The sequence below is a fragment of the Eptesicus fuscus genome, chromosome 16 (genome assembly GCF_027574615.1).
Source record: "Eptesicus fuscus isolate TK198812 chromosome 16, DD_ASM_mEF_20220401, whole genome shotgun sequence".
In the NCBI taxonomy this organism is placed as follows: domain Eukaryota; kingdom Metazoa; phylum Chordata; class Mammalia; order Chiroptera; family Vespertilionidae; genus Eptesicus; species Eptesicus fuscus.
The window spans coordinates 38,006,939-38,078,733 of record NC_072488.1 but is presented as its reverse complement, the minus strand read 5'-3'; the positions used below and the strand labels follow the sequence as shown (position 1 = coordinate 38,078,733).

General features: G+C 47.2%; 1 protein-coding gene and 1 pseudogene across 1 annotated transcript; one reads left to right on the top strand and one right to left on the bottom strand.

Annotated features, from left to right (window-relative positions):
- Positions 1 to 14,825: 14,825 nt before the first annotated feature.
- SLC1A4 (solute carrier family 1 member 4) lies at positions 14,826 to 37,574 on the bottom strand. The gene is made up of 8 exons (XM_008147544.3): positions 36,889 to 37,574; positions 25,976 to 26,018; positions 23,755 to 23,817; positions 21,341 to 21,507; positions 18,796 to 19,029; positions 17,392 to 17,586; positions 16,956 to 17,090; positions 14,826 to 15,122 (listed from the first exon to the last, which is right to left on the bottom strand). The coding sequence occupies exons 1-8, from the start codon at positions 37,413 to 37,415 to the stop codon at positions 14,882 to 14,884; spliced, it is 1,605 nt and encodes a 534-aa protein (XP_008145766.2). The 5' UTR covers positions 37,416 to 37,574; the 3' UTR covers positions 14,826 to 14,881.
- Positions 30,987 to 31,401, top strand: LOC103291501 (60S ribosomal protein L30-like; annotated as a pseudogene).
- Positions 37,575 to 71,795: the final 34,221 nt, after the last annotated feature.

Below are 71,795 nucleotides of genomic sequence, written 5' to 3'. Positions count from 1 at the left end.
AGGAGTTCTGTTACTACTTCTATTATGAAGAATAGCCCTTGATTAGCTTAAGTACAACCCCTATGTTCATTTTAAGATATCAGTGTATAAAAGTATTAGCTGTGAAATTCCAAGGTACTTGTTGAAAGCAAAACACTTAAAAAAAATCTTCATCGAAGGATATGTTCACTGATTTTTTTTTTTTTAAGAGAGAGAGGAGCCGAAACCGGTTTGGCTCAGTGGATAGAGCATCGGCCTGCGGACTGAAAGGTCCCAGGTTCGATTCCGGTCAAGGGCGTGTACCTTGGTTTCGGGCACATCCCCAGTAGGGGGTGCAGGAGGCAGCTGATCATGTTTCTCTCTCATTGATGTTTCTAACTCTCTATCCCTCTCTCTTCCTCTCTGTAAAAAATCAATAAAATATATTTTAAAAAAAGAGAGAGAGGAAGGGAGAGAGAGAGAAAAGAAAGAGAGAGAGGAGAGAGAAACATTGATTGGTTGCCTCTGTACACATCCTAACTGGGGATTGAACCCCCAACCTAGGTATGTGCCCTGATGGGGAATCAAACCCGCAACCTTTTGATGTATGGTATGACACTTTGACTAACTGAGCTACCCAGCCAGGGCTAAAACACATTTTTATAAAAGCAGATGAAATATAGTTTAAAAATTTTTTTATTGATTTTTAGAGAGGAAGGAAGAGGGATAGAGAGATAGAAATGTCATTCATTGGCTGCCTCCCACACTCTCCACCTCTACAGGGGATGGAGCCCACAACCTGGGCATATGCCTCGACTGAGAATCGAACCGGGGACCTCTTGGTTCATGCTCAGCCACTCAGCACACTGGCTGGCCAGGTGAAATATTTTTACTAAAGTAAAGAATTAAATAAACTGTGTGGAAGGAAAAAACAATCCATGATCTTCATTTAAATGGTCTTTCCAACTAAAACATTTGCTCTTTACCTTACCTATGAGACACATCTTAAGTGTATCTTTGGTAGGCAATCAGTTATTTCTCACTAACTAAAGTTTTGCTCAGGCATAAAAGCTTAGAGTCATTCTAGATTCCTCCAGAATGGTATCCAGTCTCATCCATCTCATCATGTGGCGTTCAATCCATTCATAAATCCTACTGATTACCTTCAGAATCCATCCGGAATCCAGCCATCTCAGCATATCACTGCTACGTCCAATCCAAATCACCATGCTCCCTCTCCTTAGCCTTGTGTGAGCTTCTTATCTGGTCTCCTACTTCCACCACTGTCTGTTCACTATGCTGTAGCCGGGCCGATTGTAAGAAGACAGTCTTATCATGTCTCTTCCGTGCTCAGTATGCCCCAGTGGCTCCTATGACACACCTGTCCTCATCATGATCTACTGGTACTTATCTACACAACCTGGCCCCTGCCTGCCTCTTGGAACTCATTCCCTCCACTCTCCCCCTCAGCTACTTTGCTCAATTTATGTTTTCTTGCTGCTCTTTAAACACACAATAAATATTTGCTGAATAAAAGAAGTACAATAGTTTCTGTATGAATGAATGAATGAGATCTGTAATAATTATAATCAATAACAATTAGTATAAACTGTTACGCTAGCCCAGCTCAGGGAGATGCTATTTTATCCAACTGTTTGAAACTGGTGGTTCTCAGCCTTTACCTGGGAGGGCTTATTAAAACTCAGGTGGTTGATCCCATTGCTAAAGGTTCTGGTCTAGAATGAGCCTAAATATTTGCATTTTTGGCCTAAGTATTCCAGCCTGGAAGGCCAATTGACCATTTCGAGCAGAAATTTGGCGAATTGTGTCCTGCTGTTCCTATCTGTTTTTTGGATGAAGAAGATTTAAGTGCAGAAATGTGTGGGGTTAAAAACCGTGAACCTAATTTTTGGACACTTAGCCACAGGGTGGCCCCCTAGCTCCAGAAATGACTCCATTGGTCCCCAATAAAAACAGCTGTTGCTTGGAGAAGTTCCAAACTTTTTTTTTTTTTAAGTGAATTTAGCTGCAGGACCAGTAGTTTGCTGTTCACAAAAGGCTGTCATGGGACATGTGGGTGGCTTTGTCAGCATTGTAAGATTCTATGTTGTATTAGAAGTCACTGCTGTCACTCGGATGGAAATGACACAGGGGAAAGGAGATTTGAAAGTTGAAAGATGAAGGGAGACTTCGTTGTGGCCAAGAAGGAAGAAAGTGTACCCAGGACAAACGTCCATCTCTGGGTCCATCATGCCAGCCTGCACACAACAGACACCCCTCACACCCCTTCACACCCCTCCACACCCCTCATTACCGTATGAGGAGAAAGGGGCCTTTCATTCAAGTGCTGGCTGCCCTTCCCCGACCTCTTCACCTCACTCCCAGGTGGACAAGGGGGCCCGGGCACAGCAAGAGCGGGAGAAAAGAACAGGACTGAGGACCTGGGCATGCCGCCTTCCTGGGCATGGCATTGGTACCTGAGGAGGAGCTGGGCTGGCAGCTGATGATGGGCCAATGGCGGAGGAACTGGGGGTCAGGGAGGCAACATGTGTGGACTCTTATGTACGGCTCTTCCCTGTCTCCCTGGCACACCTGTCCTCTTGCTTCTCTTTCTTTGGAGAGTGAAACCCAGTTTTATACATTAATGGAGTCTGGAAAACGCATCCGAGTGAGAATGTGCAAAAGTGAAACATAGACTTCCATATTGCAAGGGGGTGTCCACTCCCAGGAAGGTAAACAAGGCTATAACATTCCTGCTGATACCCTGTGCATCAGACACATTTTTCAGTAATACAGTTTCAGCAGTTTACGTGTGCTCCGTACATGGGAACAGGCACTTGTTCTTTTTACCCGATAACGGTCCTGGTGAGGCGATAGATTGACTGCTTTGGGTGCTACTAGTAATCTTTAAACTGCTTCAGTTTTATTAAATTTATTAGGAGACATAAATCTCATCACAAATATCATTACTCTCATTTGTTTTCTTCTCGCTTGAGAGAAAAAAAAAGAGCAAGGGCAAGTGCAATAAAACACTCAAATAGCCATAAAACAAGTATTGCCGAACTAAGACGTTGACACCACCGAAACGGATCCACCGGCTGGCGGGCATCATTGTGAGAGGGCTCGAAGTATTCATTCATCCACCAAAGTCTGCATTTGTCATGTGACAGGCACTTAGGGAAATCCAGCCCTTGCCTGGAATAGGGGGATGTGTCCTGTAAGTGGGAGCTATGACCCATCCTGCCCACTGGCCCTCAACGCCCGTTCTAACTCCTCTACCTTGCTGAGCTAGGTTGAAAGCCTGGGGAACTAGAAACCACTTTCCTGGACTTCCTTGAAGCCCTGCCAAACAGAGGCACCTCTGTGAAACTCAAGGGGAGGCTGGGAAGGCGGAAGTGAGAAATATAGGTTAGAGCTACGCTGGGAGGTCAGGTTGCAGTAGCTTGGCAGTGGGTTCCCACTGCCTGGTCCCTAGTATCCCTGGGGTGGGGTGGTGGGCAGTGGCAACAATGGAACTTCTTAGTGCCGTTCTTCTCAGAACTCTTTTTTAAAAAAAATATATTTTATTGATTTTTTACAGAGAGGAAGAGAGAGGGATAGAGAGTTAGAAACATCGATGAGAGAGATACATCGATCAGCTGCCTCTTGCACACCCCCTACTGGGGATGTGCCCCCAACCAAGGTACATGCCCCTGACCGGGATCAAACCTGGGACCCTTGAGTCCGCAGGCTGACGCTCTATCCACTGAGCCAAACCGGTTTCGGCTCTTCTCAGAACTCTTAGCTGCACTGTTCATGGCTACTGGCAGCCCACCTGTTCCCTTATCCCCAGAAATCCTGTCTGCTTCTTACTCAGACCCTGTACTCAACACTTTTCATAACCACGGCAGAGTGGGTTCTGCTGTCTCCAACTTGGGAATTCTTACCAATAGATTATCCAAATCAAGGCTTTCAGCCTGGGCTCAAGGAGATCTGGCATGGCGTTATTCTCTTCAAATCCCCTGAAGCTGGGACCTGTCTCTTGTGTTATTCTCTTCTAGTTACTGTTCACAGGTTCGATCTCTTCTCCCCAGGTGCTCTGATGTTTATCCGTCAGCACGGTTCCAGCCCTCCCTACCCGATGGCTGGTTTGTGCCCTGTTTCCTCATCCAGTCCCTGACAGGTGTTTGTTTTGACACCCAGCCTCACAGTCTTCCTTGGCACTTTGGTGGGACCCGTAGGTTTCTGTTCACCAAAGGCTGCCTCATGGCACTGTCACTTGGCGGTGTTTTGACAGCGATCACCATGAGAACGCAAACACCATGAGGAAGTAAACACATTGACTTGCGCAACTCAAAACGGACCAACAAACCACAAGTGCTCATTGATCCAGAGCTGACAGCATGGCATGCCGTGAGAGCTCCCGTCGGCCAAGGGCACACAGTAATACTCCACCACTGGCTAATAGGTATTGTAGGAAAAAAATCTATGTCAACTCTCTTCTTCAGTACTCCAATCCCTCATGTGAATGGCACCCTCAGCTTTAAATATGACACTGCGAGGGTAGTCTATTTCTCTTGCACAAAAGGGCAGATGGCAGGAAAGTGGAATATAGGCATGGAAAGCCACATAGAGGTATATCTGCTAGACAGTGACAGAAGGCACCTGTGCTAAGAAAGGACAGACAGTGGCTAACTGCAACTCTAATACCAAATTCCAGTGTGTGTGGGAAACCTCTCACACGACCAAGCAATTCTTCTACGCCAGCTGGGTGTCCTACACTTCAACTCAATTCTGACACTAGCTACCTGGCAATAGCATCAGACCCCACAGGGTAAGGGCTCAGTCCTATAAGACTGCCTCCACTTCAGATGCCAATTGCAAGCCCAGGCAGGCTGTCACCAGAACTTTTGACCAACTGGCTATATATTAGGCGTTTTCACATTTGATTAATTTGCTAGAGTGGCTCACAGGACTCAGGAAACGGTTTACTCACTAGATTACTAGTTTATTAGGAAAGGATATACACTGAGTGGCCAGATTATTATGACCTCTGAACGCATAATAATCTGGCCACTCAGTGTATATCCTATATAATAAAAGGCTAATATGCAAATTGTCCCCTCGCAGGAGTTCGACCAGCAGGCAGGCCGGCCAACTGCCCATGTCCCCTCCCCCTGGCCAGGCTGGCCGGACCCCACCCATGCACGAATTCATGCACCAGGCCTCTAATATATATATATATATGTGTGTGTGTGTGTGTGTGTGTGTGTGTATATATATATATATATACACATACACACACACACATATACACACATATACACTGAGTGGCCAGATTATTATGCGTTCAGAGATCATAATAATCTGGCCACACAGTGTATATAACTTAAGAATCCACAGGTGGAAGGGATGCCTACGACAAGGGCAAGGAGCTCCCATGCTCTCTCTGCAAGTGTCACTCTCCCCACACCTCCACGTGTTCACCAACCTGGTAACTCTGGGAGCCTCATCCTTTTGGGTTTTTATGGAGGCTTCATTACTTGGGCAGGATTGATGAAATCATGGCAATCAATTCAACCTCTGGCCCCTCTCCCAGGAGGTTAGGGGTGGGACTGAAAGTTCCAACCTTCAGTCACATTGTGGATTCTCCTGACAACCAGCCCCCTCCTTGGGTACAAGTCACCTCATTAACATAAACTCAGTCATGGTGGAAAGGGGCTGGTTATAAATAACAAGAGCCATCTTACCTTTATGGCTGGGAAGCACTTTTAGGCATGGAGAACAAGAGACCAAATAGTGTAACAAAAGATGCTTTCCCTGCTCTAATTGCTCAGGAAATTCCAAGGTTTGGGGGAGCTGTGAACCAGGAACTGTAGGCAAAGACCAAATATATATTTCTTATATTGTACTAGCTCAGTGGTTCACACATTAGAATCACCTGTGACTTTTTTAAAAATGTAAACAACCAGGTCCCAAACTAGGCTGATGGAATCAGAGTCTCCGTGGGTAGGGCTCTGGCATTTTATTTAAGCTCAGGGAATCCTAACGAGCCCTCGAGGTTGAGAACCACCGGGAGGGGCTCCCCACTTTGCCCTACTTGTTCCTGTGAATGTGGCTTTTCTCCTCTCTCTGTGGACATCTGAGGACTTAAGATGAAGTAGCCACACAGGTTTTTCTAACAAATAGCATTTGTGGCTGGAGGCCAGCTTCCTGTTCAAAGGCTATCTCTTACACAGATCAGGCCTGGATGGTGGGGGTGGGAGCTGGACAAGGGTATGAACAGAGGGGGGAGGAACAAACTTTCCTCTATCCTCAAGGTTCTTCTGGTTGGTTGAAAAATCAAATAGACATGAGACGGGTTAGCAAGAGAAAAGAACTAAATTTAATACATATGTATGGGAACCCCACATACAGGAGATTCAGAGATTCCCATGTGCAGGAGTGGTTCAGAGATAGAAAGGGGGATTGAGGAATATAAGAAAGGCATCCTGAGCTAGGGATGAGGTAAGGTGCCTTGGGGGCTTCAATGGGTCATTGCAGGATGATAAAAAGAGCAGACATGCCCAGCTGATGGTGCTCAGTGTTTGAACTGTCAACCTATGAACCAGGAGGTTAGGGTTCAATTCCCGGTCAAGGGCACATGCCTAGGTCGTGGGCTTGATCCCCAGTGCAGGAGGCAGCTGATCAGTGACTCTCATCATTGATGTTTCTATCACTCTCTCCCTCTCCATTCCTCTCTGAAATCAATAAAAAATATATACATATATTTTTGAAAGCAGACGTTTAGTAAATAGAAGTTTGCCTTGTCTTAAAGAAAGTAGTTACAGGGAGGAGCCAAAGTTTCTTTTAAGCCTGAAGCTATAATTGCCTTTATCTCAAAGTAATCTGCATATCACTGAGGCCCATCTTGGGGTGGCTTGTTCTGAACCCCTCCAAACACTAGCAGTCAAGGATCGCTGAGGGCCATCTTGGAGTGTCCCTCAGATAAGGTCTTACTTTGTCCTCCAGCTAGTAAAAATTCCAACCAGCCAACCAGCAAACCTCAGGCTGGCTGTTGTCCTAGGACTGAGCTGGCTGAGCCCTCTTTCCTGGGCTGAACATTGTAGCACAGTTTACATGGCTTTCCAGTTTCCATCAAACTATACCAGTGGCAAATGGGTCAGGAGAGTGGGGACATATTTTCTTTAGAGCAGGAGTTGGCAAACTTTTTCCATAATGGACCAGATCATAAGTTATTTAGGCTTTCTGGGACAAGAGGTAAAATCAGAAGATATGAAGTCGGTTCTTATATAGCAGAAGAGAAAACTCTGCCCTGCCCCACCACCCATTTGCCTGGGGTGGGCCATCCCCAGTGGTGGACAAACGTGATGACCAGTTGCCATCAGATGGAGACAAAGAGCCACTGGCCTGATGGGGGTGGGGGGAAGGACAGCTGGCTACCAGTCAGTTTCACTCTGCCAGTGTCATCTAGACCCTGGAGCACAAGTCCAGTCATCTCAGCGGGGGCCACTGGCCAGAGTGGAGCAATTCTCCAAGTTGCTGACTCCTGCACTGGGATTCCATGCCTTGGTCCCCAGCTGTTGCCAATAGCAAAGTCCCCAGCATGTTTGTGGTGACCAGCATGGGCCCTGGCATGGGTGAGATGTGACCATTCACCAGGGAGGCTGGCACTGGGAGTGGAAGGCAGAGCAGGGGCCAGGGCTGCATGTGACTTTCATGGGGTCTTGGTACTTTTGCCTTCATGGGCCCTTCCTCCATTAAGACATATTAAAGATTATCTATATATAAAAGCTTAAGTGACCATTGCAACCGAACGGATGACTGAACAGACTGCGTGGAGCGACCAGGCCAGCAGGGGGGTTAGTGAGGGGCAACCAAACAACTGACCAGCAGACTGCATGGGTGACCAGGCCTGCAGTGGGGGCAGTTGGGAGCAACCAGGCCAGCAGAGGCGGGCAGTGAGGGGTGACCAGGCTGGTGTGGGGGGCAGTTGGGGTGACCAGGCCAGCAGGGGGGGCAGTTCAGGGCAACCAGGCCGGCGGGGGGGGGGGGGCAGTAAGAGGCAAGCAGGCTGGCGGGGGGCGGGGCAGTTGGGGGCAACTAGGCCGGCAGGGGTGGGGGGCAGTTGGGAGTGACCAGACCATGGGGGGGGGCAGTTAGGGGCGATCAGGCAGGCAGGCAGGTGAGCAGTTAGGAGCCAGTGGTCCCGGATTGTGAGAGGGATGTCCGACTGCCGGTTTAGGCCCAATCCATGAGATTGGGCCTAAACCGGCAGTCGGACATCCCCTGAGGGGTCTCGGATTGGAGAGGGTGCAGGCTGGGCTGAGGGGACCCCACCCCCATGCACAAATTTTGTGCACCGGGCATCTGGTATTCTATAACTGTGTTGATCTATGGACCAATATAATCCAGACTGGATTATATCCTTCTGATTTTAAAATATTTTTGTGGGTCCCTAAAAGTATTGGGGTCATAAGCCCTGTATGTATTATGCTTAATGGGTAAGTCAGCCCTGATACAGGTGGAGGGGGCCACCCTGGCTTGGCTCCAATGCTGTCTTTTGGAGCAGTATCGAGGGCACACAAAAACAGGTGGTGGGTTATGATCAGCTGACCCTGCTCTAGATGACCAAGATGAAATTAGCTGAGAGAATTTCCAATTTCCATTTGGTTCTCTTAGAGGGGCGTGGCTAGAGGTGATGTGGACACCTAAGAAAAGACATGGTCACCCAAAGTGAATGGCAACCACTACAGAGAGGTAGATCTCCTGCCAGGTCCTGCCCCCTAGCCCTCACCTTTTTTTTCCTAATGAAGTATCACCTGTGGAAAAGTACATAAAACACGTGCACAACGTAATGCATTATCACGAAGCAAACACTCATCCAGATCAAGAAACAGAACTGGCCAGCACTTCCAGAGGGCTCTCTTGTCCCCCTCCCAACCACTGCCCCCTCTGTCCACCTGAAGAAGGAAACTGAACTGACTTCTCACCCTGCAGACCAGTTTCATTGCACTGACAGCATTGCACTGAGGGGCCTGGCCTCTGTCATCATGGCCCTGGTTGCTCTTGTGTTTCGGGAGGGACGGGATGTAGTTCACCACCCCTCACAAGATCCTGGGGCTGCCCTTTTGCCATGAGATTCGTTCTCTTCGAGGGGCTTGGCTGGAGGCAAGGAGGGCCTGTGAGCCATCCAACTGCCCAGCCCAGGCTGCTCGGCGGACTAGAGAGGTACGAGTTACATTGATGCTACAACGTGCCTAGCAACATACCCAGATGCCTTGTGATGGGCACACTAACACCAGGAAAACCAGCCTGATCAGTGGCATTGATGAAGGAGGTTCCTCTTGACCTCAAATCAATCCTATTGCCTCTGAGGCTCATTAGCCTCCACCTATTAAAAGGGAGAAATTAATTTATGGGGCAGACATGTGTGAGTGTGAGTCAAGTCTCTTACCTGCAGCCCGCCTCCGGAGTTCAGGGCTGCCGCGTGCAGCGGGGAAGGCTGTGCCCCGCGCAACTCCAGGGGCATCACGTACGCAGAACACGGCGTGGACGGTGCCACGTGGGAGTGCACAGTGCCGTGTGCAGGATGTTAGCAGAAAAAGTCACCTGGATCCAGACCACATTTCAACTTAGCATGTGGTCTAGATACATAGACCTTCATTGCTTATACATGTTTGGGGAGGAGGCTCCTCAAATTATTTAAGTGTTCTTTTTTTATTTTTTTATTTAAGTGTTCTTGTTAGCCCTATAATCAGACATCCTTTTGGGGAGGGGCAGGGTGCTCCACAGGCTAGAATGATCGAGTCTGTATTTGGCGATCAAGAAGGATCTTATAGGATTTTATAGGATCTCCTTTGAGTGTGTGTGGGGAGAGTGCGTGTAGTGAAGGTGGGCAGTGATTACTTTTTGAACATCAATTCTCTTTATCTGGGATGTACTTATAAAAGGAAACAGCTAGATATACAGTGAATGGCCAGATTATTATGATCTCTGAATGCATAATAATCTGGCCACTCAGTGTATATCCTATATAATAAAAGGCTAATATGCAAATTGTCCCCTCGACCAGGAGTTCGACCAGCAGGCAGGCCGGCCAACTGCCCATGTCCCCTCCCCTTGGCCAGGTTGGCCAGACTCCACCCATGCACGAATTCATGCACCGGGCCTCTAATATACATACATACACACACACACACACACACACACACACACACACACTGAGTGGCCAGATTATTATGCGTTCAGAGATCATAATAATCTGGCCACTCAGTGTATATGTGAGATGTCCAGAATAGGCAAATCCATACAAGCAGAGTAGGTTAGTGGTTCCCAGAGGCCCCGGGATTCTTTTGGGGGTGATGAAACTCTTCTGGAAGTAGATTGTGGTGGTGGTTGCACAACTCTGGATATACTAAAAGTCACTGAATTATACAATTTAAAAGGGTGAATTTTATGGTGTGTGGATTAGATCTCAATAAAGTTATTATCTAACAAAAAGTGAAGAGACGCTCTTTACTGGCCTCAGGGCACCCCTGAAACTGTCCTCTCAAAGAAGGAACACTCTAAGCTTCAGGCATGATTGTCTTTCTCCCTGAAGGCGGAGTCTGGGACAGCGGTGCCCCCAGACCTGAGTTAGTTCATCTGTTACAAACCACCCTGAGAGCCCCCAAGCTATCATCTCAGTCTTGCTCCAAATAATCCTAAATCGGCTAAAATCCCGCCAACACTGATATATTTTTTCGGAAAAAAAAAAAAAATCAGGTTTGAGAGTCTGATTTGATAAATTTTAGGATTCTCAGCTCTACTTTGAAACGATGAAAAACCAGTGTGAGGACTCATGGCTGTTTTCCTTTAAGAGGCGGAAGTTGGCTTTCAAATAAATTAAGCTCTTCCCTCTCCCTGTGCAGTCTCACTCACTGAGCCCCAAGTAAAGGGGCTGCAGGTGGAGGGTACTGAGATTGGGAGGCAGACCAGAGCCCCCACACCCCAGCCTGCCTTCGTCCCCCCTGAGTGTGATAAATAGGGGTCAACCTTGGGCCAGGAGAGCTCATTCCTCTCCAGAAGGCAGGGTACTGCTGGGAGCTGCTGCTTCCTGGACTGCAACTTGGGAGGATGTAGCTGAAGAGAGGCAGGCTCGAGCGGAGGGCTTCTTTTGTGAATAAGGGCATTCAAGTGCATCCTGACAATTGTTTCTAAGGCCCAGTTCCTTCTAAGCCGTCGTCCAAATAGTCTTAGAACACATGTTCAAAATGGGCCCACTCCCATACTACACAGGCCTGGATCGGCAGAGGAGCCCAGGAGTGGAAATATTATCTTCTCTCCGTCTCTTCATGAGCGCACCATTTGGGCCCGAACGCAAAGGGACGCAGGCTAGTTGGGAAGCTTTCCTGCCCCTCTGTGTCTGATTTGAGAGCCAAGGCTGACAGAGCATGTCCCACGTACCAGGCGCCTTTTGGAACACTTTACAGATATTAACTCCTTTCCTCTTCACAATAGCCTATGCCATTGGTACAATTATTATTCCCATTTTCAAGATGAGGAGACTAAGGCACAGAGAGCTTATTGTGCCCAGGGTCACAAGCAAGCAAGTGGCAAAGCGGGGACTGGACCCCAGACAGTGCACGCTCCTACTCACTACATGGTTTACGCCATTCACAGATGTCATCGGAAGTTCCTCTGAACAGGCTCAGGTGACCCCACAGGTCAGCGCTCTTACTTTGCACCTGGAAGAGGCAGCTTACAGAATTGCTCCTCTTGATATGGCTGTGTGAAAGCTGAACCACCAAGTACTAATCTCAGCCTCCACCACGCACCATAACAGAGAATCAGGGCAGCTGCACCCCACAGTGGGAACCTAAATTTCATTAGCAACAAGCCCCATCAGGCCCTGGGCAAGCTCCCTCCTCATCCCTCTGGGCCTTGCCCAGAAATTAAAATCATGCTGTCTGTACCATATGAAGAGCTGGAAATGTCCAGGTCAGAATGAGGACTTGTTTCATCAGGAGCCCCAGGGAGTGGAAACCAGCCTCCAGTGTAAACTTGTAGGATAATCTCATTACAAGAGGTTTCTAAACTCCCTAATTGTGCTGGAATGTGGCGTCACTTGAAACGGGATTATATATAAAAGAATGGGCTGGGTGTGGTGGTGATGATGGTAGGGGCTCAGGAACTGCCTGATGCAGGGACTTTTTGAGTAATTCTATGGAGCTTAGCTCTTGGCTTACCACAGTGCTCAGTTCAGGCCCGCTGACCTAGCGGTCCTAACAAAACTTAACTTTATGGAGGTCTGTGGCAGCACGGCTCACTTTTCGCAAGAGCCCTGCTAGTGTTGGATGGGAGACGCCCAGAAGCAGCTGGTCATCACCAGCCGGAAGCCAAATCAGTGGCGGCCCTGCAGCAGCTTTGCCCACCGGAGCGGGCCTACCTGCCTCAGGGGTCCTGCTGGCCAACAGCTGGAAAATAAATCACCTCAGTCACCCACAGGTCCTTCCCTAGTAAGCGCTCCACGGTACATGCCAGTTCAAAACACAAGAAAGGAAGAGAGAAAGGTGCAGATCCTAGTAGAAACACCGTATTCATTGTTGAAGACTGCTATGTTTAAGGCAAATGTCACACATACAAAACAGATGAACGGCACTCGAACAGTATTTATGACGAGTTACAAGAGAATCGTGAGGGAGACAGCTTCAGACAATGAGAGAGTGGGATTTTTCCCAGCCAGGTCACTCCTGGTCTGATTGCTCTTGTGCACGGAGAAACAGACAGAAAAACAGCACCTACTCCCTCCCAGGGGAAGGGGCATGATCACCATCCGGAAGAACCCTGCTTCAGGCCGCGCACTCTCTGTACCGCATTTCCAGGCACAGCATAGACACCGTGCAGTCAACGGGTCTCACTGCGCAGCTCCAATGTCCTTGTTTTGTGAAATTCACCATTAGAAACAGGAAAATCGGGATGCCAGAGCCATTCAACTTGCAGTTAGTTCACCTCTATCCAAACTCAAACTTGCTTGGTTTGGAGCACAAACAATATATATAGTACACACACACACACACACACACACACACACACACAAGCCATAAATCTGTGGAAGAGGGAAAGACAAAATATACTAAAGCCTTAGAAACAGTGCATGTCCATTTGCAGTTTGTAATCAATGTGACTGTCTCCCAATTTGAAAACGGAAGGGTATCAGCAAGCTCTAGCCGGTGGATAACGGTTTTGAGACACCTCAGCTCAGTTCCTGGTCATTTCAGGCTTCACAGGAAAGGAGCGTGGCTTAGCTGGTCTAGAGATTTGGGGGAGTTGGGTCAGCTCTGTGCCTCATGGCTCCTCCCCACCCCACCCCTTCTGCTTAGGCTCGGGCCTCTGATTTTATAATAGAGGAGTTTGACCGTCGCTGTCCCATCCACCCACACTCATCGCAAGGGGACACACATCACAAAGGTGTGTGTCCCTTCTGCAGGGCCTGGGTGACAGCGAAACCCCAGCAACAGGGAAAACAAGGCAATGGCTGAGGGTGAAAGTTGGGGAGCTTTGATGGCCTGTTGAGGGGTGGCAGGAACGGTGCCTGGGTCTGGGGGTCACAGGGAAGTCGGTATCCGGAAATGCAATGACAGGTGGGATGGCCAATTCGTGAAATCTTGGAGGACGTTAGGAGAGGCTGCCTCTGATGCTGCTGAGGAATTACACAGAGAAGGAGCGGCGTGAGGAAGTGGCTAATGCACAGAAAGCAAAGCCCCACTCGTACACTCATAAAAGTTGTCTTCACCAGGAGACCAAGGGCTTCGTGGAGAGAGGTATCACTTAGGTAAAAAAAAAAAAAAAAAAAAAATCTCTGGCCGGTTTGGCTCAGTGGTAAGAATGTCAGCCCAGACCGAAAGGGCCCAGCTTTGATTCCGGTCAAGGGCACGTACCTCAGTTGCAGGCTGGATCCCCAGCCCTGGTTGGGCGCATGTGGGAGGCAACCAATTGATGTCTCTCTGTCTCTCCCCCTCCCTTCTACTCTCTCTAAAAAATCGGGGGTGGGGGGGTTGGGGGGGAAGGGGGAAATATCCTTAGGAAGATTAACAACAACAAAAAATAGTAGATAGAGAAACCAACCAGGGTCCTGCGTCAGAGTGGATGGCGAGGAAGCTACAGTGTTGTCAGAGGCCCAGGTCACGAAGCTGCAAACTTCCCCAGGGCTGGGACAAGAATGGGGACGTGTGTGTATGCGCATCCTGTCATGGTTAAAGTTGCTTCCCTTCCCCCTGCAGGCTGCATTCCGGCTCCTTTCTTTGATCTCAGCGTTCACACTGTTTACTCAAGGCCTCTGACCAGAGAAGCCAGCAGCCCCACCACCGCCTGGAGTATTTCTAACTTGACAATGTGCAGGACCGCCAGTCCACCAACAACCCTTGAACCAGAAGCCAGCTGCACCTAATCGTAGCACAAACCGTAACACCCGGAGTCCCAGCTCAGCGAATTCCATTCAAGGCGAAGAATGTGGGAATTTTCCAGTCACTAAGGCGCGCAAGGCAATGTGACAGATGACTGCCAACCCCCTAAGTTTGCCTGGAAAGCACCCAACGCAGTGGCGGGGTGCAGTGAAGGGCACATCTGCATTTTCCCAAGCTATGACCATCAGGTCCCTGCGAGACTGTTGTTCCCCCCAGCCTGGCAGCTGGAGGGCGTGTTTCCAGACAGACCCTGGTGCGCGCACATGGTTGCCTCTAGACGGGGATCAAGCTGAATGTCGGTGCCCTAGTCCTCAGGAACCAGTTCTGGCCGGGAAGCCCACTGCCTGTGCGGAGAAGTGATCCTCAAACCGGCGACTGGGCCAACGCCTTGCCCGGAGGCTGAAGTCCGTGAGGGTGGTGGGCGGTGCCCAGTGTCCGGTGGCCGGACGGACAGGGTGGGCACGACCGCAGGCAGGCTAGCTGGAAGCCCCGCCCCGTCACAGAACCGACTCCTTGGATTCCAGCTCCACGGCGGCGCCGGCAGCAGGGCCGCCCGCGGGGTTCTGGTGTGTCACCAGCGGCGACGTCTCCTCCTCCGACTTGCAGTTGGGGGTGGCTTCCACTTTCACCTCGCTCAGTTCCTGCGCCCCTTTCCTCACCGCCTTCTGATTCAGGTGGTGGAGAATGCCCGCGCCCAGGGCGTCCCCCTCCACGTTCACCACGGTGGTGGTCCGGTCCCTGGTGGGAAAAGAAAGGTAGGCGGTCCGGCCCGTGCCACCGGCAGCCACCTGGGGGCAGCCCCGTCACCGAGGCCACGGCCGTGGGGAAGCTGCGACCCTGCGCGCCCTGCTCTTTCCCAGAGTGCACGCTACTAAGGGCAGAAGCCTTCACTACTCTAAGGTGACTTCCTTGTCATTGTTTTTTCTTATGAAAGTAACTAGGAGCCCGTTTGCACAAAGATTCGTGCAATAGACCTTCATTCACCTGGCTGCCTGCACCAGTTTTCTGCCGGCACCGGGGACCCAGGCCTTGGCTGTGGCCACCGCCTTCTGCCTTCTTTCAGGGTCTGGGCTTGGCCCTGGGCGGTGGCCTTGGGCTCGGCTACACCCAGCGTCCCTGCTACCAATCGCAGGAGCCGACCCCCAGTGGTCTCCTACGATGGGCGCAGGCTCCCCGCAGGCGCCCTAGGCCGGGAAAGCCTCGGGCGGCTTTCCCAGCCTTGGGCTCTACCACACCCCAACGTCCCTGCAACGGTTTCCTGGTGGGCGTGGTTGATGGGCGTGGCTTGGTTGGTGGGTGTGGCTTGGGCGTAGCGAAGGTGCGGTCAATTTGCATATTTGTCTATTATAAGGTAAGATAGATACTCATTGTAGAAAACTTGGGGGGGGGGGGCCGGGGAAGATAAGTATAAAGTAGAAAACAAAAGTCACCCCCACGTCACAACTCTGAGTGAGCCAGTACTGCCATTTTGATGGTTTCCTTCCAGTCTCTTCCTATGCATGCATTTTGGGTATAAAGACGCCATCATCTAAGGTACCTAGAGCCGAGATGGATGATAGCGTAGATACGGTTTTGTGCCCAGTGGTTCTCCTACTCACTTCAACGCTGCATCTCTGCTGAATGTCAATCTCCAGATGCACTCCGTGGCCGTGGCAACACCCCCCCTCCCCGCACAGAAAATAGCACTGCCCTTTCCAGAAGCCTGTCTCCCCCTGGCTTAGCCCGATAACCATCCTCCCGCCCTGGAGCTCAGAGGAAGTGCTCTGCTTTCCCACGGGCCTGGAACTCTCCCATGCGCTGTGCATCTGCGAACTCAGTCTCCTCCACAACCCTGGTGTAGGTTCTGTGATTATTCCCATTTCACAGGTGAGCCAGCCGCCCTGTCACACAGCTAGTAATGGCAAAGCTGGGATTTGGACCCAGGTCCCTGGACTCTAAGGCTCTTTTTCTTATCCACATGCTCTCCTGTCCAACACTAGTACGTCAGCTAACCTTCCCTATGAAATAGGGATCGCCCCTCCCTGAAAAGGGTGTCATGCAACTCCAGGAATCAACACTCAGAAACTGTTCTATGTCTACAGGAGCTCTGCCGACGGCAGTCCGAATCACCCCTCCTTCCTAACACCTCCTCCCTGAGCCCAAGGCATTCCCACGAGCTGGGTTCATCTTCCCTCTCTCCACACAGAAATCACTCTCTGGGTGTTTCTGGCCAAGGACCATCATTCCCAAAGGCTCACTGCACCCATGGCTGTGACTCCTACAGAACCAACAACTTCCACAGATGTTAGTGCCTCCCCGCCCCCACCCTGGGCCTGCGACCCACGCTTTCCCGGATGCTCTAAGCAAGTTCTTGGTAATAATATTTCATGGTCACTCAGGAGCCTCTGACTCATGTTGTTAACTTGTCCTAGCTTTACGTGTTGTCTCGCCAGCTCAACCGTGGGCCCCTTCACAAGGCAGGGAGCACGTCCGAAGTTTCTCCACGCGCCTCAGGTCCAGCGGAGTGCCAGTCCCCTAGGGAGCCCAATGCAGACTCTCCTTTGTTCGATGCCCTTAGGACTTGCTACTTACACGATCCAGTCCACAGCCACGAACAGAGAGAGATCATGAGAGGGCAGCCCAATGGCCTCCAGGATAATGGCGATGGTGAGGACCCCTCCGGCCGGCACGCCTGCCGCTCCGACACTGGACGCCAAGGCTGTCACTCTGGGGATGGCACAGCAGGGTCACCATGAACACAGAGCACGGAGGGGGGCACAGAAAAATGCAGAGCATGGCAGCCATGGCGTGGCAACGGAAAACCACGTAACCCTAGATTCTGCCAGCTGAGCCTGCGAGACACAACGCACTCTCTCCAAGTAATGGAGTCACACTGTGCTCATTCCATAAAGGAGACGCCGTGTGCTGGCGAGATTGGTCCTTATCAGGATTTTCCCTGAGGAAATCACAAGAAATCCCTCAGGTTCTGACCCAGGCCTAAAGGGTGAGGAGGGCAGAAGGAACTCACAGAATCGTGAAGATCTGCCCTGCCTTCAGCTCGATGTTGTTGACCTGGGCGATGAACACGGCGGCCACACACTGGAAGATGGCCGCGCCGTCCATGTTCACGGTGGCCCCGATGGGGAGAATGAACCTGCTGATCTTCTTGTCCACACCGTTGTTTTCTTCGATACACTTCATCATGGAGGGAAGGGTTGCGGAGCTGGAAATGGAGAAACAACCGACCCTGAGAACAGTGCTTCCAAGGGCATCATATCGCGAACACCACCCAGGCTGCTGGCTATCTCCCCCGGGATAAAAGGACAAATCACAATGGTTTCCAAGTTTCTGTCACAACATGGGGTTTTGTCAGCTCCCCAAGTATTCAAAACCCGACTCCCTACATTTACCTGCTGTGCTATTTACCTGGATGCACCTGTTCCAAGTTTCTCAAGAACCACGCTTTACCCTGTGCTACAAAAGGTTCTCAAGAGAACAAAGAACTGTTGACTCCATATGTGCATCTTCTCTCTTGAATCGCCCTCCCCACCCCCACCCCCACCCCCAAAAAAATAAAGCACAAGGCCAAAAAAAAACCCACAGTGATTTCTTTTTTTCTTTTAGGCCAAGAAGCAGAAATGGCTCTGAGAAGTTGGAAAGAGTCACTGTGTTCACAGGATAAACGGAACCCGTCCTCGCCAGCGGCCTCTGCGGGCTTCGAGGCGGGTGGCTGGCCAGCTGAGGAGTAGGCTTGTTTCTGTCTAAGCCAGAGAACCTCACCTCCCTCATCCTTTTTACCGCCACTCCCTGGTCGTGTGACTAGCCCTTCAGGATGGGAGGGAGCATGCAGTAGAGAGGCAAAAGCTAAACACGAGAGTGAAACAATGTGCTGCCATCCTTGGAAAGTTTTCTTTAATGTATTTAGAAAGCCCCCCACCTTTATTTATTTATTTTTTTGGAAAGATTTCCAATAACGACCGGCACATCTTTTATGCTAAATTAGATACTCCTAGAGAGCTGAGCAGGCATCCCTCACCATGATGCCTTGGTCTTATTTTCTAAGGCATGCATCCAGAGTGAGAACTGGACAGGTAACATTCTAGAAACTTCCCTACAATGCACTTTTTTTTTTTTTTTACTCAGGCAAAGGGCTTACTAATGAGGGTGAGGACCCTCAGTTCCTATGGCCCAAATAATGATCAGGTTGACTGTCAAGGAGCCAGAAGAAGAAGCAAGGCAAGCCCTCATTTTGGCAATCCCAGAAATCCATTTCCCTAAGAGCTGTGGGGCTGATAATACAAAAAATAAGGCCAATTTAGAGTTCTCAAAGAATTAAATATGTTAAGGTGCCAGTTGGGCATCTACCATTGGGCTCACCTGGTTTCCTATCAACACAGCTCAGAGTCATCAAGGGCACCCGAAACCCACTCACCTGGAGCAGGTGGCAAATGCTGTTGCAAATGGTGTGAGGAGGCCCAGGAGGAACTTGAATGGGTTTTTTTGTGTGAAAACAAAATAAACAAGTGGCAGAACAATTCCTCCATGAATAAAATGGCCCAAAATAGATGTAAAGATATATTTCCCAAGTCTGGTCACCAGCCTGATGATGTCCTTCATTTCCACAATCTTGCTTCCAACCAGGAACATGATGCCCACAGGTACATACCTAGGGCATGAGCACAAGGTACTTGTCAGTAAGAGTGATGTGATGTAGGGGCTGGGAGACGCAGGCCCTTCCCCACACAGCGCGGGGACTTTCAACTAGGCTGTCCTCATTTCCCCCTCGGATGATTCTGAGAATGAAAGGGATGGGCCCATTTTACAGGCTGTGAAACTGAGTGAAATGATCATGATACATCTCCATGGGTAATGGAGTCAGGATCAGAACCCAGGCTTCTTTCCCCTGGAATATATGATGTTCTTAACAGGTGGATGTCACCAACCACAGGGACTCCCAAGTGGAAAGGCAAGGAACTGCTCAAGATCAAAGCCTCTGGGAATGCAGTTTTGACTGTTGGCTTTGCTCAGGCTTGTTCTGAAAACTTCGAAACACAAAAGACTAACACCTGTTTTGTAGACTTGAGACGAAGCTGGGATTTTTGTGAGGTTTAAAATTCTTTGTGATTTGGAAAACATGATTCCGTGGGAGAAAGTCATTAACAATGACCCTCTGGGAACACTCCTGGAGCGTGGAGATTTTTTTTTTTAATGGCAGGGTGAAAGGAAGGAAGGGAAGGAGTAAACCAGGGGAGCTACAAAGAACCAAAGTCTGTTGTTTTGAATTTAATCTAAATTGAGGAAGAATTTTATAACCATTGGCTTTTTTTTTTTGGATAAATTTTATTTTAAAAAGATTTTTAAAAATTGATTTTTAGACAGAGAGGGAGAGGGAGAGAAACGTCGATGTAAGAACCAAACATCAATTGGCTGCCCCCTACTGGAATCAAACATGTGACCTTTCAGGTCTACAGGGTTAGAAGTCAGTTAGGTACCCTTCTTCAGGGGGACAGAGGGGCAGTGGTTGGGGGGGGGGGGACAAGAGGGACCTCTGGAAGTGCTGGCCAGTTCTGTTTCTTGATCTGGATGAGTGTTTCCTTTGTGATAATTCATTAAGTTGTGCACATGTCTTAAGTACTTTTCCATAAGTAATACGTCATTAGGGGAAAAAAGTGAAGGCTAGGGGACAGGTCCTGGCAGAAGATCTACCTCTGTGTAGTGTGGTTACTAGTCACTATGGTGACGGTGTCTTTTCTTTTCATCCAAACTTTGGGAAGATTTTAGACGAAAAAAAAAAACCCCAAAAACAAAAACAAATTGTGAAGATGCATTTGCTTCGTGTCTCCACCAGGCTGAAACACTATGCCCAGGATGAGAAAAGGTTTGTATTTTCTTTAACCTTAAGTGATTTCGCAAATCCAGGGGTAGGAAAAGAACCTGACCTGTGATGACAACACTTTTTCCTTCCTGGAACTATTTCTCGCCCCAGAACAACAGTCATATGAACAAAGTGTCATGTTTGCAATGGTAAGACTCAGCCTCTGGAATGCTGGTTGAGCAAGAAAATTGGGTTAAGCAAAAGAAACACCACCAGTGGGGGCTTTGGACTTGGCCTCCCACCCAATTCCAAACTTTCCTACCAAATTCCAGGCTTCTCTCCTAACGTCAGTGCAGGTGCCACCCCAGTGCCATTGAGAGAGAGAAGTTCTGGGATATTTAAGGACTGACAGTTAGGAAAATGCTTTGTGCATGAAAGGACAAACTAGTTTCCTGACAATGAATGGACAGAAACTAAAATCCACAGAAATCTGGCTGAAACAGCAGGATGAAGCTGATGAGGGATGGCCATTGGAATTGGTTTGATTTCTGAGGGATCAGGTCAAAATTGTACCTTTCAGCCAAAAATCAATCTAATAATTTTGTATTAAACAATTACACTTTCATCGATACTGCCTGCAGAAACATTTAGGTAAAAAAAAAACACAAAAAACTATTCCAAGTTTACATATGCGTGAATCTGTCCTCCATGTAGTGAAATACGATAGTAAGGGGCCCCTCTGAAACTTTAGTTCTATCAGTTTAAGATACATAAGCCTTATTTCACACAGCAGATAGCAAACTTGTGGAATTCATTGCTCCACAAGATGATATGGGCATCACATATAATATGAGATGATGGTAGAAACCCATAAATAGATCACTGATGATAGAACCATAAGGGGTCCCTGTGGGTGCTGAGGAAGTAACTGGTAACCATGGCACATGCCTGATTCTCTGAGGTCCCGGACAGGAGGAGACACTGCCTCCACCTCCATCACACCCTGTACCAGGACCCACCTGGGGGTGCATCAACCCCATACAGAGCCCTGGGCCCGGTGGTGACCCAGAGGTGACCTAGAACAGCAGAGTCGGGTTCTTTTCTGGATGGAGGAGAGATAAGAGGGAGGGTGGGCAGCTGGGGGGAGGGCAGCCATACTCACCACATAATCCACGACACCAGCACCATCGTCACCTCGTTGAAGGCATTGAAAAGACGGATGAGCTCTTCCCCTTCGGAGCCTAGTTTCCTTAGGGCCACTCCTAACACGAGGGCAAAAAGGACCAATCCTAAAATGTTCATCCTTTCGATCTCGGTGCCAACTGGGATCTGCAGGACCAGAGTGGACATAGGGTCCAAGTTTACAACACATGATTGTAAAGGTGCATTTGCTTCGTGTCCCCACCAGGCTGAAACGCTATGCCCAGGATGAGAAAAGGTTTGCATTTTCTTTAACCTTAAGTGAATTCGCAAATCCAGGGGTAGGAAAGTCAAGGGGGAGATGCAGTGTAAGGATACAGAACGTCAACAAAATTTTCATCTAGTTGCTAACTCTAAACACTGTTCAAAGACGGCATGATTGAAGCAGTGAGCTCCCGGTTACTGGGTATGTTCAGGTAGAGGTTGGACAGTCACTTCAAAGGGCTGCTTTTAAAAGAAGAGCTTGTTGCTGAAAAGTTCCTTCAGATCAAGAATCGATGCCTGTACCGTCACCTCCTAAATGTTCAACATTCTTGGTTGCTAGGCTGTTAGGATGTCCTCCGAGCTGACAAATTTCCCCAAAGATTTTTCAGGATTAACATGGATCTCTTCAGGATAGTCGTTCCTAAATCACTGACTTTAAATGTATAGGTAAAATGTACTCTTTATTTCCCCAGTGATGCCGAATCTCGCGGCTGCAAATATATATTAGGCAGGCATTTTACTCCATCAAACACATTATGAAATTCTGAGCAGGAACATGCCAGTCAGCATGGTAAAAAACAGAAAGAGCATTGTCACCAGAGGTCTAGTCTGACTCTAGCCCCAGCTCTGGTGTTAAATAACTTCTCTGAGCTTCAGGTTCTTCATCTGCAAGATGACGTGAATTGGATTCGATTCGTAGCTTTCAACTTTCTTTTCTAAGTGGAACTTTTCCTCCAATCACAGAAAGGCTGGCAGCACGCGGAGCCCCTCAGCCCTGAGGAGGTATATGTGTGGAAAAAGGCAAAGTACCCGCTTCTTCCCAGGCCGTTCTGGGGCTGGACTGAATAATCTTTGAGGTCCCTTGTCCCTTCCTGCTCAGTGTCTGGGAAACAATAGGTACCCAAAAATATATGCATGAATGAATAATGGCTAGAGTAAGTTAAGCCCCTAGGACAAGTTCCATGTGTAGGGGTACGGTAAATCACCTATCCTATATAATAAAGAGCTAATATGCAAATGGTCATCACGCCCTCACACCCTCACGCCTTAATGGCTCAGACACTCAAATACTGGGGAGAGGGGAGTGGGGATCAGCCAGGCACAAATGAGCTCGTAAGAGAGGGATGGGGACCAGCCAGGCTGTAGCCCAGGAGAGGGACAAGCCACACGCCCCGTGGTCCCAGGCGCCTGCAGCTGTGGCCCGGGCGAAGCCACAGTCCCCTGTGGCTGCGGCCGGCCTAGAGAAGCTGGCCTGGGTCCTGGGTGCCTGTGGCTGACCAGAGGGAGGGAAGCCCGGGTCCTGGGTTCCTGCAACCGGCTGGAGGAGGGAATCCTGGGTCCGGGGTGTGGGGCGAGGCAGAGGCAGTTAGGGGCAATCAGGCCAGCAGGGGGGCAGTTAGGGGAGATCACACAGGCAGGCAAGTGGTTAGCAGCCAGCAGTCCTGGATTGTGAAAGGCAATCGGACATCCCTCAAGAGGTCCCGGATTGGAGAGGGTGTAGGCCGGGGTGAGGGACCTCCCCCCCCACCCCCCATGCTCGAATTTCATTCACCGGGCCTTTAGTTAATTGTACTTCAGGATAGCAGAAGGGTGTTATAAAATACTAGTGGCCCAGTGCATGAATTCGTGCACCAATGGGTCCCTCGTCCTGGCCAGTGATCATTGGGGCCGATCAGGGCCATCTTGCCCAGTCCTGATCAGGGCCAATGGGGGCTGGCCAGCTGGGGAGTGACCGCAGGAGTTGGCTGGCAGGGGAGGGACTGTTGGAGGGCTCCAGGGCGTGTCTGGCCCATCTTGCCCAGACCCGATTGGCTGGACCCCAGCAGCAAGCTAACCTACCGGTTGGAGTGTCTGCCCCCTGGTGGTCGACCAATTGGTCGGACACTTAGCATATTAGGCTTTTATATATATAGATATTTTAAGAGAGGGGACGTTAGTTCCAATTTGATGAAGTAGATCCACTAAAGATGCCAAAGCTACAGACACTAGCCTTTGGCCATGTTGGCAAATAACCAAAGAAACAAACCAAGTGCATGTGCTTTGAATAGCCCACCCAAACCCCAAAGTTTTCAGCCCTGCTTGGGAAAAGATGCATTGTGTGGGCTCCTGCAATTAAGAAGCATTTTTTACTTTATAAATATTCATCACAAGTGATCTTACAAAGAGCTTTACCTTTTCAAGGGTTATGTTTCCATTGCTCATGTTGTGGGGTTCCATTTTATAATTAGTTTCATACTGTGAGTGAGAGAAAGAAAAATAACTGTCAGGGCACAGGGGAAGATGGGACCGAATAGCTGAGCCTTTTGCTAGTCTGCCATTATTCACTTTGAGTGTTGGGGGGCATTGCTCAATTGGTTGGCCTGACAAGGGACTCTGAGAACTACACAAAAGTACCTTCAGACCAAGGCAGCATGTACTACAAGAGGCCTCTGGGTTAGATAGGGACCCCGGGAGAATTTCCTTATGCCCCTTGGACAATGGTTGGTAGGTCTACCCAACTGCATGCTGAGAGCTTGATATTCCAACAGCTGGTAGTTCACAGTATTTGGAGAACCTTGGTATTAATTTCATAATGCCCAAGTTCACTTTTCAATGTGCTCATTTACGTTTATTCATTTATTTATGCTCCACTTTGTTCCAGAATTTGTTTGAATATGACTGCTTTTCAGAATCTATTTCTAATTGGCCTGAGCCTCCACTCTCCAAAGCCAAGGATGTCAGGCAAGCTGGTGTTTCCTGGCTGAGTCTTCTGGGGGACCCACGTCTCTGAAGTGAAACACCTCTCCAGCTTTGGCCCACAGCAGACTGCACATATTTCTGCACAGGGGTCTCCCAGTGGCAGCATGCACGATCGAGTGGAATCTGTTATGAAACACCCTTCCTGACCTGTTCTGAGGACAGCTGCTTCTGAACGGTCAAGGGCAGTATGTTAAAAGGCACGGACCCGGAGGCCTGCTCTGTGCCGGCCTTTGAGGAGCTCTGGTCTCTCACAGCTTTGACTGATCAAGCTTTCAGACACACGGAGGTGTTCAGCGGTCCTGTGACCAGGATGGCAGGAAAAACAAAACTCACCCCACATGAGATAGGCACTGAAACCCCATATACCTTTTCTTTTTCTCCTACCTCATGTGATATACCGAAGCCACAGCTGTGCTTATATGCGGATTTGTTTTGTGTGTGTTTTTAAAGAGAGGCTATAATTAGAAACAGAAAAGTCTTTGCTTATAAAGGGCCATCAGGTTAGTCCATCTAATCTAGACCTTTATATTTCTTCTCTGTGTAAAGCATGGCTACAGGGATGTTACTTATAGTATTGCTCAAATTAGGGAAAAACTGAAAACAACCTGAATGTCCATCAATAAGAGACCGATGGAGTAAAATCATGGTACGCTCATACAGTGGAATACAACCAATAACATGTGCAGGGGGATTACTTACTGACATGAGAAAATCTTCACAATATACTACTTTGAGAAAGAGTTCAGAGTCCTGGCCGGTAGCTCAGTTGGTTAGAACAGTGGTCGGCAAACTCATTAGTCAACAGAGCCAAATATCAACAGTATAACGATTGAAATTTCTTTTGAGAGCCAAATTTTTTAAACTTAAACTATATAGGTAAGTACGTTGTTATTAACTTAATTAGTGTACTCCTAAGCTGGCCTTTGCTAAAAACTCAAGGGGCCAAAGAGCCGCATGTGGCTCGCAAGCCGCAGTTTGCCGACCACTGGGTTAGACCATCGTCCTGATGCTACACCAAGGTTGTGAGTTTGATCCCTGGTCAAGGCACATACAAGAATCAACCATTGAATGCATAAATAAGTGGAACAACAAATTAATGTGTTTTTTTTCTCTCTCTCTCTCAAATTAATAAATTAAAAAAAAAACCTTAAAAATCTTAAAATTATAAAAAAGAGAGTTTACAAACAACATATTTAGTATGATTATTTTTAAATCATGTGGGCATGCATAATAGGAAAAAAACAGATCTGAAGGATGTATATCAAAATGCTCATGGGTAGCTCTAGGTGGTGAATATGGATGATTATTTATTTTCTTCCACTTTTTTGTTCTTTTACTCTTTTTGCAATGAGCATATACTACCTTTATAACCCGAAAAAAGATAAAATTGAAAAATATTCTAAATATTTAAGAGAGCCCCAAAATATGATCTGAGGGTATTTCTCAGGTGATGTGAAAAGATGTTGGAACCAGTGGGATATTTTAGAAAAATGTTGAGTTTTGTTTTGTTTTGTTTGATTCCAGGGGCCCATCTATGAAACTTAGACCAATGTTACCAAGTTTTGTTAACACCTTACCTAATTCTATGGCAATAATTTATACAACCTCCACCCCCATTAAAGGTTCATAGTTATAGCAAAGCATCAAGCCTTACCGTTTTAAAAGTTGCAACCACAAGGTTTGAGGGAAACAGGTTTCTGTTGGAAAAGGAAGCATTTCATCAGTATTCTTAAAATTCAGCATTCAAAGTAGCTGCTTTAAGATGCCCATTCCTGACAGCCTCACATCCAGTATGCCTCCTCTCTCCACCTCCAGCAATTACTATGGTCTTCTGCTTGTCCAAACACCCACCTATGCCTCGGCTGCTGGGCCACAATACATGCTCGAGTGCCCCAATTTTTATTTCCTCTCCTTTGGGGTACTGTTTGATATTCATGCTCATCCAAACCAGAGGAACTGCATCCCTTTCCTTTCCCCAAGAGGGTAAGCCCTGTTGCAGAGGTTTTCAATGGGGAGGGGTGCTACTCCACAGTGGAATCCACGGGAGTGTTTTTATTGTGGAAACAATTGGAGGGCATTCCTGGAATTGGGGGAGTGTGTGTAAGGGAAAGTGCCGGGCCCCAGCTTCCAGCCATTCATTCTGCTAAGTACAGCCAAGTCCTGTATCAGAAATGGTCCCAAGGTCCTCCTGCCTTCCAATATCCTATACCTGCAGATGAAACCTTATAATTACATGAGCCTAAACTAAGCCCCAAATAAGGCAGTTTTTTGCATAATTTGAATCTATTCTGAATTTTCTAGGAGTGCAACTACTGTATAAAATCTGGGATAAATATTCTTTTGCTCTGTTCAGAATGTTTCCAAGAATCGTTCATCTTTCTGGAAAAATCACATTGCCCATGGCAAATGGTAAGATCTGAGTCTTGAACTGCACACGTGGTATCAAGTTTCAGTCTGTATTTATAGCTGTGTCATTAATAGTGAATCTAAATTCAGAAGCAAGCACTTCGCGTTAGAGCATTTACATATTAAAAACCATTATTTTTATTATAAATCACTCTTTTTACTTTTATATTACAGTTAAGTCCTATCAATGTTTTGAATAATGCATATAGCTAAATTCTATTTATGAATTTCATTTCAAGATGAAGGATATAAAATATTTTTACAAAAGCAGGGCAATAGGGCTGAGTTAAGCTGTGTTTTGAAAACAAAGTCTATTCGTGCAAACAGTTTTACTGAGGGCCTCCTTTGGGTCAGGCTCTGTGCAAGATTCTGTTCTCAATATATGAGAAAACCCCACTGACAGTCCATCTGTTCTACCCGCTTCCTATAAGAATAAGTCTAGAAGAGTAAACAACTCTGGATCATCCTTATAATATGTGCCAAATTTACGCACTAATTTTTACGTCTGTGGTTGAGTTGTTTACCTAACACTGGAGTCTCCAGGCAACTATTTGCAATATATTTAGTTTCAGAGGGAGGCAGGTCTGACTGCAACCCACCCCTACAAGCAGATGGTCCCTGGAGGCCACACCTTTGTGTAATACCCTCTCCTTGAGTGTGGGTGGGGGCCTATGACTTTCTTTTACCCAAAAGAATAGAGTAAAAGGTGATGGATGTCACTTTCGTGATTTGGTTACATAAAATTGTGGCTCCCATCGTGCGAGAAGACTCTCTTTACTGACTTCTGGGCTTGCATGTTTGAGGAAACAAGCTGCCATGTTGGACAGGCCCATATGGCTAGGAACTGAGGGTGGCCTCTGGCCAACAGCCAACTAGGAACTGGGGCTCCTAGTCTAAACTTCAAGGACCCAAGTTCTGCCAAAAGCTGTGTGACCTCAGAAGTGAATACTTCCCCAGTCAAGCCTTCGGAGGAGACCTTAGCCGTGGCCAACACCTGATTGCAGCTCTGTAAGAGACTGACGCAGAAGACTCAGCTAAGCCATGCCAGGATTCTTACCCCACAGATACTGTGAGATAATGCATGTGTGTGACTTTAAGCTGCTAAATTGTGGGTAACTTATTAAATCTGTGCATTCGATAACTCGTGTGCTAGCCAACAGGGTTAACAGAATAGAAAATTTCATTACACTGGGGTGCTTCCACAAGACAACCAGTATGTAGAGACTGCAACACAGCCTTTTCCAAATCTGCTTGTCTGGGAACCAGAATTGCTTTGAACATATTTAGAGAACACCAGCTCGTACACACCTGCATTTAAGCAGACAAAATGTGACCATCAGTTGAATTAACCTAAATTACAAAATGGTGATCAGAAATTTGAGTTCTATCATAAGCATATTTACTTTAAAAAAAAAAAGGTAGAAAAGACTAGCAATGTGTATTGACTATTCCTTAATGTATAGATGAATAGCAACTTATGTTTGCCTATTATTTCCATTACAAAGCTCCTTTCTTATATATTTCAAACTTATGGGGTAGGTTTGGTATCTCATTTCCATATGCTATACTACTTAGAAGCAGAAGTTGGTCCTGAGGCAAGGATTTCCTATTCTACCCGCACCGCACGACAACTCTCGATAGTTCTAGGACTGAGCTGGCCACTACGTTCTCTCCCTAAGAGGACAAGGAAGTTAAGGAATGAGCTGGGTTAGAAGCCCTCCATCAATCTCTATGGGGAACAACTTCTGCTGGACGTACCTTGTATCCTTAAGGATTAGCAGTTTCCTCAGTTGGTGCAAGAACAGCCTTCTTGACAGCCTTGAAATACACTCTCTTCCAAAGAGCACATACTATTGGCTTAAACCGTGCTAGTTAGCCTGCCTGGTCTCCTTAGCATGAGCAATAACCCAGATAGACCATGACCCTAATCCAGAACTTCTAGACCAAATAGCCATTAACACACCGACCTGTTTTCAGTCTACAGTATCTAGTCTACAAAATCCAATGGGAACAGAGAGGTACAGACAATACTAGAGGCAAAACAACAACTCCTGTCCCCCCAAAAATCAATTTCCTTAGAAGAAAACAATATGTTCTTGCAGTTTCTTACAAAGTTAAACATACACTTACCATATGACCCAGCAATTCCATTTCTGGATATTTACAAGAGAAATGAAAATATGTCTGCAAAAAGGGCCTGTATGGTTAACAATCTTAATCTTAATAGCCCAAAACCCAAACGTTCACCTAAAGACGAATGTACTGATTATGATAAATCTGCACAATGGAATCCTATCTGGCAATAAAAAGAAATCAACTACTAATATATGCAACTGGATAATCTCAACAACACTGTGCTGGGCAAACATAGCCAGACAAAGAAAAGCACAAGCTGAATGATTCTATTATTATGAAACTCTAGTAAAAGCAAAACTAATCTGTAGTGACAGAAAGCAAAACTTTCTACCCGAAATTTCCCGGGGCCAGGGGCGGAGAGTGGGCACTGCTGAGACGGGTCATGAGTGACAGAAATGTTCAGTGTCTGGATTGTGGTGATGGTTAAGTGAGTTCTCCATTTGTAAAAACTCACTGAAATGCACACTTAAGAGAGGTGTGTTTCATTGTATATAAATCAGTCAAAATGCTTTAAAAGTTAAAAAAAAAAAAGCAACATATAGTGCTAACTGCAAAGGAGATTTTACAACCAAAAAAATTTACATTCAATGGAATGACTGAACTTTCTTTAGATTATACAGCTCAGCTCTCAGACAGTAATCCCCGGGGAGGGATTGCCTGGGGGCAGTGAGCTGAAGCTCCCACAAAATCATATTCCTTTCCCTTGGTCCCTCTGGTTGCCACAGACCAAGAATAGGAGCAGTCCCCTCCTGCCCATACCAAGGGGCAAAGAGCTGAGGCTGTGGGTTAGTCAAGAAAATATCTGACAGACTGTGTCTTTGGTATTGTATCTAAAAAGTCATGGCCATACTCAAAGTCACCTAGGTCTTCTCCTGTGCTATCTCCTGGGAGTTTTATAGTTTCGAATTTTACATTTAGGTCTGCGATCCATTTCGAGTTCATTTTTGTGAAGGGTGCTGGGTCTGTGTCCCGATTCATTTTTTTTTTTTGCATGTGGACGTCCAGCTGTTCTGGCACCATCTGTTGAAAAGATGATCTTTGTGCCATTGTATCACCTTTACTCCTTTGTGAAAGATCAGTTGACCTTCTTTATGAGAGTCTATCTCTGGCTTTCTATTCTGTTCCATTGATCTATTTGCCTATTTCACCAAAATCACAGTCTTGATTACAGTAGCTTTATCACAAATCTTAGGGTCGGGTAGTATCAGTTCTACAACTTTGTTATCTCTGCACTCTTCTTACCCCCTTTCCTTTCAAACACATATGCTGCTGTGAGCTCGGGATTTTTCTGACTCCTGAGCTCTCCTGTATCCAAGGACCAGCTGCTCGTCATCCAAGCAGTTTTGCTTCCCAGAGCTCCGTCTTAGGCATTTTCCTCCAACACCTCACATTCACACAATAACTTTGTGGGCTTTAAAAATAAGGAGCGGAAGGAATTTTAGTGGTGACCACGTTCAACCCTCTCCTCCCCTCCCCCACACTGTTAGCTCACGGTGACGCCACAGCTCAGAGACCAGCACTGTCCAATAGAACTTTCTATATTTGTGCTGTCTAATATGGTAGCCATGTGGCTATTGAGCACTTGAAATATGGCTAGTGCTACTGAGGATCTGAATTTTAAATGTTGTTTACATTGAAAATTTAAATGACATATTTAAATTTTAACTAGCCTCTTGGGGCTAGTGTCTATCAGGTTAGACAGTCCAGGTCTGGAGTACAGGGATCAGAGGCTGGAAATCAGAGGCCAATGCTCACTGCTGCACCGCCCTCAGCCTCACTGGCTGTTTGGGTGCTTCTGACTACTGAGATCTTCATCTTGTTTAAATTCTCAAATATTCCCTCTTCCTGTTATTTGGTCCTGAGAAATTGACTTGAACTACATAATACCAGATATACGTTAGACCAAAGTTTCTCAAACATTAGTAGTCCGTGAAATCAAATGTATGGGCTCCAACCAGCATTTTATAAAAGATGTAATACATGAGATAGAATGGAAACAACCAGCACGTATCACATGTAAAATGCTGTTTTTTGAAACAGGTATTTCAGGGTGGGGTCGGGGTGCGTATGTATGGATGCCATAATCTTAAATGTATTTCTTCCTTGTCACTCCCCAGTCATCTCTGTGGATGCTTTTGATTGGGGGCTGTCCTGCACCTAAGGCAGGAAGATGGTGGCTGCAAAGAAGACAAAAATGTTGCTGGAATCGACCACCTCTAGGATCCACCTTGTTATGAAAAGTGGAAAGTGCATGCTGGGGTTCAAGCAAATTCTGAAGGTGATCAGAGAAGGCAAAGCGAAACGGATCATCTTTGCCAGCACCTGTCCAGCCTTGGCAATCTGAAATAGTGAACAATGCCATGTTAGCCATGACTGGTGCCCATCCCTATAGTGGCAACAATACTGAACTGGGCACAGCATGTGGAAAATTCTACAGAGTATGCGCACTGGCTATCAGCGATCCAGGTGATTCTGACATCATTAGAAACATGCTAGAACAGACTGGTGAAAAGTAAATCATGCAAAAATTTTCTTTAATAAAACTGGCCAGAAAAATATATTGGTTAAAAAAAATGTATTTCTTTTAGTGGGTCGAAATCAAGAACATTTGCAAAAATGCCAAGACCATACTACTAAATCCAGAGACACAAATCAGGCCAAATTGGGAAAGAATGAATGGGCACGCCTTTCCGGAGCTATGGGAATCTCTAGATACATTACTTAGACAGAAAACTGGTATGAGCCGAAGTTGATCTGGTGACGGTAGAGCTTTAGTTAGCGGTACTGTACAGACTCATGCAGCTCACAGGATGAAAAACTTCAGGGTTCCTTCTTTACACATCTGTTACTATTTATTCTTCTGATCCTATTGTCAAGGGTGGTATGCATTTCCCTGTTCTATATGAGAAGAATGTATAACAATTTACTTTTACTTGGGTATATTTTTTTGTTCCAGAGTACTCCCTGTAAGTTACAAAATTCTTTCCCTATTTATGAAAATTTCAAAGACTCCTTAGAACAGGATACGGCTCACACATATACATCTGATATTTATTACCCCTGGTGTTTGTTTATTGTTAGAGCCAGTAAACAGGATGTGCTCCTTCTGATCCTGGTACCCCCGACAAGGCTGGGAGCAGAGGAAGGGCTGCGGTGAGGGGCTCACACTATTGTGACAGTGGGGGTTGGGGGAGTCCCACATCTAGTTTTAAATTCCAGCCGGAAAGGTTAATGCCGGGCCCCTGCATTTTTGAAAATAAGGCTAAGAACAGCACTCATTCTCTGTATCAAGTAGCCTGAGAGGCTGGAATACACTAGAACCGTGGTCGGCAAACTGCGGCTCGTGAGCCACATGCGGCTCTTTGGCCCCTTGAGTGTGGCTCTTCCACAAAATACCACGGCCTGGGCGAGTCTGTTTTGAAGAAGTGGCGTTAGAAGAAGTTTAAGTTTAAAAAATTTGGCTCTCAAAAGAAATTTCAATCGTTGTACTGTTGATATTTGGCTCTGTTGACTAATGAGTTTGCCGACCACTGCACTAGAATATTAGCAAGACACTCAAATATTTGTCCTCATAACACGTCTAGGTAGTAGATACTATTATTAGCCTTATTTTACAGTGAAGGAAACTGAGGCACCAAGAGGCTAAATGACTTGTCCACACAGCCAGTAAGTGGCAGAGCTGGATTCAAATCCAGGGAATTGACTTCAGTGTCTGCTCATCTCAATCACTACCCACACTCTCTCTCTGGGCGCATCTTCTTTTCAGTACTTGAACTATTCGGGTAGTCTCCTGAGTAGAAGGAATGGTGTCAAGTTAAAACCTTTTTTTTTTTTTTTAATTACAAGCTACTATTTTAGTGAGTAGTTTGGCTGAAAAACGTCCATGAATTTGGATCCTTGTTAGATTTGCTAAGAGTCTTCATCTTGCCAATAGAGATACTTAGGCATAGATCAAACAACCTGCATGGCCAACATTTAAAAGAAATTATGCACTATTCACTCTTTTGACTGTGATGTAGGGGCTAATATTAGATCTCAGTCCCCAATAGGTTTCTTTGCGTCTTTGCACCTACTGAGATAGATATGTGTTCTTTGCAGCTTGAGAGGCATCCTACTCACACCCGTCCTTGAGGGAGGAAATTAAGTCCCTCATACCTCCCTTGGTGAAGGGAAAGGCTCATAGCACAGTCCGTTGTTGATAAAATGAGCACAAGAAAAAACATAACTCCTAGAATAAAGGGCGACAGGCAAAAATGTCAATGGTGCTTTTACCAGGCACATGGAGCGCCTGCTATACTTCTGCAAAAGGCAAGGCCCAGGGCGGGTCTTCTGCCAGAGCACGCAGAGCCTCAGCCCAGGAGCTGACCTACCTGCCTCCTTTGCAGGTAAGTCTTTGGTTCCCCATTTGAAAACTACAAAGTTTAGCATCCAGATGCAGGTTTAGAAGCCAGCTGCCTCAGTGCTTTCCACCTACAGCTGAAGTCAATTTTGGAGACTGTAACAGGTAATGCAGGGAGAAAAGAAACTGGCATATCATGGAGCACATGTGAGGATTTCTGCCCCATTTCAGAAAACTGTGTTTAGTTTTGACTTTTCTCCATTTTCCAAATTTCCCATAGTGTTGATTCTATTAGTCCGAAACAGTCAGTCACTGTTCACTTCTTTTTCTCCAGGCTCCACGTGGTTCCCAATATACCTAAAGACTACGTTAGCTGCAAGGCATCTTGAGTTCCCCCAAACATTCTCCCTGCTCCAGCTCCCCTCCCCCCCCATTTACTCTCATTTATTTCAAACTATAAAAACAGGGCCATTCCCATTAGTTGAGTAAACCCCAATCGCTCTGTAATATGGCTCCATTTATAACAAGAGCAAACATATATTGGGCCAGACATAACTCATTTAATCCTCAAAACAATCCTGTGAGGTAGGTACTATCATGATCCCTATTAGGAAAATGAGGAAGCCAGGGCACAGGAGGTTATGGGCATGCCCTAGGAGCAGTGGTCGGCAAACTGAGGCTCGAGAGCCACATGCGGCTCGTGAGCCGAGGTTTGCGGCTCTGTTGACTAATGAGTTTGCTGACCACTGCTCTAGGACTCTGAAATAAGCATTGTTAGGGACTACGAACTTCCACAATGACTGGGTTCCTGATAAGCTAATTCTGTGTCTTTGGTGCCAAAATCATTTTGTGTTGGATGAAATGTCATGGCTCAATTATGTGGGTCACACCCAGCTTGGAGAGTCCTGTCTTGTTCCGGGACCTCAGGCATAAAAGTGGCAGGCTGCTCTCTGCCACCTGACAGCTACTGTCCACTGACCCTGCTCAGCTCTCGAAGGGCCTGCTCCTAGTGCAGGCACCTCACACCCACTCCCGTCTACTTTGTTATTTCCAATCCATTGTGTGGGAGGAAATCAAACCACTGGGTAATGGCATTCTGAATTTTCTAAAAGGCATAATGAATACCGATTGGTTTCATTTCTTTTTGACTTGTACTTCTATCTTCAAAAAACAAATTAGAAATTGTGGCAGAGAGACCCCCAGGAAAGGTCATGGACTTTAGCAAAGCCTGCACTGAATGAAGTTCCCACTCCTTCCAGGTGTTTTAAGTTGTGGGCAGTGACCAGGTGAGGGCCTGCTGCATATCAGGTGTTTACGGGCAGATTCTCATTTCATTCACGTGCCCACAGGCAGGAAGGGCTGCGCTCTGCCTTTGCCACGGAACAGGCCCAGAATCACTTAAAATGGACACCTGTAAGGATTCCTTAAAGGCAGCAGTTTTAAAATTTTTACCCAGAGTCTCCCCAGACCCAGGAAGTATTTCCACGTGGCTCAGGACTGTTTCCTCTCACAAGCTGCTCACTGTGAAGGCCAGGTCTGAGCGGCTGCACACGTCACCGAAGGGGCTCATCTCCTCCTTTTAGAGGAAGTGGGCATCTGCCTCGACCCAGTCAAACCCTTACCTGGTTCCTCTTCGACTCAGAGCAAACATTTCTGAGACTGCGGGGCTAGACTAGCAGCGTGGTGTCATTACGATGGCATGTTGACTTGGGGGAGGGGAGGGTGGGAAAAAAGAGCCCTGAACTGTGGAGTCCAGAGTCCCATGGTTCCTATAATCCCTCTTTTGATCAACTACTCCGTGACGGTGAGCAAATCACTTAATCTCTCGGTAGCTCAATTTCCTCAGTTGTAAAACAGGATCACACCACCTATACTACCTTTATTCGTGAGCTGCTGGATCAAATGAGGTTGGCTGTTGGACGCATTAGGAAACACTACCTATCCCCAACAAGCCACGACAAAGGTTCATTTAGTCATTCCCTGAATCTGCAATCCCAAGCCCCTGAAAAGTCTGCACCTACACTGACCGTTATGCCATGATACTGGGTCGCCATTCACTTCAGAAGCAGGAGCTAAAGGGGCTTGGATCTAAAACTAGCAAGCCATGATCAGAAAATAAAAGAGATCTCTTCTGGGGCTGGTGGTAATAAGGTAACCCCTCATATCACCCCCACCCCCTGTTTTTTGGCCACTGCCCCTCTCTTGGAGATGAGAATGCTACTGAGCCTCCTTTGGGGGTACAACCAGCAGGTCAGAGCTGTGCATCCACACTCCCTCCCTGGACCACTGATCCTTGCAAAAAAGAATCCTTTAACCCCAATATCCGCTTCCTCTCCTGGGACAGATGACAGATATACTGAAGAGACAAAGGCACTCTCAACCTCATTAGACTGTTTTCAACACCAACGTGAGTCCCCAAACTTTAAGGATTTCTCAAGACTCCAAATATCCAGCTGCCAGACACTAAGCAAAGGCTGTGATGCCGTCGAAATCCTAACAGGCTACCTCTACCTGCCTTTTAGGTAAGAAATTTTGGTATGAACTTTCTGGTCCACCTCCTCAGAGAGTTTTATTTTTCAATGTAATGCGTTGGACTTTTTTTTTTTTTTTTTTGGTTGTCATTGCTGTAGTTTCAAATGAACACTCTTTCTGTTAAGTGGCAGACCGTTGTCACATTTTCCAGAGGGAGGAATGGAAACAGCAGGAAGTCCAGTCACTTTGCCCAGGGTTTGCTGTTTCTCACAGCCTTAGCAATGAGGAACTTTGCCTCAGTGACTTAAGACTAAACAGAGCTCTCTCCAAGGCTCCCAATCGGAAACCTGGAGCAGGAGCCAGCTAAGCTCCTCTCTCAGCTGCATCTGGCCAGGTCAGTAAACGCCTCCAGGCTGCAATTTCCCGTCTGTGAACTCTGAGCTAATGGAGAAAGCAGGAGAGGCTGACTTGGGTAAACCAGAGAAACGACCCTGCGTCTCAAGGGATGAAAGGCAACTTGTCAGAGTCACAGAAAGTAGGCAAAGCTAAGTGAAGACACTTCTCTTTGCCTCTCCTTTAGAACTCACATCTTCCCACAAATAAAGCCCCTTGAAACTCACAAGACTCCACAGTGGTCCTGACTATGGGTTGGAGGGCCATCTGTTCCAAGCCCCCCCGCCCCCAGGCTAGTCTGGGCAACGGGCCCCACACCCCTAAGCCCCAGCCTTGTTACCCTTGGGTCCTCTGACAACTCTTCAAAAAAAATTGTCAGCTTTCTCCCAGCCAAAGGGCTGAAGCAGAGAAGGCCACCGATTACAGGCCAGGATGGCTCAACAGGCAAAATTTAACCAATGCACCCGTTAGCTTTCGGGGACTTTGTTGGAGAAAATAGGGTGAAGCTATCCAGGAGTGGTTAGAACTTAGCCCCAGAGCATAAGAAGTCAAGTGCAGGTGAGGCTGCTGCCTCTGCCCTAATGCGCACTCACACTTAGCGGTAGGACTGGCTCTTGCTAAAAATAAATAAATAAATAAATAAATAAATAAATAAATAAATAAATAAATAAATAAGTGTGGCCCTGCTCCTTTAAATATTAGCAACCAATTAAGAATGAACTCTTTAGGAGTCTATGAAGGTGTGTGTTTATGAATGAACTGGAGTGTAATGAAGAGCTGGCGTCTCCATGGAGGGGGGCGGGGGGGGGAATTGTCGTTACCTGGCCAGGTCGAGGAAGGAATCCACTGTCTCTTTGGGGACCAGAGGGGTGCCCGAATCCTCCAGCCCAAGGTCGCTGGACTTAAGGGTCTGCGCGTCAGACCCAGGCTTGATGATGAATGCCAAAGCGACGGCGAGCGCAGAGGCACCCAGTGTGGTGAGGCCGAAGTAGGCGATGGCGATGCCGCCCAGGCGCCCAAGAGAGCTGGTGTCCAGGGAGGCGGCGCCCGACACCAGGCTGCAGACCACCAGGGGCAGGATGATCATGCGCAGCATGCGGAGCAGCATGTCACCCGGGAAGGCCAGATAGGTGACCTGCGCGCGGCTAAGTCCGAGCCCGCGCAGCGCCGCGCCGAGGCCGGTGCCCGCCACCACCCCAGACACGGTGAGCAGCACCAGCGCGTGGTGCTTGAGAAAGCCGGCGCAGCGCCGCGCGCGTCCTGCGGTGGGCCGGGCCGCTCCGGGCCCCGCTGCAGGCCCAGCCTGGGCGCTGTCTAGGTAGCCGTTGGTCTCACTGCTCTTCTCCATGGCGTTGCCCGCAGCTCAGAGCTGGGGAAGGTGAGGGACTTGGGCTCTAGCAAAAGACGGAACTCTCAATGAATGGCTCAGGCGGAGCTGGCGCAATCCACTAGGGGTGTCTGGTTCTGGGAACCAGCCCTCGGGAGACAGCCGGGCTGGGCGCAGAAACAGGCGTGGAGAGGGCCAGGAGAGGCGCTGGAAGCGGGCTGGAGCTCCCAGCTTCGCCACAGCAATCTCCGGCAGGAGATGATGCAACGTGGGCGCCGAAGGGAAAGAGGGATGGGCCGGGGATCACCCGCTCCAGGGCCGCCGCCCCGTCCCCCCCCACCCCACGGCTCTGGCCAATCAGCACCCGCGCGCAGCCGGGTCCCGGGCGCGGTGGGTGGGGCGTCGGGGACGCGGGCGCTGCCTCGGGCAGATGGAGCCGGTCGGTCCCCGCGCCCCCAGCCGCCTCCCGACCTCTCTAATGGGGACGGGCTCCAGGCTACCGTGGGGAGGCGCGGTCTCAGGGACGGCGCGGGCCGTTGGCACTGCCGGGGCCTCTCGGGCGGGCCGAGGTCTGGGCGCTCCGAGCCAGAGGGCCCGGGAGAAGGTGGAAAGGGGCTGCGTTCCTTGTCCTGATTGGGAGAGGGGAAGGCTTTCCTCCACGGTTATTGCTTTCGCCCCGCCCCGCCCGCTGTGGATCCGATAACTCGCCCGTCTCTTTTGAGGGGGCCCCACGGTAGTCTTCCCGCCGCGTGCTCCTGCGTAAAACCTCCTCCTCCCATGCGGTGCCGTGGGGTTATGTGCGGTCAAGCACGCCGGGATGCCCAGCGCAGGCCCTGGCCCTGAGACAAAAGATGGATGGGTGGGCGGATGAGAAAAGCCTTCTCCACACGTTCATGAAGGGCTCTGACACCCCTACGTGAGACCCGGGTCCGCTGTGCCATCAAATCCAGCGCCCGGCCCCTCCACTGCGCGCTCCGAGGAGCGTGCCTTGCGTTCCCCTGCAGCTGTCTGCGGTAAAGAAGCAAAATTCTTCTAGGAAAAAAACAGAGCTCCCACACCACTACTTCCAGCTCACCCCAGCTGAAACACAAGCCCCTGGATTTTAACCCCCTCCATCCCCAAGCCGTCCCGCGAAAACGGCGCACACGGCTGTTTAGCCAGCCTTTGAAGATGGTTCCTTACTGTTCACATTCGATTCATTTCCTTTTTACTTACCATTTGCTCTGGTCACAGCAGATACGGGAGAAAGCTCTATGTAGTAGTTTTACTTTTCACATTTATTGGATTTTTATATTTTCTCACTCTGCTTTTGAAAAGAATTGTTCTTTCAAGACTTTTGGGAAGGGGAAGTCTTAAAGAGGAAGGCAATTTGCTATAGACCTCTTGCTAAAAAAGGAGTCATCTTAAAACCTGTCGTGACAGATATTTGTACAAATCAAACAAAATGCCTTCCTAAGGAACTTTAAGGAGCTATTTAAATTTTGAGACAGTGGGGATTTCCATTATTTGAAGCCAGCTAGCCACTCATTGGCTGGAGCTTGAAGGTTTTTGTTGCTGTGGTGTTTGTTTGTTTTTTGTTATTTTTGAGAGAGGGAGGGGGGGTACATGTCAAGTGAAGAGTTGTACATATTTTTATCTGATTTTTCATTACACAAATTATTTCTCTTTGTACACAGAAGAAGAGGAAATTCTAGAGACACCCTCTATTTTGCCAACCAGCAACTTCCTTTGTTTTGACTGCCGTTCTTATACAAGGACTCTCATATCATACTCCAGAAATGAATTCCCAATTGCCTGCTTTCCATCTCCACCTGGACATCCTGAAGGCATTCCAACTCAGCATGTCAAAAACTGAGTCATGTGAGGGCATATATGGGAGTGGGGTGGGGGGTGGCAATGGTAAGATATGTACACATATAATACCTTAATAAAAAAAATTGAAAAAACAAACAAAAAAAACTGAGTCATGGCTGGCTCCCTCGGGCCTTCTCTTCCTTCTGACCCCCCTGTTTCTGTGCCTTCCTCAAGCCTGCTCCTCTTTCTGACTTGCCTGTTCTGTTACCAACATTGTTGACCGCCAGTCACCTCTCTTTGAAATCTCACAGTGACCTTTGAATTCTTCCTTCTCTGGTGTCTCTTCTCATCAATTACCAATTCACAAAGACACTGTTTTCACAATATTTGTCACATCCACCACTCCCATCCATTTCTACTGCTACCGTACTTGGCTCTGTTTTTAATTCCTCACTGCTTATCTTGACTCTGGAATTGTTTCCTAATTAGTCTTCCCGCCTCCATTGCGCCTCTTGTTCCAACCATCATATATTTTGCCTTGCCTTGGGCCAATCTTTCTAATAAGTAATTTATATGTTAGGATTAGTTTCAGCTTCTATCCGATGGGGAGTGGGGAGAAGAGCAATTCTCTGTTCCCTTAAGAAAACTTCCTGAAAGTTGGATATACAGTCCTATTTCCTTTAGATTTCATTAATCAGAATTTAGGCACATGACCACACTTAGCGGCAAGAGACATTAGGAAATGCCATCTTTATTTTGTACAGGCGCATATCCACTTAAAAATCAAGGCTTCTGTCATGTCACTTCTTGTTCAAAAGCTTCCAGTGGCTCCCGCTGAATTATGAATATGCTTTCCATCCTGGCATTCAAGACCCGCCATGATCTGGTCTCAGCTCACTCTCCAGCCTAGTGCCCTCTATGTCTGCAGTGAAAATGAGACTGTGTAATAAAAAACAAACAAATAAATAAATAGAAAAAAATGAGACTGTGTGCTGCTTTCACATTTTATTTTTTAAAATATATTTTTGTTGATTTCAGAGAGGAGGGAAGAGGGAGAGAGAGACAGAGACATCAGTGATGAGAGAGAATCATTGATCGGCCGCCTCCTGCACCACCCCTCTACTGGAGATGGAGCCCAAAACCCAGGCGTGTGCCCTTGACTGGAATCGAACCTGGGACCCTTCAGTCCGCAGGCCGATGCTCTAGCCACTGAGCCAAACCGGCTAGGGCTGCTTCCACATTTTCTTGCCTCTGTATCCATTCCCAGTTTTGACACCACTTCTCTCTCAAAGCTTTTCCTAAGCCCCCTTGCTCCACCTCTGCTTGCTGCCCAGCTTTTTGTGCTGCTCGGTGCACTCCCGAGCTGTGGTAATCGTTAACCCTCAGCTGGGAGTGGGCACTCTCTGCGTTATTGGCACTTTCATTGGACTTAAGTGTGGTGCTGAGTGGGAGAGCAGTGTTTGAAGGTGCCTTGGGCCGTGCTGAATGTATGTTATTGAATGAGAAAAACCTCTCCTTAAGGAGGAGCTGGTCTCTGGGCTCCTTCAGGGACTGACTGCCCTGTAGCAGCTCCACCTACACGTGAGGCAAACCAAGAAACAGGTGTCTGCCCTTGGCCTCCTCAGCAATTGGTACAGGGTTTCATTTTCTGCCTTCTCCTCTCCTTCTTTCTATTTAAAATTCCCCTCCTTTCGGTCTCGTATTACATTTCTTTTGTCTTTTCATAATTACACATGCTTCCTGGTATTTAGTACGAAAAATTATTGATTCCTGTATTTATTATTTAAATCCTCACCCAAGGATATGTTTTTCATAGATTCTAGAGAGAGAGAAAAAAAACAAACAAACATGGGTGTGAGAGAGAAACATTGATTGGCTGCCTCCCGTACGCATTGGGACCCGGGATCAAACTGCAATCTGGGCATATGCCCTGACCCAAATCAAACCAGTAACCTTTCAGTTCACGGGATGATACTCCAACCAACTGAACCACACAGGTCAGGGCGATTCCTGTATTTAGACATCTCCTCCCACAATACTTACAGTGTTCTCTCCAGGTTCTAGATGTGTAAGTATGAAGTTATACAAATACCTTAAAGAATGGGTGCTAGATTTTATCAAATGCCTTTTCTGCATCTATTGATATGATCATGTGGTTTTTATATTTCATTTTATGTTTTGTATCACATCTATTGATTTGTGGATATTGTAGAAACATTGCATTCCCAGAATAAATGCCACTTGGTCATGGTGTATAATCTTTTTAATGTATAACTGGATCATTTTTGCTAACATTTTGTTGAGGATTTTAGCATCTATGTTCGTCAGGGATATTGGCCTGTAATTCTCTTTCTTTGTAGTGTCTTTGTCTGGCTTTAAAAGTAGGATAATGCTGGTCTTGTAAAATGTGCTTGGAATCTTCCCTCCTCTTGAATTTTTTTTTGAATAGTTTGAGAAAGATAGTGTTCATTCTTCCTTGAATGTTTGGTAAAATTCACCTGTGAAGCCATCCAGTCCAGGACTTTGGTTTGTTGGGAGTTTTTTATTTTATTTTATTAATGCTTCAATTTCATTAGTTATAATCCTTCTGTCCAGATTCTCTGATTCTTCTTGATCCAGTTTTGGAAGATTGTATGTTAAGAAGAACTTATCCGTTTCTTCCAGATTGTTCAATTTGTTGGCATATAGTTATTCATAACTAGAGGCCCGGTGCATGAAATTCGTGCACTGGGGGGTGGGGAGTGGGGGGAGAGGGTGTTCCTCAGCCCAACCTGCACCCTCTCCAATCTGGGACCCCTCAGGGGATGTCTGACTGCCTATTTAGGCCTGATCCCAGCCTAAACAGGCAGTCGGACATCCCTTTCACAATCCAGGACTGCTGGCTCCCAACTGCTCAACTGCCTGCCTGATTGCCCCTAACTGCTTCTGCCTGCCAGCCTGATCACTCCCTAACCACTCCCCTGCCAGGCTGATCGATGCCTAACTGCTCCCCTGCCAGCCCAATTGTCCCCAACTGCCCTCCACTGACAACCTGGTCACCCCCAAATGCCCTCCCCTGCATATTCCCTCTTTATTAGATAGGTTTTTTTCTTTTTTCTTTTAAAAAAAATATATTTTATTGATTTTTTACAGAGAGGAAGGGGGAGGGATAGAGAGTTAGAAACATTGATGAGAGAGAAACATCGATTCAGCTGCCTCCTTCACACCCCCTACTGGGGATGTTCCCGCAACCAAGGTACATGCCCTTGACCAGAATCGAACCTGGGACCCTTGAGTCCGTAGGCCAAAGCTCTATCCACTGAGCCAAACTGGCTAGAGCTAGATAGAGTTTTTTCTTTAACATATTGGACAGCCCTAACTGGTTTGGCTAGGTGGATGGAGCATTGGCCTGCAGACTCAAAGGTCCCAGGTTTGATTCTGGTCAAGGGCATGTACCTTGGTTGGGGGCACATACCCAGTGGGGAGTGTGCAGGAGGCAGCTGATCGATGTTTCTCTCTCATAGATGTTTCTAGCTCTCTATCCCTTTCCCTTCCTCTCTGTAAAAAAATCAATAAAATATATTTTTTTAAAAAGAAAACCTTTAAAAAAAAAAAAAAAGGAAACCTTTAAGATTCCTCCATATCGACCTGGCTGGTGTGACTCAGTGGTTGAGACCCCAGGCTGCTGCCACTGGGAGAGGATCGCACCGTGGGAGTGCGTGCCCCTGCCAGGCTGAGACCCCAGCCCAGGCTGCCACCACTGGCAGGGGATCGTGCCGTGGGGGTGCGCACCCCTGCCAGGCTGAGACCCCAGCCCAGGCTGCCACCATTGGCAGGGGATCGCACCATGGGTAGTGAATTTGTTTTTGTTTTTTATAAAGGGTCAGGAGGGCCTCTGGGCAGCATTCTGCCAGGCCGCTTACTCTGCAGGCTCTCAGTGGCAGCCCTCCCTGAGACTGGGGGACTCCAGTGGGGCTGAGAGGACTGGGTGCCGCCATCTTGTGGCTATGGGTGCCGCCATTTTGTTGCAGAGTGATGGTTAACTTGCATATTACTCTTTTATTAGATAGGATATTTCCTTGTAATCATTGTATTTCTATGGTGTCAATTGTTACTTTTCTTTCATTTCTGATTTTGAGTCCTCTCTCTTAGTTTCATATATATATATACATGGGGGGAGGGGGTGTGTGTCCCTCAATGCAGTCTGCACCATCTCCAATCTGGGACCCCTCAAGGGATGTCCGACTTCCTGTTTAGGCCTGATCCCACCGTGGGATTGGGCCTAAATGGGCAGTTGGACATCCCTCTCACAATACAGGACTGCTGACTCCCAACCGCTCGCCTACCTGCGTGCCTGATTGCCCCTAACCGCTTCTGCCTGCCAGCCTGCTCACCCCCTAACCACTCCCCTGCCAGCCTGATCAACACCTAACTGCTCCCCTGCCATCCCGATTGCCCCTAACTGCTCTCCCCTGCCAGCCTGGTCACCCCTAACTGCCCTCCCCTGCAGGCCTGGTTGCCCCTAACTGCTCTCTCCTGCTGGCCTGGTCCCCTACAACTGCCCTCCCCTTCAGGCCTGGGTCCCACCTAACTGTCCTTCCCTGAAGGCTGGGTCCCCCCTAACTGTCCTCCCCTGCTGGCCCGATTGCTCACAACTGCCCTCCCCTGCTGGCCATCTTGTGGTGGCCATCTTGTGTCCACATGGGGGCAGCCATCTTTTACCACATGGGGGCAGCCATCTTGTGTGTTGGAGTGATGATCAATTTGCATATTTCTCTTTTATTAGATAGGATATATATATTTCAGAGAGGAAGGGAGAGGGAGAGAGAGATGAGAGATAGAAACATCAATGATGAGAGAGAATCATTGATTGGCTGCCTCCTGCATGCTCCCTACTGGGAATCGAGCCCTCAACCTGGGCATGTGCCCTTGACCAGAATCAAACTCTTCAGTCCCCAGGCCAATGCTCTATCCACTGAGCCAAACTGACTAGGGCTCTCTTTGTTTCTTGATGAGTCTTGGTTAAAGGTTTGTCAATCCCATTTAACTTTTTAAAGAACCTGCTCTTGGTTTTATTGATCTTTTATATATATTCTCCAATCTAATAAAAGAGTAATATGCAAATTGACCATCACTCCAACACACAAGATGGCTGCCCCCATGTGGTCAAAGATGGTTGCCCCCATGTGGACACAAGATGGCCACCATAAGATGGCCAGCAGGGGAGGGCAGTTGGGAGGGTCTAGGCCTGCAAGGGAGGGCAGTTGTGGGCAATCAGATCAGCAGGGGAGGGCAGTTGGGAGGGACCAGGCCTGCAAGGGAGGGCAGTTGGGGGTGATCAAGCCTGCAGGGGAGGGCAGTTAGGGGTGACCAGGCTGGCAGAGGAGGGAAGTTGGGGGCGACCGGGCCTGCAGGGGAGGGCAGTTAGGGATGACCAGGCCTAAAGGGGAGGGCAGTTAGGGGCAATCAGGCTGGCAGGGGAGCAGTTAAGCATCAATCAGGCTGGCAGGGGTGTGGTTAGGGGGTGATCAGGCTGGCAGGCAGAAGCAGTTAGGGGCAATCAGGAAGGCAGACAGGAGAGCAGTTGAGAGCCAGCAGTCCTGGATTGTGAGAGGGATATCCGACTGCCCGTTTAGGCCCGATCCTGCTGGGATCGGGCCTAAACGGGCAGTCGGACATCCCTCAAGGGGTCCCAGATTGGGCTGAGGGACACACATCCCTGTGCACGAATTTCGTGCACTGGGCCTCTAGAGTGTGTGTGTGTGTGTGTGTGTGTGTGTGTGTGTGTATGTATGTATTTTTTTAGACTCTATTATATATATATATATTTTAGACTCTATTTTATTTATTTCTGCTCTAATCTTTATTCTTTTCCTTCTACTGACTTTGGGCTGTTTGTTGTTCTTTTTCAAGTTCCTTAAAGTGTAAAGTTATTTCTCTCTATTAATAAAGGACTCTACAATGTTGTGATTAGAGAAAAATTTAAGAGAAGTTACAATTTAAAAAAAAAAATTGAGAAAGTGTGGTGCTTCACTAAGAAAATACATAGACACTGTGACTGATTATGAAAACAGCCCCCTACTTCATTTGTTCTTGCATCCTGACTTTTGTCATGTTACTTTTTAGAGCCCTCCAACTCATTCTGGGCTCAGTCACACGATCTTCTTTAGCCAGTGGATATAGCTGACCTTAGGCAAGCAGAGGTTTTAAATAGGCTTACCCATTGAGTGGGCTTTTATCCTGTGCCTGTGCCATTGCCCTCAGAACATGCCTGGGCTAACCTGCTGGCGGATGAGGGACATGCAGTCCTGCTGAGTCCTCAGTCATCATAGCAGAGGTCATCCTAGATCAGCTCTCAGCCAGTCAGCCTCAGATATGGGAGCAAGCCCAGCGAAGATAAACAGAGCTGTCTAGTCACGTCCCCAAATCCCCTCTCCGAAATGTGAGCAATAAAAAGTTATTGTTGTGTGCCACGGAGGTTTTATGGTTCTTTGTTACTGCGTTAGTCCAAGTCCTTTAAGAAGCAGATGCCACGATGGGATAATACACACAAGGATTTTATTTGGGCAATACCTATGCAAGCTCCCAGAGCTGCTGGAAGGCAATGCAAATCTTACCCCAAGTGAAGGAGAGAGGGTGGGAAGATTGGGGAGAAATAGCCTAGATTGTTGTGCAGCCTAAGGAAGGTTCATTAAAGCTCCTGGGAACCTCAAGCCACAGTCAGCTTTCAGAGGAGTCTGGAGCCTTCCACAAACAGGTCTGCTGAAGTATCCCCAACTACGCCTGAGCCACTGGCTGGGAGCCACCTGTGGGAAGCATGGCCTTGGCACAAACTTGGCAGTGGGTTTCGGAGCACACTAATTGGCCAATTAGATTAACAAGCCTGTGAAGTAAAATCATCTGAGTCAAGACCTAATTCTGTTTACACAGAAACATCAATTTTTTTTTTTTTTGCCTAAAATAAATATGCACTGCCTGTCTATGATTATAATCATTGTGGACCTTGAAGAAAGATTGCTTTGTTTCAAACTTTACTAACTGTTGGTTACCCATTCTGGGAAATCATGCCACCAAGCAACACTACTTGTGGTATGTGAATCACCAATACAGAGCTCCTGAGGCAGCCTACATCTGTGGCTGAGGCTACCACATGCAATGTGCAAAGACTGCATGGTTATTTCATTATATTCCCTATGTGATTATTCACAGGTACTTGCTCACAATAAAGCATATCTTAGTATTTTATTATATTGATTTTCCTGAAAGTATGTGTTAGGTAGGCTATATTATTTATGAACTTCATTTAAGGATGAAAGAAGGTGCTAGGTCTGACATAGTTAAGAACACTGGTGTGTCGTTCCGTACACCAAAAGGTGGTGGGTTCGATTCGCAGTCAGGGCACATATCCAGGTTGCAGGTTTGGTGCGGAAGGCAACTGATCAATGTTTTTCTCTCATATCAATGTTTCTCTCTCTCAAAAAAAAAAAATCAATTTGAAAAAAAATGAAAAAACAACACTCCTGTAGTATGAAGATCAAAAGTTATAGAAGGATTATAAAAGAGAAAGGAAATGTACACCCATCATTTACAATAGCCAAAAAAGTGGAGGTACCACAAGAGTCTACTGACAGATGAAAGGATAAGCAGATTGTGGTATAACAGAGCATTACAAAGCTTTAAGGAGGAAGGAAATTCTGACACATGCTACAACATGGATGAACCTTGAAAACATTATGCTAAGTGAAATAAGCCACTCACAATCACAGGTATTGTATGATTCCACAAATTTACCTAGAGTAGGCAAATTCGTAGAGACGGAATATACAGTGGTCGTTGCTGGAAGCTGGGGGAGGAGGGATAGTGAGTTATTGTTTAATGGCTATAGATTTTCCCGTTTTGCAAGATGAAAAGAGTTCTGACGATAGGTTGCACAACACTGTGAATACATTTAACACCACTGAACTGTATGCTTAGAAATGGTTAAGATGGCAAATGTTATGTTATGCATATTTTACCACGATAAAAGGAAGAGAGAGAGAACAAGACAATGTAATTTCAATCCAGGTCAGACTCTGAGTTAAATATGAATGGATATTAGCGTGTAACGGTGCCCATTAATGTTATGTTGACATTTAAATACATAGGTTTATAGGAATGTGTAGTCATATATATTGGATATCATATTAAAATTGATAAGAAATGATATGACACTTGAAGAAGCTGGTAACTCAGGCAATATTTTATAACAGAGCAAGGTATAATAAAAACAAGGCCTAAAGAAGCTGGAGTTTCATTGGAAAGTCTGGGTGCCTGCATGACCTTTGCACAGGTTATCCGCCTACTGTGGCCCCACTAGGCCCACCCTTCTCTGTGGTGCTGGAGCTGAGCGCCATTTCCCTCACTCCCTTGCCAGAGGCTTCCTGGGTTCTGGGAGGCACAGGTGGGAAACGTGAGGGTGGAGGAAAGGAAAGCAGAGCTTCTTTCCTGCTTCTACCTCCTGTGGGGAGATGGCTAGCAGAAGCAGAGAGCCGTAGCTCCAGCTTCTAGCTTCTTTCTGCAGCTCCTTGGGGGTGCCAGCGTCAGCAGGACGGAGCTGGAACTGTGGAGAGAGGTCCGGAGTCAGCTTTGCTGAGATCTCCTCTGAAGTCCTGAGCTGCAGGAGCTGCACCCTGGTGGTCAGTGCGCTCCCACGGCCAACCTTCCGCGGCCGGCTAAACTCCCACAGTCCCTCCCCCCGCCCCCCAGACTGGGTGAGACAGGCCCAATTGCTGGCCAGGCTGAGGGACCCCACCCATGCACGAATTTGTGCACTGGGCCTCTAGTAGTGAATAACACACACACACACACACACACAAAATATCTGTTCTTATCAAACTTTACATTATAGGTAGGAGAGGTCAGTGCCCAATAAGCCTACCAAAGAAGTAGATTATATAATAAGTTAGAGTGTGGTAAGTGCTAAAAAAAAAAATTAGAACAGAGTAAAAAGAATGAGGAGATCCAGAAGTGGGCAGTTTGCAGTTTTAAGTTGGTAGGCCTCGTTGTGAAAGTAAGGTTTGAGTGAATACTTGGAGGAGATGAAGAGGTTATCTGGGGAAAGAATATTCCAGGCACAGACAGTAGCCACAGCAGAAGCCCTAACTTGGAAATGTACCTGGTGTGGTCAAGGATTAGAAGGAGGCCAGTGTGGTTTGGAGTGAAATGAATAAAGGGAAAAATAATAGGAACTGTGGTGAGAGAGGTGATGAGAGAGCCACATCGTGAGGGACCTCGTAGGTCATTATAAAGACTTTGGCTTTTATTGTGAGTGAAGTAGATCGCTGCTGCAGGGTTTAGGGTACGATTTGGCTGTATAGAATGATCTGTGTGTCAAGAATAAGTCTGTAAAGGGGACATTAGAATAGAAGCAGCCAGACCTGCTATTATAATTATCCAAGACAGAGACGATGTTGACTTAGGTCAGAGTGGCGGCACAGGAGGGGGTGAATGGTCCAATTCTGAATACATTTTGAACATAGGACCGAAGGTATTTGCTCATTGATTGGGTATAGGAAGTGAGAGAAAGAGGAGACAAGGATGAAGCTGAGGTTTCTGCCCTACACAATTAGAAGGATGGAACTGACATCCAAATTAGGTTGAGAGCAGGAGGGTTTTTAAAGAAAGAAGATAAGAAATTCAGTGTGGTTTGCAATGTCTATCTAGATACCCGGTGGAGCTGTTGAGTTAGTTCAGCAGAGAGGTGTAGGCTATAAATATTAGTCAGGATGGACAGGCAAACAATTGAAAAACCTCACTGGATTAACACAGCAAAAGTTGATTTCTTACACGTAGGTCTCTGTTCCATGTCATTTTCTCTCTGGAATTCAGACTAACAGAGGCTCCACTATCTGGACTATTGCTGTGAAGAGGAAAAAAAGAACTGGAGAGGCTCAATCCCTCAACAAAGGGCTTCTACCTTGAAGTGGCCCAGGACTTCCACTTACATTTTCTTGGCCAAGGTAAGTCCATAAGTCATTTGAGTGATTAGGATTATTTTACTTTTTAGATTTATAAGTCCATGGTGTAGTGTTTGAAGTACATGTTATATTTGTGACTGTGGTTTGAAATCTCTAAAGGAATTTAATTAATCAGTGTGTTCAATGTTTAGGGAGTCTGTCATATATATAGGCTTAGTGAGAATAAGTCAAAGACAAAGTGAAAGTATTTTCATTTAAACACACAAATTACTAGACTTATAAGTAAACAAAATATGTATGTTAAGCTTAGAGGCTTTAGAAAAAAAATAGGTTTATATAGATTTATAATAAAACTAGAGGCCCCTTGCAGGAAGATTCCTGCAATAAGGCTTCCTGCTGCAGTCTCTGCTGCCCCGCCTGCTTCCCTTCCTTCTCCGCCGCCCAGCTTGCTTGCTTCTCTGCAGCTCCACTCCCTTCTACAGTGTTTGGCTTCCTTCTACGCCGTCTTCATTCTTTGCTCTGGCCTGGATATGCAAATTAACTGCCATCTTGGTTGGGTTAATTTGCATACTCACCCTGATTGGCTGGTGGGCATGGCTGGTGGGTGTAGCGAAGGTACGGTCAATTTGCATGTTTCTCTTTTATTAGAGAGGATACAATACTAATGAAAACATGAGTAACACCTGGTGTGTGTTTTTCCACATACTATAGCATCCATGAATGCTGAAAACCCAATCAACTGTCTTCCTCCTCCTGGTGCTCAAGATGGCCTGGAGGGGTGCCTAGGTGATCCCGTGGGGGTGCAGGGGCCCCTTGGGCACTTGCTGCTCCATGGGGGGTGGGGGGTGGGAGGTGGTGTCTCAGGGCTAATGTCCAACCCCTCCCAGTTGTTCATAGCTGCCACTGTTCTGACTGACCTATGATCCAGCATGCTGGGTGTATGTCTTTTCTGATGGATAGTGACTGAACTAATTGCTCAACATTTTGAATATTGTTATTTATTTTGGATCATAGTCATGTTCTATGCCATTTCTTTTGGTCTCAAAGTCACCACATGCTAAAGCTCTTTATCTTGACTTGAGGTCTCCTTCAGACAGCCAACTCTCCAGTACCCCCGAGTCTACTCCTGGGCATGTGGGAACTTCTGGGAATGAGTGCACCAACGGTGAGATCCTCCTGGCCAGGACCCTGCTTTATTCATCTACCCATTCCCAGCACATTGCAAGTTGCTGGGAGCTTTGCAGACACTAGAGTATAGAGACTTGTTGAACAGTGCAGCAGCTGGGGTGGTGGCTTGTTGATGGTACAGCAGCCTGGGGTGGTTGTTGAACTGTGTAGCAGGATGGAGCTGTGGTTTGTGGAATGGTACAGCATATGGAGTGAGGAGTCAGACTATGTTTATACCCTTCCCAGACACTTATTAGCTATGTGATCTTGGGCAAGTTACTTAACCTTTCTGTGCCTCATTTTATCTTCTAAAAAATGAAGCTAACAACTTCATGATATTGCTGAGAATTGAATGTACTGTGTATATAAAATAATTAGCATGGCTCCCGATACATTGTAGAATGTTTAATAAATAGTAACGAAAATAATAATTATAGCTCTGGCTGGTGTGGCTCAGTTGTTTGGAGTGTCGTCCCGTACACTGAAAGGTTGAAAGGTGGCGGGTTTGATTCCCAGTCAGGGCACATACCCAGGCTGTGGGTTAGATCCCCAGTCGGGGCATGTACCAGAGGTAACTAATCAATGTTTCTCTCTCTCTCTCTCTCTCTCTCTCTCTCTCTCTCTCTCTCTTCTCTCTCTCTCTCTCTCTCTCTCAAATTAATTAAACTTAAAAAATATTCCCAGGTGAGAATTTAAATAATAATTATATAACATACTTTTATTATTGTTTTATGTGGTCTAGTTACTTGAACGAGTTCATGTGTCAGAACAAAGGTGGGTGAAAGGGAAACAGCACTCCAAATCCTAATTCCATCCAAGGAAAAAGAATTTAAATTCTTATTTGAATATTGCAAACAAGGATCCAGCAAAACCTTGCAGTGTAACAGAGAGGCAGGTGAAACGTTTTCTGGTGAACTTGCCAGATGTAACCCGTTTTCTTTTTCCTCCCCCTCGTATTCTGGCCTGGCTTCCCTGGACTCTCACTGCCACTGACCGTGCTGGGGGCGAGCCACCACCCACAGGAAGGCACTTTCAGCAGAGAGGGGGTTGGAAATCCAAGCTGCACCGTGAAAGACCATCACCAGTGAACAGGAAGCAAACTGGGCAGCTGGCCCTGCTTGGCAGCTGACCTTGGCTCTTGGCAAGCCTCCTCCGCCAGTTGGCATGTTGTAGGAGTGGGCAGGTCATTCTGCCTCCTCTCTACCCTGGACCCTCCTCCCACGCCCAGGGCCAGTGTGAAGGTCATATGTCTCCCTTTTGAACCTTCTCCATGTTTGGGCTGCCCAAATCCAAGTTTACTGGGGCATGTCTGTTATGAACTGGAACCAGATCTCTGTCTTGACATGAAAGGCAGAGGGATTACATTGGGCAGTAAATGAGGAATGCTTAAATCTGCATAGGAGCCAAGGTCAACATCAACAGTGATAAATCACATGGATAATACACACCCTTAATATATTGTGTGTCTTTTATATATTTGTGTTTTAAATATTTGGTGCCTTTTTAAAATCACCTGTTTCTCTATTGGAAACAGCCTTGTTGTAGCTGAAAGGTATATCAGACACGGCCTCCCGTCTATGCTTTCGGTGCAGTGTGCTGTGAAAAGTCAGCCCGGCTGGCATGACTCAGTGGTTTAGCGCTGACCTATGAGCCAGGAGGTCACGGTTCAATTCCTGGTTGGGGCACATGCCTGGGTTGTGGGCTTGATCCCCAGTGTGGAACGTGTAGGATGCAGCTGATCGATGATTCTCTCTCATCATTGATGTTTCTATCTCTCTCTCCCTCTCCCTTCCTCTCTGAAATCAATAAAAATATATATATTTTAAAAAGTCACACCTGGCCCAGATACATTAAAGCAAAGGGGCAAAGGTGTGGAGAGCGGCTACAGTGTTTGGACAGGTTCAAGCCTCGGACTAATGAGAGGGCATGGTCCTCTCATGGCCACGTGCAAGTCCCAGCTTGGAGGGTAGAGCCCTCCCAGCACAATTATAGCCAACAGCTGTAGTTGTAAGCTTGAATCTATGGTCCAAACACGTGGCCCCACGTGCCTGAGTGAGATAGGCTGCAAGTAAACAAAGCTTGATCAGGTGCATGTGATTGAGTAGGATCAAAACCCACGAGAATGTTGTAAACATCTTGACCACGCCCTTACTTTGCCTCGTGGCATCTGGCTATAAAATAAAGACACGGCTTGTAGTCCGTGGCACTGTCTCTCCATCAGAGAAGCAGCATTCCACCCAGACCCAGCTTTCATTCTCTTGTCTGTCTTTTCTCAAACCTTCACCGCCCCCTCTCAGGGTCACTGAACCTGGCTGAGCTGGCGTGGCACATAAGGCGCCCTGGGGCTGAGTAGCCATGGCCGTGCCGCCTCACCACATTATATAATTGAAATATTATATTTTAATTGTATAATTCCATTATAATTGACATATTTTAATTACATATTATTATTATATGTTATACTTATACTAGAGGCCTGGTGCGCGAAATTCGTGCACAGGAGGGGGGTGGGTCCCCTCAGCCCGGCCTGCACGCTCTCGCAATCTGGGACCGCTGGCTCCTAACCACTTGCCTGCCTCCTGCCTGATCACCCCTAACCACTCTGCCTGCCTGCCTGATTGCCCCTAACTGCCTCTGCCTTGGCCCCTGCCGTGGCAGCTTTGTCCGGAAGGTTGTTCGGCTGTCCAGTCTAATTAGCATATTACTCTTTTATTATTATAGATTTATAATAAAATTAATAAATACAATTAATATAATATAAGTATATTAACTACATAATAAATTTAGGTAGGTTATTATATAATTATTATATATTTAAAATATCAATATTTGTTAAGTTGATTTTTTACTTATATGTTTTTCTACAATAAATTTTGCTAGAAAAAATAGCATCACCATCAATAATTTTCAAGAAATACATATTAAATTTCTACAGAGAACAATTTAGGAAATTCTAGCCTAACTCATAGGAATACCCTGTTCTGAATGACAGATATGGATAAATAGTAGCACATTGTACAATTCCTGGGAAACTTGTCTAAAAGCGAGAACATGCACTGGTTAATCTGAATCCTTTTCGTATCTGCTTTGTTATTTCGGCATTTTCCCTGCCCCAGTCATTCTTCTTTTACTCTCCACCTACACTGGTCTGGGTCCCATGTGAAGTTAATCCTTTCCTACATTCAGTTATGATTGACTTCATTTTTTATACAAATAATACAAGCTCTTTGTAAAAAATAAAAATAACATTTATATCTTAACTAGCACAAGTTCCCTCTCATAGATAACTATTAGCATCATTTATATTCTTACTGAGTTTTAAAATGCATATGTATATTTAATATGCAAAAATGTACATATAGAAGATGTGGTAATCTCTGAAAAACCCGAAACACTGGTCAGCCTACATTATAGATACTTCTGCAACTTTTTTTCCCACATAATATTCCTACGTGGCTTTCCATATTGATATATAAGCACTTTCATTATTAATTTGGGGCCTTTTTAGAATTCCGCTGCGGGGGTCATTTTGCTGACTTTTGGGCGGCCTGGAGCTGATACATGAAAGCCCTTAGACCAGCTCCTGGCACCGAGTGAGCATTGTGTAAATATTTGTTATTCTCATTTTTGATACATTTCCAGAATAAACTATCTGGTTTCCTAAGCTGTACCAAATCAGATAAAAAATAGTAAATAAGAAAGTGTATAATGGTTTACAGGCACCTTGTTATTTTAAGTTCATTCTAAAATGTGCCTGATGGAAATCAAAACTATTTCACAGCTGCCGCAACGAACGAGAACATCTGGGGTCCAATACGGGTTGCATTGTTGTCCCCCTCCACTTTGCCCTCACTATATTCTCTAGTTATTTTAAAATAAAAAATTCACGTTAAGATGCTTATCACGTTTGGCTCCCAAATATGTCTGAGTTCAAATCCCCAGAACCCGTGACTATGTTACCTTCCACCACAGAGGGTGATTGTAGCAGATGCAAGTAGGTTGCTAATCAGCTCGCCTTAAATAGGGAGGTTTCCCAGGAGTATACAGGTGTGATCACAAGGGTCCTTCCATGTGAAACAGGGCGACAGAAGACTCAGTGTCCAAACCACATCTCACATCACATCCCTTCTCTGAATGAGAGGCGAAGGCAGCTTGGTGGTGTTGGGGTTGGGTTTGTGGTTCAGCATGTCAGTGGGTTTGGTCTAGATTGGGGTCCAAGGCTCCGTCAAGTGCTCTGTGCCCCGTGGGCCTTTCAGACACTTGTGCTGCCTGGCCCAGGCAAATGGAAGCCTGCCCATGGGAGCTTGTGGAGGATGGAGAAAAAGCTTCATATAAAGGGTTATTATTAATATCAGACTTCTCTGACGATGGAATGTGTCTCTCGGCAGAGTTTTATGTTGACTAGGCATTATATTTCTTTGCTTAGCAGTTGTAAAATACTGATGGCATGTTTAGCCAAAAAGTTTTTTATTTCTATTGCTGATATTTTGGTTCTTAGCCCCTCTGATGAATCTCTACCAAACCATTCATTTTTTCAACTATTATCTAATTATTATCCATTATAATAAGATTTGGATAAAGGTCCATCTTAACCTATTTTTCTTTGTTATTTGGTTATCTTACCACATAAATTATTTCACGTTGACATGGAATCCCCTAAGCCAGAAAACCTTTAGTCATTTTTACAACATGACCCACATGTCAAAGCTATTGATAGTAATAACTACCTTTCACTAGGGCCTTACAATGTACAAGGCATCGAGGTTTATATGACTTCGTTTTCTCAGCAATCCTGTGTGATGGACACCTTTAAGATCATCGTATGATGGATGAGCAAAGTGAGCCTTGGAGAGATAAACTAACTTGTCCAGATCACAAAGCTAGTAGGTAATGAAGCCAGGATTTAAATCTTGTCCATCTGATTCCAGATCTAAACTCTCCACCGCCCCTGCTAACTGCAGAATTTACCTGGCAGATTATGAACATCAGCAAACTCAGGCCGTGAGCCACATCCAGCCCTACACCCATGGGACTACTAGAGCCTGCTAGCACTTCATCCCCTCTGCCCCTTGCTCCCCATTTTGCTCCCGGTCTGCCTCCCTGGCCGGTGGCCACACCTTGCTGCTGCCCAGGGTCCACTGGTCACCACCTACATGTTGGGGGAGGGGTGCTGTTGATAATTGCTGGGCAACGCACAGTAGAATCTCAGTCTGGGAGTTGATGACTTGGCACGTCGCCTTGCTTCCAATGAGGCATTCCAGGTGACAAGGCCAGGTTTTCTAGGAGGTAGGAATCTGGTGTCCCGAGCAGAGTGACACTGACAGTGCAGCAACTCCATGCCGTTCCCCACTCCCATTCCTTCCCCCTTGCGCCAATAGCTCTTCCTCCCTAAATGTCTACATTGAAATGGCCAATGGGCACAAAGCTGCTCACCACCTGGATGCCCCCACCCCTGCCAGGCAAACTGGGAGGGTGGAGGCAGGAATTTCCCCTCTTGTTATATAAAGGTCAGAGGATCATTCAGTATCAGAAGGCAGGAGCAAGATCATCTTCTTGGTTTGCTGTTTCTTCTTTCCTGAGGAAGATTGCCACATCCCTGGTTGTTGGTTGACTCAATAGAGAAACCCAACATGCAGAGAGAACTAATAGCTGGGTACCATTATGGAGACCCTTGTTCCCCACTCCTCACATTTCCTGTGGAAGCATCTACCCAGGGCCACACTCCTGGACTTCCTCCTCTCCTTCAGTTTTCCTTTCAGAGTTGATAGCTGGTTGGTGGCTCTGAAAGGAAGATCTGGGCATGCTGGCCCCAGCCCCTTCCTGTTTCGGGATGGACCTGTGTTCTTGTCCACATCTCAGTACAATGCATTCACCCAACTGGGCCTGGGACTGGGGAGTGTGACTAATTCAGAGGTTAAACCTCCATTCATAAAACCACCCGGTCACAGACCTTAGCTATGTTATCTCCAACAGCTGTATAGGTAATAAGAGTGATATTTTATTGATTTCAGAGAGAGGAATGGAGAGAATGAGAGAGAGGCATCAATGTGAGAGAGACATTGATCAGTTGCCTCCCACATGCGCCCCGACTGGGGATCGAACCCACACCTGGGTAAGTACCCTGACTGGGAATCAAACCACCACCTTTTTGTGTACAGGTCGACGCTCCAACCAACTGAGCCACACCTGCCAGGGCAAGAGTGATATTTTAATTTCTATGTGCCAGACTCCCGTGTCTGCATCTCAAATAGTTCAAGACCCAGGGGGCAGAAAATAAAAGGGTAGTATTTCTTTGACTTCCTAAAGCCCCACTAATCTCTATCTATGCATCAAAATTTTCCCCAGCCTTTAAGTCCCAGGCAAAGTGCCATGCCGAGAATCCCACCCCCTGAAATCAGACCTGATCTGTCCTGGCCCCGGGCACTGCCGTCCTTTGTGGCCTTGCTTTCAGTCACTTGTCAGATTTGGCTTTAGTGTTGGGTGTGTACTTGCTATACGTCAGTCACTGCTGCATAGCTGAGGTTAGTCTCAACTTTAATGGTTGGGCTTTCAAATCACCTAGACCTCTTTTTACATCCTGACACTCCCCAACTGAGGGTTATATGTCAGATCCAGACTCTCACGCCCCCGCTGACAAAATGAAGGTTTCCAGCCAGCACACAGCAGACTTGTTTGCCAGCCACGACTCTGTTCTGCAGTTTCATCCTTGGCATCAGCATGGCCATTTGGGGACAGTTACTTAAGTATTTTATCATATTTGCAGTGGTCATTTTATAAAACAAACATAAAGTGGGAAAATGAAATGCTAATCCTGCCCTAGCTGGTTTGGCTCAGTGGATAGAGCGTTGGCCTGCAGACTGAAGAGTCCCAGGTTCGATTCCAGTCAAGGGCACATGCCTGGCTTGTGGGCTTGATCCCCAGTAGGGGGCGTGCAGGAGGCAGCTGATCAATGTATCTCTCTCATCATTGATGTTTGTATCTCTCTCTCCCTCTCCCTCTCCCTTTCTCTCTGAAATCAATAAAAATATATTTTAAAAAAGAAAAAGAAAATGTTCATCCTGGTGATAAAAAAGAAAGAGCTCAAGCTTGATTCAGTTAAGGCAAAGATGGAAACGTTTAGCCATGCTGAATGCTGGGAATAGTTCACCTCAATTGGGAAATGTTTTTAATTATGGTGGTTGACTTTTGGGTTGAGCTGTGAAGGAAAAGAACAAAATGAATCCAAAAACGTATGACATGGCATATTAGTCAGGGTTCTCCAGAGTAACAGAACTAATAGGATGTGTGTGTATTTATATTTATTTTAAGGAATTGGCTCATATGACTATGGAGATAGGCCACTCCAAAATCTGCAGTTCAAATCTGAAGGCAGTCAGGCTGGAGACCAGGAAAAAGCTAATGTTGCAGTTCAAGTCTGAAGGCCATTTGCTGGCAGAATACTCTCTTGCTCAGGGAAGATCAGTCATTTGTTATATTCAGGTCATCAGCTGATTAGATTAGGCTCATCCACATTATGGAGGGCAATCTGCTTTCCTTAAAGTCCACAGATTTCAGTGTTCATCTCATCCAACCACATCCTCACAGAAACATCCAGAATAATGTTTGGCCACACATCTACTGTGGCCCAGCCAAGTCAACACAAAATTAACCATCACATGCCGTAGAAATATATCTTTAAAATTATGTTCAAAAGGAAAGGGATATTATACTTTTTAAACCTCTGAGAATATGATTTTTGTAAATTATTTTGCTGCAGGATGCAGCTGCCAAGCTGGTCTCACCACTTGCTGTCCTGAGTGGATTCAGAGAAACACTGCATGACTTCTGGGGCTCACAAGGAACCTCTCACAGGGCTCAAGGCCCCAGAGCTCTGCAGGGGTGCACACAGGCCTCACTACTGTGGCGCCCCCTCTTCCCCAGGGTCCTCCATCTCCAGAGTTCCTGTCTCCCTCTGGGCAGGTCAAATCTGTCCTTCAGTCTTTAGCCTCGCCTCACCCCTCTACAACCTGAGCCTGAGCTTTAGAAAAACAAAAGCCTATGAACTGAGGCAAGAGAAGCTCCTACTTCTAGGACATAGGCCTGGGCGCGGGGATAGGTGAAAAGGTGGGTACCATTTGTTCCTCGATGAACCTTGAAAACTAGACACCATTGATTTTGTCATCAGGAGAAGCCGCCAAAGCCACCAGTGTGCACAGCCCCGCACAGTGTTTCTACCCCAGAAAGGACAGGGAGGCATTCACCCAGATCACAGACCACAGACTTGGAATGGACCCCCCTTTCCCCCCCCCCCCCAGCCTCCAGAGTACCTCACCCCAGAGGTCCCCTGAGAGCAGCAGTGTCCGGGTGAGGACCTCTATGCAGCTTCCTACAGGAAGTGGTCAGCACAGGAGTTTTTTGTATAAAGAATGCAGTGCATTCTTTATAATGATTATTCTCAATGACTATGTGTTAAATCATAGTTATTTGTTTTAACACATAATAAATGGGAGGCATCATGTGGGGAGTACGCCCTTCCCCAGGGGATAAAGAGTTGAGTCTTCAGAATTTCTGTTACAACTCCTCTAAATTATAATACGAAGTCAGGGTCCCCAGTGTTAATCGTCTGTGTCTTCCCCCTTCCCCCATACACTATAGGCCTCCATCATGATTCAGCAAATTAACTTCTTTCTATTCCTGGTTCTTCATTTAAGCGCCCAAGAGAAGATAAAACCTTTGCCCAACATTTCGTGGTGGGCCCGTGGAGGAAGCCTTGTGATGTTTGCATCTGAAACGCGACCAGGGAGGCACAACTGCCTGAAGAATTTTGTGAACAAATAAGTTCTTTCATCCTTCCGGGGAGTGGGCATTTAGCTCCTGAAATGAGCCCGCTGGACACGGCCAGGCCCAGGATTGAGGCCAGCATCTATCTATTCAATGGTTCGAGAAGGGTTCCTCAAGGAGAGACCCATTGTTTTTCTCCATGGTTCGATGTCCCTCGCCATCTGAACTCTCACTCTCTAGGTGTTTGCTATAAAGACTTGGCAACAGTTTTACTCAAAATTCACCACGTGAATCAAAAACCATTCCATTACAGAATTGTTGTTGCTCAATAAGAACGAGATTTCTGGCCCAGCTGGTGTGGCTCAGTGGTTGAGTGTTGACCCATGAACCAGGAGGTCACATGCCTGGGTTGCCGGCTTGATCCCCAGTAGGGAGCATGATTCTCTCTCATCATTGATGTGTCTATCCCTCTCTCCCTCTTCCTTCCTCTCTCTGAAATCAATACAATCATTTAAAAAAAAAAAAAAAAGAAGAAGGTTTCTGGAATCCCGGATGGAGGGTGAGCTATAGACACATCTCAGCTCTTCCCCTGGTAGAAGCACCGCTCATGCTTACCGTTCATACGTATTGTGAAGATGTCGTGTAAAGAAGTTGAAAAGCTTGCGAATTAAGTAGGTGATCCCAAGAAGCCTGGCACTTAGAAGAAGTTGAGAAGCGATACAAGCTATTGTGAGAGGTGAAAACATCAGAGACCTGAAGGCACCTCTCGTCTACCACATGTGCAACTCGTTTCTGTGCATTCTATGAATTCATTTTGTATCTTTACGTATAGCCTCATTATTTCTTTATATTGTTGTAATAGAGAAGAAAAATGCAATTCATATCCAAAAATTCAATCCAGTGTTATGTCTAACACACAAAGGTACATACTCACCAAGGGGTTCATTAAATGTTAAGTAATTAGGTAATTGCTTTATGTCCGTGGCTCCTAGACCTCAGCATGCATCAGAATTCCCTGGAGGTTTTGCTAAAACTCAGATTGCTGGAGCCCACTCCAGAGTTTCGGATTCAGTAGGTCTAGGACGGGGTCTGACAATTGGCATTTTCAGTTCCCACGGGATGCTGATGTTTGCTGGTCCAGGACCACACGCCGGGAACCACTAATACAGCTCCCTGGTGGACTGTTTATGTGTTTGGGTGTTTTAGTTATTGGGAGGATATCGGTTGGGGTTTTTGGTTAGGTTGGAAATGCATTATCATTTCCCCATTTTAACTAGTGACCTGGACACCTGCTATCCTAAATCTCCAGCATATTTTTAGGAACAGATTAGATTCGGGTAACCCATTCTGGCGGTACTGCCAACTTGAGGCCGCCTGGGGGAGTCTGTTAGGTGCCACCCTCTGACCCTGCAGGCCCACATTCAGGACGGGCCAGAGCAGCAGCCTGAAAGGCCGTGCAAGGAGCAGAGAGAAAAGCCCCTGCTTCCTGCTGCAAGACTGAAAGCCCTTTCATGGCCCATGGAGACGATTTGCAGAACTTGGCCAGGAGCCTGGAGCTGGGAACCAGAACCCTGGCTAAGTTACTAAGCACCCGGCGAAAGCCCCGCTGGCAGTTTAGGGAGACCCTGGCTTGCTGTTGGACGGCATCCATGGAGGGACTGAATGGCCCCCGGGCCTCCGTGGGGCCCGAGGAGGGGTCCGTTCCCAGCCTCGGTGGGGGCGGTAGGTCGGCCTCGTTGGGGCCAACACCAGGCCAGGGGGAACGAGAGGCAGAAAAGGATGAAGAGAGACTCATTTCCAGCTTTTAGGATGCCAAATGAGGATTCGAACATGTTGGGGAAATGGAGCAGGGCAGGGAGCGGTTATTTGCCGGAGGAGCCGGGAATCCGCACCTCTCCTACCCCAGTATCGCTTTTCAGAATGTACCACCTGATTCTTGAGTCAGGTCTGGAAACAAAGGTTTCTTCTTGGCGTTAACCGGGACTCTGTGCACATTCAAGTTTCCCCAGACTGTGAGGAGCTGGGGAGAGGTTCCAGGATGTGAGAGCTGGGCCTTCCCACCCGGCTTGTGTTTCCTTGAAGGCCACAAGGTCATGCTGATGTTCCTCTCACATATTTATGGGGCCCTGGTCTGCCCGTGTGAAAAACGGGGCTAGGAATGCCTGTCCTGTTCGTAGGCATTAGGCAGGCGTCCTCAAACCATGGCCCGCGGGCCACATGCGGGTGTTTTTGCCGTCTTGTTTTTTTACTTCAAAATAAGGTATGTGCAGTGTGCATAGGAATTTGTTCATAGTTTTTTTTAAACTATAGTCCAGCCCTCCAACGGTCTGAGGGACAGTGAACTGGTCCCCTGTTTAAAAAGTTTGAGGACCCCTGCATTAGGGGGTTGAGGGGGGTGGGTATTGGCACAGAGTGGGAGTCTGTGTTTTGTGATTGTTTATAAGGAATCTGAGCTCCATGAGGGCACAGGTTTGTCTGATTTTGTACGGACAGTCCCAGCTCTTTGCTTCCTTCCTTTTTTATACCTGGAGGATGAATAGGGAGTTGCTATAAGATGATAAATTACAGCTGTAACCGGTTTGGCTCAGTGGATAGAGCATCGACCTGCAGACTGAAGGGTCCTAGGTACAATTCCAGTCAAGGGCATGTGCCTTGGTTGCAGGCACATCCCCAGTAGAGGGTGTGCAGGAGGCAGCTGATTGATGTTTCTCTCTCATTGATGTTTCTGACTCTCTATCCCTCTCCCTTCCTCTCTGTAAAAAATCAATAAAATATATTCTTAAAAAAAGATGATAAATTACAAATAAGGTAAACTTTTACCTTTATTGTAGTTAAGTATCATAGGCACTTACACACAAAAAAATGTTGAATTAGTAAATGGGGGGTGGGGGATGGGGGAAGCATAGAACTATAGAGTTTAACATCTGGAGGGGTCCCTAGGTTCCATCTCAGATCTTGATTTCCAAGCCCCAACAGCGTTTATACTTCTCTCCGGGCCACGGTGGCCCCGAGGGTGGAAAAGCTGAGCTCCACGATGGAGCGCCATCAGGCTTCCCATTCTCTTACCTCGTTGCAGTGGCCTGGAACTTCTTTTCAAAAAGAAACTTAAGCTCTAATTACTGATTCTTTCTTTTGGCAAGAAAAAAAAAATTCCAGTCCAACTCTGAGCATAACATGTCTGGTCCTATTCACTTTTTAAAAGTTTAAGAAAAAACCAACTTGGAAACTTGCTTGGCATTCTGTGTTCTCATTCCAGGTTCACGGAGCGGTCAGCAAGCAAATCATCTGTGAACCCCCCTGGGCCCCAGCTCAAGCAGCTCGGCCTCCCCAAAGCTTCTCTGTGCTCAGACCCCAGCAGCTCAGCTCTGGGCCAGAGCAAGCTGGGGGACGATCGTCCCGAGGTCCTGTGATCCCTTCATCACAGAGATTATGGGGCAGACCCTTCCCACGCCCCAGGTGCCCAAGGGCACTTAATGGAAGGGACACTGCTTATCAACTGACCTGGAGGCCTTTAAGGCCACAAGGTCTGTGGTGAGGGGGGGTGGGGGGTGGGTGGCGAAACCTGCAGCTGTGGCCTAACAGCCAGGGAAGTTGCACATGTCCCTCGCAGCCTCGGACCGCCCTTCCTCTCCCCCCACGGCACCGGCGAGGCAGCGTCTGTTGGATGATTCACGTTTTCGTTATCCCCGTCTGTGTTGCTTGACTTGTTACAACCGGTATCTGTTATACACACAATTTTTAAAAATCTAATAAAATTAAAAAGCAAGCTGCAGAAGGATGTATGTGGTATGATATCATGTATATACAATCCAAAACTATTAAAAAATAATACTATGTGTTGTTTATGGGGCGATAGCTAGGTAGTAAAAGTCCCAAACCTGCCCGAACACTGCACACTGGGGGAGAGCTGTTAGAGAAGGGAGGTGCGACAGAGGCCAGGGGGGAACCTCACGGGGTTTGTAACATGTTGTTTCAGAGAAAAAAGAAAATCAAACAAAAAACCTCAAAGTAAATATGGCAAAAGGTTAATGTCCGTTGGAGAGAGGGATGTTATTTGGGTGACTGTTACATTATTCTTCATAATTTTCCATATGTTTAAAGCATTTCATAAACTCATTAACTGCAATAAAGGTAAGTGTTTACCTTATTTCTAATTTATCATCTTATAGCAACTCCCTATACATCCTCCAGGTATAAAAAAGGAGAGAAGGAAAGAGAAAGGAAGGAAGGAAGGATCAAAATGGGTTTGGGAGAGCTAGTTTGCTTTTCTGAGTTTCCTTATTCTGGGTGGCTTAACCAACATGTGTGTAAGTCCAATGTCAAGGTGCCAGAGAGTCCCTGTTTGGTGAGGGTCCCTCCTCCGGGTTTGCAGATGGTCACCATCCGACTGCATCCTCTTCTTATCAGGGCGCGAGTCCCACCATGGGGGCTCCGCCCTCAGGGCCCATCTTAACCTAATCACTTGCAAAGGCCCCACCTCCAAATACCGTGACATTGGGGATTAGGACCTCAACATATGGATATGTGGGGGACACGAACATTCAATTTATAATTTATTTGGCAACAAACCAGGGATGGAGCCAAAATCAATGTCTGATGGATGGATGGATGGATGGACGGATGGATGGACAACCTAATGAGCCATGGCTGTCGGGTTCTTGGTGCAGGTTGGAATCTGCCCGCATCACGAAGGCTCACAGAGGCCACCCCCGGGGCTATGGGGCTGCTCCCTGCTCGCCTCTGGGTGTAATACAGTACAATGCACTCACGAAGCTAGGCCCCTGTGCTTTCTCCTGTGAAGCTACAAGTACCTACATGTGCTAAAGTAGTTAGAACACTAAGAGCACCTCCTGCCGATTATCCCCTGGTGCCGCGGGGCGAACATTCCTGGCATCCTTCCCCAGTCCTGAGTTGAGACACGCAGCTGTGGCTGGAGGGACCGCGGAGACAGTGTCTCTCTCTCTCCTGCTCTCAGGGCACGGGACACAATGGATTGTGTGACCATCCATATGCATTACCTTAACTTTTTTCTACCACCGCCCTTCCCCCGAAAAAATCCCTGAGAAATATTGGACAGGGCAGGTGTTCCTCATTCACCTCCGTCTTGGAGGGTGTGACCTGGATCTGGGAGTTGAGGGCCTGGCCAGGGTCACAGTTAAGGGCACGTCTCCTGGCTTGGAGAGCAGAGCAGAGCTCGCCCCTCAGCCAGCACGGTGGGCTCTAGAAGCCAGACTGGTGGGGCCGTGCCCGGCTACCAGGGCAGCTTATGTTTGCTGGGCTCTTACTAGGCCTCAGGTGCTGTGCACAGTAGAATAGCATTTAATTTTCACGGCAGCTTTAAGTTAGGTGAGCTGTGTGGCTGGGGTGTCAGGTGTGCACATGGGATGCGTTGGGCAGGAACCTGCTGCGGTAGGTTGGGACTGGGCTGGAGAGGACCAGATGCCAGGCTAAGGATCCATCCACAGGGTGAGCGGGAGTTACCAGGAGTTTTTAACAGGGCAGTGGCTCACCCAACTTCAGGTGGAGAATGGAGTGGAGGGGGCAGAGAGGAGGCTGAGAGGCATTGGGGAGGTCACTGCTGCCTTGAGCGGGAGGGATGGTGGGCAGGACGAGTATGGGGCCTTGGGCTCAGGCAGTGGGGGGTATCTCCAGGTCTAGGGAGAGAAGGGAGCTGGAGAGAAGGCAATAGTCAGACAAGGAGGAAGAAACCACAGATGGGGGCCTTGCTTAGCCTCTGCCACCGACTAGCCTTGAGATCTTGGGCAAGTCACAGCCTCTCTCTGAGACTCAGTTCCCACTTCTGAAAAACAGTGGGGCTGGATGCAGCTTCTCCCGCTGCCTCCACTCTGGGTCTTTGGTGCCACGGACTAGTGTCTGGTACGGCCAGGAGCACTAGAGAAACTGCCCAGGTGGCAGGGAGTGGTGGGCACACAGGAACCAGTTGGCATGGCAACAAGCAGACTGGCAGGGCTTAAGGCAAAAGGCAAGCAAGCGCTGCCAGGCTCGCCAGTGTGGCCAGGATGCTGACATCACCGAGGCAGGACTGCAGCCGGGCATGGGCAGTGCTGGGCCATGAGCCGCATCCTTTCTTTTCATCTCTGTCTTCACAGCAACATGTTCTCAGTCGGGTGGTGCCAGGCCACTGCTCGAATGGCTTTTGCAATCCTCCCGGTCAAGTTTAAGCTTGGGCTAGGCCGCTAGAGAATGGGAAAGAGCCAACAATCAGTTGGTCTTGACATCCCCCCAGCCTCCAGCTCAGCCTCCTGTGTGCCCGGGATGGGGTGGATCCCCTGAAGGTCCCACCTAGCCTGTGTTCTCGGGGCCTCTGATGAGAACCGCGCCCTGGAAATCACAGGAAGCTGCGTGCTCCCTGCCTCTGAGCTGAGGGCCTGGAGCGCTTTCCCTGCACGGCCTCAAGTTAGAAATGGGCGGGGCCATCGGCTGCAATGGCTAAGCGCTGGGCCTGGCTGGGTTCAAAGCTGAACTCCCTTTTAAAATCCTCACTTAGGGATTTTTTTTTTTAATTGATTTTAGAGAAAGAGGGAGAGAGGGAGTAACACTAATCGGTTGCTTCCTGTATAAGCCCGGCCAGGCAACCAACCTGTAACCTTTTGGTGTATGGGACAACGCTGCAACTAACTGAGCCACCTGGCCAGGGCTGTATACTTTTTAAAATATATATATAGCCGAAACTGGTTTGGCTCAGTGGATAGAGCGTCGGCCTGCGGACTGAAGGGTCCCAGGTTCGATTCCGGTCAAGGGCATGTACCTTGGTTGCGGGCACATCCCCAGTAGGGGGTGTACAAGAGGCAGCTGATCGATGTTTCTCTCTCATCAATGTTTCTAACTCTCTGTTCCTCTCTCTTCCTTTCTGTAAAATATCAATAAAACATATTAAAAAAATTAAAAAAAATAAAAAAAATATATATTTCTTTTATTGATTTCAGAGAGGAAGGGAGAGGGAGATAGAGATAGAAACATCCATGATGAGAGAGAATCATTCATGGGCTGCCTCCTGCACGCCCCCCACTGGGGACCAAGCCTGAAACCCGGGCATGTGCCCTTGACCGGAATCGAACCTGGGACCCTTCAGTCCACAGGCCCACGCTCTATCCACTGAGCCAAACCAGCCAGGGCCAGGGCTATATATTCTTGAAAATATATTTTTATTGCTGACAGAAAGGTCAGAATGAGGGCCAGGTTTTTGGTGGGGGAAGGGCAGAACCATTCATGGATCACTACTAACCTATGAGGTACTGTGATGATTAATTTTATATGTCGACTTGCCTGGGCCATGGGGTACTCAGATGTTTGGTCAAACGGTATTCTGGGTGTGTCTGTGAGGGTCTTTTTGGATGAGACTGACATGTGAATCAGTTGACTGAGTAAAGCAGGTTATGAAAGTGGGCAGCAATAGAATTTGGGGAACCAGCTAGTATTGTAAGAAATATTAATCGTGCTTTGTTAACCATGATTGTTTTATTCTGGTTAAAGAAGGCACATTCTACCCTTCCTCCCCATTTGGAGTTGCCTATTATCATGGAAAGATGAACAATTTTGCTGCAGAAACCAGAATTGCCAGCCCTTTGAAGATCCCAGGCCCTTTTTGCATACCTTCAGGCCTTTGCAAACCTCCAGCCTGCTTACCTATTAACTGCCCATCTGGCACTCCTTTTGGCTATCTCCCCATGTAACCCCAGCCCTTGCATATCCCTAAGCCCTTTGAAGACCCCTAGTTCTCTTGCATATCTGTAAACTGCCCTTTTGCCTACTTTTCCTTTGTGCTTTTACTATATAAGCAACTGGCTTATGGTGGGTGCAGAGCAGATTTCTGTGGCTGACCTGCTGCTCTCCCACACTGCCTGCAGTATTGGAATAAACGCTCGTACATGACTCAACCCTGTCTCTGCTTCATTGGCTCGAGTAGTGACAGGCAGCCGGGACCCATTGCTTGTCTGGTTACAGTTGTTCTCCCTAATATGGGTGGCCTCATCCAATCAGATGAAGGCCTGCATAGAACCTGTGTGAGCCTCCCACAAGTAGGCGGGAACTCCTTCTGAGTGACTGATGGCGCTGGGAGATAGGTCTTCTCTTGCCTTTGGACTCCAACGGAAACATCAGCGCTTCCTGGGCCTCGAGGCTGTTGGCTTTCAGGTTGGAACTTACACCACCACTCTCCTGGTGGTCAAGCCTTCAGACTTGGATGGGGACGACACCGTCAGCTCTCCTGGGCCTTCAGCTCGCCAACTGCAGGTATTGGGGAAATAAAACCAGAAATCTAGATCTTCACCTTGGCACCTCACCCATACAACGGCCCGCGTGCTTGGTTTCAGCAAGAGGGGTTTCACTCGTCTTCTCCAACAAGAGTGTTTTCAGAACTCCCTGCCCCCAGGTACACCAATTTGAGATTGGGTTCGTCGCAAATTATAGGAACCTGGAAAGTAGTGGCTCACAAACATGCGGGGTTACGATTTTCCAGCATCACAAGTCTATACAGGAGACATGCAGGTGAGGGAAGTGGCCCCTCGTGTTCAAGGCAGCCCTGGCTCCTTCCATCTCTGCTCCCCACCCTGAGCTGTGGCCCTCATGCTCATGCTCCCAGGATGCCTGCACCCCCTCCAGCCTCTTGTCCACAGACCAGGAAGGAAGAGGAAGAGGGGCAATGGGTGAAAGCCACAGGCCAGCAGAGTTTTCTCAGAAACCTCACTCAGCGACTTGAATTTGCATCTCAGTTGGCAGAACTATGTGACATGGTGACTCCAGCTGCAAGACAATCCATGCACCTGTCACCGCAAACAAAACCAGGGTCCTTAGTGAGAAAGAAGAGGAGAACAGATGGCGTATAAGCCAGTGTTTTTCAAACTTCAGTGTGCTTCAGAATCACCTGGAGGGCTTGTTAGAGCTCAGATTGGGCCCCACCCCCATTTTCCCAGTTGATGCTGGTGACGAAGGAGCATACTCTGAGAACTGCCAGCAGCCAGCATTGTCTGATACCCCAGGGTATGCTGCCGTGCAATACACAAAGGGCGTGAGTTCACTGAACACTGACTGGCTTATTCATAAAGTGGCCACCATTGACTTTCAGAGACAGCCTCAGTGTGGCTCAAGTGTCTAGTTTGGCTTTGCCCTTCCTGCCATCCTCCCACTTCTAACACCTGCCTTCCTCGTTAGCCCACACAAGAACCTGGCTTCAGAATCTTCTGAATGTGCTTGCACAGAGTTCCAATTGAGGGGCCACTGAATTCACCTCCCGGGTGCCTGGAGAGGTCAGGACCGGGCTGTTCTCTGCAGAGCTTTCCTGAGAGGCTCCAAACGGCCCTTCCTGGCAGCCAGGTTCTCCCAGAAGAGTGCTGCTCACCCCTTCACCCATGTCTGCAGAATTCATTGCTGCCTTTTGCTGTAAGCTTCTAACCATCCGTGCTACATGAATATCTACATATTCTACCGCTGGAAAAGCCTTCCATGCACACCTGTGCTTTGATGATGATGATGCTATTTAAATTGTTTCTGTTACTTGGCTATTATAAATAATTCTGCCATGCATACACCTAGGAGTTGAATTGTTGGGTCATATAATACCGTATTGAGGAGCCGCCTGGGTGTCTGCCATAATTACTGCACTATTTTGCATCCCCATAGCAGTGTACGAGAGGGTTCCAATTTCTGCACATCCTCGCCAACACTTGTTACTTCCGACTTTTTTTATTATGGCCATCCTAGTAGGTGTGACGTGGTAGCTCATTGTGGCCTTGATTGATGCTATGTTCAAAGAACATGACTAAGGGTGTTCATGAGAACTTGCCAACTGAAAGGGAAGACTTACACGTTGCTATGGATCCTGAGCCCAAGTTAGAAGAGCTTGCTAACAAGGGGGCCAGTCAGCAGCATTTCAGCACCTCCGGTGTGCTCAGCACTGTCCTAGCTAAATCATTAAGCTCTTACCATGTGCCAGGCTCCTTGCTAAGTGCCAGAGATACAATAGTAACCGATCTTACAGCAATTCTATGAGGTAGACCTTCTTATTACCATTTTAGAGTCAAGGAAACCAGGGTTCAGTCCGATTGTATCATATACATAAGGTTATACTGAAAGGGTCTGGGAGTTGGACCCAGTTCGGCTTGACTCTGAAGCCAGTGCACTTACCCATTACACTCAACTACTGGGAACGATGTTGAAGTGTCAGGTGTGAAGCTTAGTTCCAAACGAGGTGTTTGGAGAACCACACTAATGACTCCCACCGAATTCACAGGCAGAATCAGGTAGGATTTACCAGTAGCAAGCACCAGTTCAAGCCAAGGCCAGAATAAAGTCTCCATCTGTACACAGGAAAATGTAGATCTGCAGCCCTGGTTGGGTGGTTCAGTTGGTTGGAGTGTCATCCTGTGCACCAAAAACGTTGTAGGTTCAATTCCTGGTCAGGGCTCATACCTGAGTTGCAGGTTTGATCCCCCGTTGGGGAACATATAGGAGGCAGTAAATTGGTGTTTCTCTCCCTGCCCCCCCCATTTCTCTCTCTACAAAAATCAATTTAAAAAAAAAGCATATCCTCAGGTGAAAATTACAGAAAAATAAATAAATAGATAATTAAAATAAAAGAAAAATCTAGACCTGCAAATAAAAAGGTCGGTGAGCCACCCACTGACCAGCCAGAATACTTCTATCCCATGCTTCTATCACCACCAAGAGATCGGGCCACACGCCCAGGCCACGGACTCCTTTGGTTCCTCTATGCCACAGGAATAGTCATCCACGGTGCTCCTTCCTTAAAGTGATGCTTTCAGATGAAAAGTTCTTGTCCCAGAGGAAGGGCTCCTGTCACATCAGGGTTGAACACAGGACCAGGAAGTGAGGCTGGGATGAGAAGCTGCCTGAGTCACAGTTCACCCACTGCTGCCTCAGAGGCCAGGCTCCCCGAAATCTGGTCAACCAGATCTCCCTGTGAAGGTTGGTAGAGTACATACAGCCGTGGGCAGCGAAATAGAGACTGAAGGAAAGCACACACAGTGGTTGAAATAAAACCTGGCAATAATCCTATATAATAAAAGACTAATATGCAAATTGTCCCATCGGGAGTTCAACTGACCGGGAGTTCGACCATTCACTGTGATGTGCGCTGACCACCAGGGGGCGGCATGGAACAAAGGAAGGCCCCAGCTGGCAGCTGGCAGCCAGGGAAGGAAGGACCTGATCGGCCCTGATCACTGGCCAGGCCTAGGGACCCTACCTGTGCATGACTTTCATGCACCAGGCCTCTGGTTGTATAGATCTGTGTTTCTTAGCTTTAAAAAAACACACCAAGCCGAAACCGGTTTGGCTCAGTGGATAGAGCGTCGGCCTGCGGACTGAAAGGTCCCAGGTTCGATTCCGGTCAAGGGCATGTACCTTGGTTGCGGGCACATCCCCAGTGGGAGGTGTGGAGGAGGCAGCTGATCGATGTTTCTAACTCTCTATCCCTCTCTCTTCCTCTCTGTAAAAAATCAATAAAATATATTAAAAAAAAACAACACACCAAAAAAACTCCCTGGCTGGTGTTGCTCAATGGTTAGAGTGTCGGTCCACAGACCCAAGGGTCGCTGGTTAGATTCCCGGTCAAGGGCACTTACCTCTGTTGCAGGATCCCTCCCCGCCCCCAATCAGAGAAGCAACCAGTCGATGTGTCTCTCTTTCATTGATATTTCTCTCTCTCTCTCTCTCTCTCTCTCTCTCTCTCTCTCTCTTCCTCTCTCTCCCCCTCTCTTTCCCCCACTTCCTCCCTTTCATTCTCTCTGAAAAGCAATGGAAAAAATATCCTCAGGTGAGGATATCCCCAGGTGAGGATTAACAAAAACAAACAAAAAAAAACACACAACAAAAATAACCTCATGTCTTCTTTGGATAACCATAAAAATCTGAAGATCACTCCCCACCCAAGATTCTGATTCATCGAGAAGCACCTCTTATCTGAGTATCCCCATTTGCCAAGAATATTTTACTGAATTTTATTTTCTATATTTTTGTTATAAAACTGTTATGAACTTGAATCTTCCTCTAAAACGCCCATGTTCTTGCACACAGGAAAGTATTCCTCCCTGGGGTTGGGAGCTCCGGCTGGGAACCGACGAGCTCCAGCAGTGACTCATGGGTCATTCAGAATATTGATTCAGAGCAAAAATTTGGGCCCTAGCAAACAGGTTTGAATCCAGACCTGCCATTCAATAAATGTGTGGCCTTGGGCAACTTCCGTAATCTTTCCAGACTTCATTTTGTCTTCATTGATAAAATGGGAAGAAGCAACAAGTACGGTATGATCTATTCCCTGGGGGCCGTGAGGGGAAATCAGACCAGATAATAAACCTAGAACATTTAGCACCAAGCACATAATAAACACTCAGCGAATTGTGGCCACATTGTAGCTTGTTGCCCAAAATAGAATACAACCAGTGGCCACATGGAACTGAGAATTTTCACAATGTGCTAGTTTCGCATCTTAATTTGCTGGGGCTTCTCTACTTCTTTATTTAACCCTTTGCACTCACTTGCTTTTTTCTCGATTCCTTTATTCTACTAGGGATTTAATTTTTTAAATACCCCAGATTCTACAAAGCGCGGCAGTAGAATAAAAAACTGGAGTTTCTTTTCATACAAACTTATTTATTTGGATTTTTTTATATTTCAAATTATTGATACATTCAAAGAGTAATTTTAATCTCTATGATTTTTCATGGTGTGATATTTTTTGAAACATTCACCCACATGAAGACCTGGT

Coding starts and splice junctions, on each gene's coding strand:
- SLC1A4 (XM_008147544.3), bottom strand. CDS start 37,415: ATGGAGAAGAGCAGTGAGACCAACGGCTACCTAGACAGCGCCCAGGCT. Junction 21,508..23,754: donor GAAACATAACCCTTGAAAAG/GTAAAGCTCTTT, acceptor CTGGTCCTGCAG/ATCCCAGTTGGCACCGAGAT. Junction 17,587..18,795: donor GCATTTGCCACCTGCTCCAG/GTGAGTGGGTTT, acceptor CTCCATTTCCAG/CTCCGCAACCCTTCCCTCCA.